At 38.4% G+C, this 72,089-nt stretch overlaps 2 protein-coding genes across 8 annotated transcripts; one reads left to right on the top strand and one right to left on the bottom strand.

Moving 5' to 3' along the window:
• Positions 1–34,709: 34,709 nt before the first annotated feature.
• On the bottom strand, positions 34,710–60,804 carry LOC120080577 (ABC transporter B family member 26, chloroplastic-like). Of its 5 annotated transcripts, none has more exons than XM_039035292.2 (19): positions 60,364–60,804; positions 59,566–59,693; positions 59,193–59,235; positions 51,792–51,836; positions 46,065–46,187; positions 45,874–45,977; positions 40,441–40,495; positions 40,267–40,337; positions 39,900–40,002; positions 38,672–38,882; positions 38,426–38,493; positions 38,086–38,142; positions 37,902–37,976; positions 37,268–37,342; positions 36,912–37,193; positions 36,731–36,795; positions 36,599–36,659; positions 35,944–36,054; positions 34,710–35,373 (listed from the first exon to the last, which is right to left on the bottom strand). In XM_039035292.2, exons 1-18 carry the CDS (start codon positions 60,802–60,804, stop codon positions 35,950–35,952), a joined length of 2,112 nt encoding a protein of 703 aa, XP_038891220.1. In that variant the 3' UTR covers positions 34,710–35,373; positions 35,944–35,949. The 5 variants fall into 5 exon arrangements, 4 of the variants coding, with proteins under 4 accessions (XP_038891220.1, XP_090170908.1, XP_038891221.1 ...); XM_090314782.1 differs by having other exon boundaries at positions 59,566–59,701; positions 60,364–60,505; XR_016530153.1 differs by lacking the exon at positions 36,731–36,795.
• A 147-nt stretch (positions 60,805–60,951) lies between these two features.
• LOC120080576 (GPI transamidase component family protein / Gaa1-like family protein) lies at positions 60,952–70,483 on the top strand. Of its 3 annotated transcripts, none has more exons than XM_039035286.2 (6): positions 60,952–62,179; positions 62,286–62,377; positions 62,644–62,743; positions 67,770–68,628; positions 68,767–68,900; positions 69,331–70,483. In XM_039035286.2, the coding sequence occupies exons 1-6, from the start codon at positions 62,094–62,096 to the stop codon at positions 70,202–70,204; spliced, it is 2,145 nt and encodes a 714-aa protein (XP_038891214.1). In that variant the 5' UTR covers positions 60,952–62,093; the 3' UTR covers positions 70,205–70,483. The 3 variants fall into 3 exon arrangements, with proteins under 3 accessions (XP_038891214.1, XP_038891215.1, XP_038891216.1); XM_039035287.2 differs by having other exon boundaries at positions 61,981–62,179; positions 62,306–62,377; XM_039035288.2 differs by lacking the exons at positions 60,952–62,179; positions 62,286–62,377; positions 62,644–62,743 and adding an exon at positions 66,639–67,359.
• Positions 70,484–72,089: the final 1,606 nt, after the last annotated feature.

Here is a 72,089-nt window from a genome sequence, read left to right as displayed (position 1 = left end):
TACATTTCACTAGGATGACCATAGGTGACATGACCTGAATCCTGAGTGAGTTGTGAACTCCTGCCTATAAAGGCAGTCATTTGATTTACATGGGTGTGAGTGGCCAAATCGCCGACTCAACAAGCCTACCATTTTGAGGATTCTTTTAATTGAGGAGTGGGAATACAGTTACTGTTACACCCTCTCCCAAATTACCATTTTAACCTTAAAAAGAGTGTGATGATAGCAATTACCATTTTTCCCAAAAATCGATGCCTTTCACACTTTTTAACCTTATAATCTAACTCACTCTTGTCAATTTGAACACTTCAAACTGACCCAAAAACCGATTCTCAACTTGAGTCCATTGAGCTACCAAGGAGACCTTATGGGACCTATAGCTTGAAGCTCCAACGTATGTGAATAGCTGAATAAACTCTTTAGCCACGAGATCCACTATCCGTTAACTATCGGGTACTCTACTAAAGATCGATAACTGCACTCTTCTCACTACAGGTATATTTCTGTATCCATCGGATATCACCAGTCAATAGTACAATAACCCTTCACAGATGCTCGTAAGTACAACTGGCCAATATACCATTTTGTCCCTATAGTTACATCTAACTCCTTAAGTACCATTGATCCCTCTAATGAACAATACATCATAGTCCTACTATGATTGGACACCTCTCGGGCCATGAGAAGGTGTGTGGCACCACATCGTTCAAGCCCTAGAATCAGTCCTTAAGGGAGCAATCTATCTACTTACCCCTGATTTGGGGAAGGAGTGAATTCCATCTTATGTAGTTGAGTTCCCAGCTCCCAATCAGATGAATCCCCAAAGTGGTAGGTTTGAATCGGCGATCTGGCCACTCTCACCCATGCAAACCAAAGACCCACCCTCAAAGTTAGGAGTTCCCAACTCACTTAGGATTGAGTTCATGTTACCTATGGTCATCCTAGTGAAGTGAAATCTCTGTCATGAACGACATTATATAATGAGGCTAAACACTTCGTGGTCCGATCTTATACAAATTCCTTTGTATAGGACACCTCCGCTCACATGACTCCACATGAATGATCAGGATCATACCATCTGTAGCACGTCACAACACTTGTAACTATCTACAAAGCGGGCCGCATTCATAGTGTTACCGGGATAAGGTTTCCCTCCTATATCCATATACTACAGACCATTTTGGTTATCACTTAAGGCATGATCCACTTGTATGTCTCCACACACATGCTTAAGTTACAACGATAACCAGGGATCTTAGTTTATTGGTTTGTGGTAAAGCAAATAAAACATCTCATGTTTCATATACAACAGTGAAGAAAATATCTCATATTATTACATCACAAGCATTTGTTCAATACATGTATTTACAAACTACAGGACCCAACGAAAGTTTAGGGCATCAACCCCAACAGATTGCTACTTGGAAAGGAAAATACTTTTAAAAAATGGGGTGAGCTACTAGCCTAGTGAGTGAATAAATTTAAAACATAAATCTCCTGTTTGAACTGGAAACTGGTAATTTGAAACTGAAACTAAAAACTGGCCAAGCAAACCTTCGTGCAGAACTTTAAAAGCATAATATTTCTGGAACATAGCTGGTCGAATCCTCAGTTGAGAAAGAACCATTTTGTTCGATTCCCAACCGTAAACTTGGTCTTTACATAAAACCTTTTAGAACATATCATACCTGAAAACATAACTGAACTGATACTAGGTTGAGAGAGGGAACCCTTTTGACCAACTCTCATTATAACCTAGGCTAAGTTATGGACCCTTTTTCCATCACCTTATCACTGATCTTCATGTGAGGGAGAGACCCTTTTACTCAGCCCTCCATGTTGATCTTCTTTTGAGAGAGAAACCCTTTTGCTCAGCCCTCTATCCTAAACCTTTATACTTGACATACGTGCACATATAGCTAACCTGGCTTCTGACATCAAGGATCATAACTAAAACTAAGCTCATATACCTTCTCCTAGTACTTCAGTATTGAGCTGCTCATACATTATAAGAAAATACTTTCATAGAAAGGCTTATTGAAGACATGGTGTCATAGATATAGAATTTATGAGAACTTTGTTTCTAACGCATGCTCATAAACATTAAAGCTCATTAACTAAATTCTTACTTTATATCTTTATAACCTAGCATGCATCAAGCTCTTCATAACTTTTAAGTAAATAATTCCATTAACAAGCTTACTGAAGTCATGTATCATGCACATAGCAACTAACGCATGCCTCATCTCACCTAGTATATCACTACTTTAAACATATGTTAGAAATTCTCTTTGTAAAACTAGCATGTGTTAACATTCTTTCTAAACTTGGTTTGCTTGGAAAACTTGCTTTAGAATAAGCTAGCATGAGAATAAACTTTAACTAAAACATTCAAAACAGTTATAAAACATTTATAGTCACTCAAAACCTTAATCAATCCTCCTAGGTTTGATAAGCTTCTTCTATTGATGTCAACCCTTCCAACGTCGACCCTCATAGGTGTTGAATACTTAGAATAATTTTAGAAGTCAGGCTTGGCTAGGCAACAATCTTCACATATCACTGATGCATTGTTTAATGCGATGAAATAATGGTGTAGAATGCGATGGTGGGGATATGCATTGTGCATGCAAGTTTTCTCAGCAAGATCCAAGTATAAATCCTATTGAGTTACCTGGTAAGCCCAGGGTCAAACACAGGGACTAAGGAAAACAATATGCGATGGTAATTTTCGATCACTTTGTGGTAACAAATAAATTAATGAGTTGGTTGATATGTTGTTTAAAGTATACGATTTATGCGGCGGATTCGAGAAAATAGCTAATAATGTGAAAGATATGATGAGTATGCGGAGGAACTCGTTAAAAAGGTCTTTAGCTAGCGTTTCCTGAGAATGCGTTCAAGCTATGCGATCATGCAACACACATGCGACAACAATTCATTTTCCAATGCAAATGTAATAGCTCCTAGTGTAAGGATGCATGCGATGTATGCGATGATGTTTATAGAGCTTATTTCTAAGTCTCTACTTCTTGCCTATGCGATGGTGAATGATGCACACAGGTACAAAGTGACCGCATACAATCATATCCTATCTCTAGGGTGAATGTGATGCATTAATAGCAAACAGAACTTATTCCTAAGTCTCTATCTCTTGATTATGCGGTTCTAATCTGACACTCCTGAGCCTAGATTCTAATCTGACATTTTCAAGCCTAGATTCTATCCTTAGATTACCCTCCCGAGTATCTCTAATGGATGAATGACGCATACATAATACAAGATGATCGCATAGAATGAAGATCTCAGGTTATGCTAGCTAAATGCTTCTCAACCCATTCGATAGATTTAGCTACTCATGCATAATGTAAAGAGAGTGGACAGATATAAAGATGCAATTTCCATTTTATAAATAGGTTCAGAGTACAAAATGACAATAGAAAATAAGGGTAGAGAGCCTGGTAGCAATATCTTGCTTCCCAAGGGTTTTACACTGCGTTATCTCTATTCTGCCCAAAAGATGTTCTTGCTTCCACAAGAGTTGGCCCTCTCTCTGGCTTCGACGCTTCCTGGCACTCTTTCGAGTTCACCGGGACGATCTCTCGGTGTAATCTCCCTTCACTTGCTTCTGTCTTCTAAGTAAAAGAAAACTATGAACAAGGCTAACTTCTATCTATATGGTGAGCTCTTTGGATTGAGCGAACTCCTTCAATGAAGGTGGCCTTCGGTATTTATAGAGATTCAAGGTGAAGAACTTTTTCTCTTGAATGATTGCACTGATGGGATGTCATTAATTCTCTGTTTGATGCGTCGAATATTTGTCACCGAAGAGTTGAGTGTACTTGCTACAGTATGTCGTTAACGACTTGTCAACTTAATTCGAAATCGACCGTTATTAGCTTTCTGTCCCATCGTGATTTATTACGTTTTCACCTTGATGCACCGGCTTTATGCGGCCACCTTCTCGAGCAGATTTTTGCGAGCGCATATGATCGCATAACCTTGCAGTCACAATCTCTTAATGTGCTCGGACGTTAATTTCTCGTATTTCCGCCTTGCGCCAACGTATTTTCTGCACAAAATACATAAGTTAGCTATTTTAATGTGATGGATGTATGCGATCGCAATGTTGTGACCTTAATGCTTTTAGACGCAATATTGTATATTTTTACCATCGCAATCCTGCATTGTTTTATATCTTTGCGTTGTAATAACGTGCATTTCTGCCCCTTATCACACCTCTAATTTTAAAACAATGTTTGTCCTCAAGCATAAACTAAAGATTTTCTTTAGAAAGTCGACCGCCTTCTTCTTTCCTAAATTTCTCAAGGTTGCCTTATTCAAATCCTATGCACCAAAATCACCTTAATTCTTATTCAGGTCTCTTCTTAAAATATTTCTAAAATTTAGGGACCGCAAGTTTACCTTAAAAAAGACTTTACTAGTTTGCAGGGCATCGCATGATTTATTTCATAAGAAAACTTTTTTAACTAGGATATTTTCAAATGATTTTTATCCTTGCGTATTTTAGACATATAACTTTTTCCAAGACCTTGCGTGATCCAAGTGCCTAGTCTTCATTTTGACTTACCTCCACGTGTGTTATGCGGACATCCAACTACAAGAAAGGCGCTCTTTCTCAGTCTAAACCCATGCCCATTTGGCAGTGGAGTTGCGATCATTTATTTATGCGTTGATCATGATTCCTATCTTCGTTTTGGCTTGCCCCTACGTGTGTCATGCGGACATCCAACTACGAGTAGGATCTGATCGCAACGTTATAATGATTTTTTTATAGAGCCTAAAAATAGCAAGGTCGAAAATGAATACCGCACCCCCAAATTTAAACGCAGCAATGTCCTCATTGCTAAAAGATTGAAAGAAATCATGCGATGCTCTTAGGAAGTTTCGTAAAAAGTCAGTTTGAAAGAAAGCTGGCAAACCACTAACTTCTAGAAATATTTCATGAGATGACTATCCTAAAATTAAGTTGACTCTAGTATATATGAAACAATAAAGGCATGTGTTTCATCATTGAAATCATAATCGACAAAGAGAAATAATGCGGTGACTTGCTAAATTAATCAATGTTATAATTGCGCTGACTAAAGAGGATGCGATGATAAAATTTTTAAAGTTAAAATGCGATGCGAGAGTGCAAAATTTGGAATAGACAAAGTCAAGGAAAGATACAACCCCCAAATTTACTCTGTCGCCCACATTATGTGTGATTGCATCCTTCTTTGCGGCGAACTGCTTTCTTCGATTGTGGTGGCAGAATAAGCTGGTTGCATCTTTCATGTAGTTCCTCCGCAATCGTTCACCACAATCGTTGCCAAAAAAACATCGCGAGGGTAAAAAAAAAATAGAGTTAGCAAAATCATTTACCACGATCATTCACCACGATCGCGGCGTCATTTTTTTTTTTATATAAAGAGACAAATACGCGATAACAGATAAAAGAAGGGTAACGAAAGTTCATGAATCATTGATAGGAAAAAAAGGATATTCCAAAAGAATTGCGTCCCTGATGAGTTTGAGTTGCATAGTAACGCATGGATTGCTTATTTCAATCTAGACTTTTTACGGCCAAGGCGACTTTCTCTTCTTTTCTCGGTCTTCTAGGATCTTGATTGCCTCAATCCGGAGCTTTTTTTCGTTAACGTTCATCAAGATCTCCCCCTTGTGCACATCAATTTGAGCGCGACCGGTCGAGAGGAATGGTCGTCTCAATATAATGGGTGCATCTTCGTCCGCTTTATAATCCCAAATGATGAAGTCTGCCGGTAAGATGAATTTGTCAATTGAGACTGCGACATCTTTCAACTCTCCCTCGAGATGTATTCGGGATCTGTCTGCAAGCAGAAGAGTCTCCGTCGTGGGCATGAGTTTGCCCATATTTAATCATTTTAAGATGGACAGCGACACTAAGTTTATATTCGCTCTGAGATCGCATAGTGCTTGACCACTGTAGACCTCTCCAATTGAACAAGGTATCGTGAAGCTTCCTGGGTCGCACATTTTTTGTGGGATCATAGTATTTTGCGTTACTGCCACTGTAGCGATCTTTCCTTCATCATTCTGTTTCTTTTTCAATCTTTGCAGGAATGGTGGTAGTTGTACTCCTTTTATCTCGTGTTCCAGAGGCTTGTAGTTAGGCGCAACTTCTGGGTTCATCTTCTCGGGCTCCTCTGCATCATATGTTAATGGGTTCTCAGTCTTCACCTCATTCGAGTTGTTCATGATGGGTTCTTCCCCTACATCCGCTGTCGTTTTGTCACTTAGCAAAGAGACTACTAGGCATTGTTCCTTTCCTATACCCTCAGAGTTGCGAGGGAGCTCAGTTGAGCTCGGCAACGCTCCTTGTGGTCTATTTTTTAGTTCGCTCGCAATCTGTCCTATCTGAATTTCAAGATTTCGGATGGACGTTGCTTGATTCTGAAGCACTGATTCATTCTTCTCAATATACTGCTACAGTAAGCTCTCTGAGAATGAAGATTCAGTGCCTGCGAACTACTGGCTTAGTTATGCGTCTGACCGTTTGTTCGCGGAAAAAATCCTGGTGGCTCTTCCTTTTGCGCCACTGGTTGAAAGTTGTGTTGTTGATTTTTCCACGCGAAGTTAAAGTGGTTTTTCCACCCGGGGTTGTACGTATCAGAGAAAGGGTTATTCTTTATGAAGCATACTGTCTGCGGATTCCTTGGGCATTCTTCCATCGAATGTGCTTCTCCACAGATGACACAACTCGTGGTCGTTTGAGCAATTACGTTGACCTGGTAGCAATAGGTTCAGATTACAAAATGACAATGGAAAAATAAGGGTAGAGAGCCTGGTAGCAATATCTTGCTTCCCAAGGGTTTTACACTACATTATCTCTATCCTGCCCAAAAGATGTTCTTGCTTCCGCAAGAGTTGGCCCTCTCTCTGGCCTCGACGCTTCTCGGCACTCTTTCGAATTCACTGGGACGATCTCCCAGTGTAATCTCCCTTCATTCGCTTCCGGCTTCTAAGTAAAAGAAAACTATAAATAAGGCTAACTTCTATCTATACAGTGAGCTCTCTGGACTGAGTGAACTTCTTCAATGAAGGTGGCCTTTGGTATTTATAGAGCTTCAAGGTGAAGAACTTTTTCTCTCGAATGATTGCACTAATGGGATGTCATTAATTCTCTATCTGATGCGCCGAATATTTGTCACCGAAAAATCAAGTGTACTTGCTATAGTATGTCGTTAATGGCTTGTCAACTTAATTCGAAATCGACCGTCATCATCTTTCTGTCCCATCGTGATTTATTACGCTTTCACCTTGATGCACCGGATTTATGCGGCCACCTTCTCGAGCAGATTTTCGCGAGCGTATATGATCGCATAGCCTTACGGTCGCAATCTCTTAATGCGCTCAAACGTTAATTTCTTCGGATCGCACTTCTACCTTGTGCCAATGCATTTTCTGCACAAAATACATAAGTTAGTTGTTTTAATGCGATGGACGCATGCGATCACAATGTTGTAAACTTAATGCTTTTGGACGCAATATTGTATATTTTTACCATCGCAATCTTTCATTGTTTTATATCTTTGCGCTGTAATAACGTGCATTTCTACCTATTATCACACCACCGCATACCATGCTTCAAACGTATAGCCTAGAAGTTCTTTTAACCACACCTCAGTGCACGGACTGCTCCTATGCGTCCAAGTCTTCAACAAATGCCCACACACCTTATTACATGGCCCAATGCATAGGCTAGCCCTTGCACCAATCGCCCAACCTATGTGCCCAAATTGATACACATCAACGCATACACTTTCCTTGATGTCTAAGTCACCTATGATCGACTACATAGCCCTAACAAACGTTGAGGATTGCTTCTGCCTAAACACACGCGTCCAACCTTGAGCTGCTAACTCGTTCAGCTCAAGCAACTGCCTTCTTGTTCAAATAATTCCATATTCAACTTATAATTCAAATAACTCCATTTCCAGATCTTTTCTCAAGAAATTTCTTTCTACAAACTTGTTCAAAATTGTCTTAACAAGCTCAGCTTAAAATTTGAGCTCATAACTCTTCGTGGTTTGGTCGAAAATCTTAAATCTTCATCACTGGCTCTGGATTACCCGAGAGCTCGACCTTCTTGAACTCTCTTCAAATTCTCACCTTATTCCCGTTGAATTCTTCTTTTGGAAGCCTCGCACCATCTATTAGACTCCTTCAGCTTTCAGATGGCCTTGGAATCACTTTAATTGCTCGAGTGGTTTGCTTAAAACAGGTTTTTGAGTTTAGCCTTCCCTTTTATATTTGAATCTGCCAGCCATGCATCCTTAATAAGCTACCACATCAAGCTCTAAGTGGTGTCATTAAACCTAACCACGATAGCTAGCCTATTAAATTCAGTGATTGAGCTGAAAGCTTCCCTTAAATCACCAATGTAAGCCTTGACTTCAGCTAGCTTCATCACACAACAGCCCCCACACGCGTGCCATCCTCACTAACGCATGCCCTAGGACCAACGCGTGTGTCATTTCATGCCTCACTCAACCTTTTGCTTAGGGCTGACACCTTGGCCTCTTGGCTTTAGCACCATCGCATCCTTTAGCTTTTAACCTCGCAAGGGCTGACCAACACAACCCCTCATTAATACATGTCAAGCCTTTGGTCATCGCCCAACACCTAGCTAGCACCTAAGCCAACACCTCATCATGCCAATGCTCAAGGCTTTGCCTTGCCGTACGCCCACCAAACATGCTAACATCCAAGGCTCCTTGTCAACACGCTGCCCTCAATGCACAAGCTCACAATCATCACTTATCCTTGAACGCATGCACTAGGATCATCGCCTAGCCTAACAGCCTTGGCATCGCATGGGTCACCAGTCTCGGCATCACATAACTCACAGTCACACGCCTCACGCACGTCCAGTGCCCCCGCGTCAGCACCTTGCACCCATCCTTGCATGAAACCGAGCGTTCATCCCCATGTATCACTTTGTGTCAACTTGCCTGCGTGCGCGCATCCACCAGCACCTTGTCTGGTCGCAAGCTATCGCACACACAACCTCAGAGCCTTTTGTGTCCTTGTCTATGTACGTGTCCATGTCCTATAAAGCATAGGCCATTGCTCACTGCATGCCATTTCTCTCGGCCCTTGCTAACTCGTGCATGCATAGCCTCCATCAGTGCATACCTATTACTAGCTCATCATCCATGCTAACACATGGTACCCTACTCGGCCAAACACTTAGCCTAAAAATGTCTCTTCTTCCATGCCTACCATGCGATCTACTAACCTCCATTGAGCATGGCTTCTGCCCACAAGGCCCTATGCACCAACACATCAAGATTTCAATGCATAGCCACTTTGGCTTCCACACTTAGCCAATTTTCCTCCACCAAGTGCTCCTAACATGCTACTCGAGAGCCCTATTTTAACACTTAGAACTTTCTTCTTCCCTTTTCTCAAAATTTTCCCTACAAACCTTAACTTAAACCCAAACTTACTTAAGTAGGGAAAATAGGGTTTAGATTTCACAGCTACACAAGACGGAATTCAATCATTCCCTAATATCGGGGTAAGTAAATAAATTACTCCCTTAAAAGCTGATTCTAGGGCTTGAACAATGTGGCGCCACACCCTCTCTTGACTCGAGAGGGGTTTGGTCATAGTTAGACTATGACTTATTGTTCATTAGAGGAATCAGTGGTACTTAAGGAGTTAGATGTAATTACAAGGGCAAAACAGTAATTTTGGCCCAATTATAATTACGATAGGGTTGGCAACGGGGTCGGGCTGGGGCGGGGGCGTCCCCCGTCCCTGGCCCCATAGGGGAAATTGTCCCCCATCCCCGCCCTCGTCCCCGCCAAGGCAGACTTCAATGGAGGGGAGGGATGAGCGAGAGCGAGAGGGGAGGGATGTTTTGTTGCAGATTTCAGAGAGCGAGAGAGGATTGGGGAGGGGATAAAAATATATATATATATAAATTCGGGGTCGGGGATTAATCGGGGTCGGGGCGGGGATATTGTCCCCATCCCGTCCCGTCCTCGGACGGGGCCTCAAATAAATTCTCCGATTTGACCCCATCCCCGGTAAAATCGGGGAATCCTCAGCCCGAATGGGGGACCCGCCCCGTCGGGTTTTTTGCCAACCCTAAATTACGAGCAATTTGTGAAAGATCATCGCGCTGTTGACTAGTTATATCCAATTGACATAGAAGTATATTTGTAGTGTGAAGAGTGCAGTTGTCGGTCTTTAGTGGAGTAGCCGGCAGTTAATGGATGTTGGGTAATTTAATTAAAGGAGTTCAATTAATTGTCCAAGTACCATTAAAGCTTCAATCTACATGTCCATAAGGTCCCCTCTATAGCTCAACAGGGATTATTAAGAATTAATTTTGGAATACATTGAATTCTTCAAATTAAATGAGGGAATTAGTTATATATGATATAATTAATTTAATATAATTATATGTGATATAATTAATTTTTAATTATATGTGATATGTTTAATATAATATATTCGATACATTATAATAGAGAGTTTATTTTGAGAGGAATTAAATATTTGAATATGATTCAAATACTAATTGAATGGATGAGATTCATATAATTGAATTTAATATGAATTGGATTTATATTAAATACCATGATTGATTGAGAAAATTCAAACTATAGATTATATTGTATTTTATACAATATAGAAACTATAGATTATCTATTATATTTGATATAACATAGAGTTTAACTTATAGTATATGATAAGTTGGTTATCATATATATATTAAATTTTATTTATTTATTAAATTATTTGAATTTAATAAATTCAAATAATTTAATAAACTCGCTTCCCCTAATTTTCTCTAATTCAAACATGTGGCCAAGAGAGGAAGGAGGAAGTTTTTTCACGATCGTCTTGTTCTCCTTCACGAGAAGGTTATAGAGGTTTTTTGGGGTTGTGCTTTTTTTTTTTTCCTTAAGAGAAAATTCCTCTCTTCTAAAATCCTCTCCTCCATCTTCCAAAAGAAGCAGAGCCCACACCTCCTAACAGTTCTCCACTAACAAGAGAATACAAAAGGTTTCGTTTGGTGGTGTCCTCATCGAAGTGTTCGTGATTGGATGAAGAAGGATTTACGTGAAGAAGTTGTTCTTCAAAAGTAAGCAAATTTTTTCCCTAATTCCTTCTGTGATAAGCATGCTGTAAAAGATTTTTGAAAATGCATAGTTTTTTTTTGTTCTGTAATTTAATCCTATGAAAAACGTAAATTTGGACCCATCCTGCTTCTGCTGGGGACCTCACGGTTCCTTTCAATTGGTATCAGAGCAGCGTTCTTAGTACCTAATTTTTCCTTTTTTTTTTAAGAATATAATTTCAGTTTAATGGTGGGTGTTGCATTCTATTTTTTCTTCATGTTTATGATGAATGGATGAATTTGGTTTGCGATTCATGGATGTTTTTAGGATTAGGCTTTAGATTTACAACTTTCTTTACAAATTTGATTTGTAAGGGTCCATTGCTTTGGGCATAATTATTGTTATTAAAGAAAATCGAACACGAGGATTTCCATGAGCAGCAGAAAGATTATTTCAAATTACAATTATATATGAACTTTACAATTACAATCATAAACAGAAGCATACAGTTATGCATTAATTACAGAAATTACAGCATGATATACAAAAGATCAAGGACAAACGCTATACACTTTTGCAGACTCATCACCAAGCTCCTTGATCACGAATGCTCGATCACAACAACACAGCAACCACGAACATTCGTCCAACATGACCGCTACACTGCACGAACATCGCACATTCAAACTCAGCGATCGCCTAGGTCACGAACATTCCGAACAACACAAACGGCCTCCACAGAACCTTGACAGTGTCGAATTGAGTATGACACCACCAAGAAGGCTACCTTGGTATTCTCGGTTTGAGAATCTAGAGGGTGGGCTCTGTGTGGACTTGGTTTGAAGTAGAAGACGGAGGAAACACAATCGTGCAAACGATTAAGCATGTGGGAGATGAAAGAACCTATCGTATAGGTTGATGCTCAATCATTTAGGAAAAGCTAAGCGCTCGTCTAGAAAAAGCTATGTGATCATTTAACTCATCGCTTAGCTAAGTGTCTATCACCTACAAACACTCCATGATCGTTTAGCTCATCCAAGTTGTCGCTTAGTAAATCCAATTTACTTGACAACTTCCCGTGAGATTTTTCCGAGATTGGAAATCTCAAATCATCAATTTTATAAATCTTACTAAAATTAGGAAAACATTTTTCCTTTTATCTCACGGTTACCATGAGACTACCAATAACCTCCCACTCAATTGGTTATCAGAGAAAAAGAGATAATTATCTAATAATTAATATTATTATAAATATCAATGATAACTAACTTACATACTATATTTATAACCTATAGTTTTAATATTTCATCTCATGAAACATATAAACCATAGCTCTTTTTCTATTCAATGGTACTTAACGTAAATCTCATTTAAATTAATTCTCCACTAGATGTATCTCATACATCATACCAATCATATCATATATAATCGAATTACCTCTTGTCAATTTGAACATTTCAAATCAACACGAAGAATTAATCCTCAACTGAGTCCATTGAGCTACAAAGGGGATCTTATGGACCTATAGCTCAAAACTCCAACAGTACGTGAATAACTGACTAAATTCTTTAGTCACGGGATTCACCATCCGTTAACTGTCAGGCACTCCACTAAAGACCGACAGTTGAACTCTCCCTAGCATAGATATATTATGTGTCCATCTTAACCAATCGGCAGTGCGACAACCCTCCACAGATCGCTTATAAGTACAGCTCGACCAATAACCGTTATGCTCCTGTAGTTACATATAACTCCTTAAGTACCATTGATCCCTCTAATGAACATAAGTCATAGTCCTACTATGACTGAGTCCTCTCTTTCAAAGAGAAGTTGTGGCCACTATGTTCAAGCCCCGGAATCAGCCCTTAAGGGAGCAATCTCTCTACTTACCCCTGCTTCGAGAAAGAAGTAAATTCCATCTAGTGTATTGAGTTCTCAACTCCTAAATCAAAAAATTCCTCAAAAGGTAGGCATGTTGAGTTGGCAATCTGACCACTCTCACCCATACTAATCAAAGGACCGCTCTCAAGGGCAGAAGTTCCCAAAACACTCAGGATTGAGGTCATTGATGCATCGTAAATGTGATGCAATAATGGTATGAAATTGTGGTGATTTGTTATGCATTGCACATGCAAGTTTTCCTAATAAGATCTAAGTATAAATCTCACTAGGTTTTTTGGTAAGTCCAGGGTCGAACACAGGGACTACTGAGTTACTATGCGACAGTAAATTTGATTCCCTTGCGGTGGCAAAAACAAATAAGTTAGATGGTGTTTTGAGTATATTTCCTATGCGATGGATTCAAGTAAAGAGTTGATGAAATCGAGAATTACAATGAGTATGCGATGAATAGGTTGAGAAGGGATTTAGCTAAGACTTCCTAAGATTGCGTTCAAGTTATGCGATCATGCTATACACAAACAACAACATGTCATCTTCCAATGCAAATGTCGTAATTCCTATTTCTAGGACACATGCGATGTATACGAAAAAGTCGATAGGACTTATGTCTAAGCCTCTATTCTTGTCTATGCGATGATGAATGATGCACACATAAACAAGGTGACCGCATACTATCATATCTTATCTCTAGGGTGCATGTGATGTGTTAATAGCAATAGAACTTATTCCTAAGTTTTTATCTTTTGCTTATGCGGTTCTAATTTGACTCTTCCAAGCCTAGATTCTATCTTTAGACCACTCTCCCGAGCATCTCTAAAGGGTGAATAATGCATACATAAGACAAAATGATCACATAAAATGAAGATTTTAGGTCATACTAGCTAAGTACTTCTCAACCCATTCAGAAATTTAGCTACTCATGCGAAGTATGGAGAGATTGAACATAAGTTGAAATGTGATTTCCATTGTCTATAGATTAAATGCAGAATATAGAATAACAATAGAATGTAGAGATAAGAAGCACGATAGCAATGACTTGCTTCCCGTGGCCTTTTACATTGTCTTTTCACTCCAACTCTGCCTAGAAGAATATCCTTACTCTAGCAAGTGTAGGCCCTCTCTCCTTTTGGAGCGCTTCCCGTCAGTCTTTCGAGCTGTCCGGAAATGATCTCTTGGCGTCTTCTTCTCTTGGCTCAACTCCGTCTTCTAAGTATAAGAGTGACTATGAACAGACTAACGGCTATCTATCTTGTATCTGATCTAACTTGTTAACCCTTTTACAATGGTGGCCTTCGGTATTTATAGAGCTCAAGGTGAAGCAGCCTTTCTCTCCAATGATTGCAATGATGGGCAGTCATTAAATCTCCTGCTCTGATGCGTCGATTAAAGATCATCGAAAGTTGAGTGTACTAGTGTGGCGTTAACGAATTGTCAACTAAATTCGAATTCGACCATCATCAACTTTCCGTCCCATCATGATTTATTATGCTATCACCTTGATGCGCAATCTTTATGCGGGCACCTTCTTGAGCAATTTCTCACGATCGCATGACTTGGCGATCGCAATCTTTCAATGTGCGCGGACGCCTAATTTCTTGAATCGCAATTTCCTTTGCGCCAACGCATTTTTCCTGCATAAAATAAGTAAATTAGCTACTTTTATGCGATGGGCGCATGCGATCGCGATATTCTCAGTTTAACGCTTTTGGATATGATTTTGTATATTTTTACCGTCGCATTCCCTCATTGTTTTATTTATTTGTGTTGTAATAACGTGCATTTCTACCTGTTATCAGTCGTATCACCTATGGCCGTTTAGGTGAGATGTAAGTCTCTAATATCAACGGCGTTATATACAGAGTCTAGTCATCTCATGGTCTGATCTTATACAAACTCTTTGTATAGGACACCCCCACTCGCATGTCTCCACATGAATGGTTAGGATCTACCATCTATAGTAGTTTATAACACTTGCAAACCTCTACAAAACGGATCGTATCCGTAGTGTCACCAGGATCAGGTATCCCACCTTAATCCTTATACTATAGACCTATTTAGGTTATCACTTAATTCATGATCCACTTTTATATCACATATACATGTTTAAGTTTACATAAGATAACCATGGAGCTTTGTTTATTGGATATGGGTAAAAACCATAATGAAATAACAGTTATTTTATTCATAAAACAATGTGTATCATTACAAACAACGAGACTCCGGGAGAATTAGGACACAAATTCCAACAATCTCCCACTTGTTCTAATGCTTCAGAAGACTAATGTACAATACAATATAAAACATGTACAATATACAATAAACTAGGACATACCCCAGTATCATCTCCCACTTGCCCTAGACAAGGTGTCACATGTCCCGCAGACCTAGACTCTCTAGGTGACCCTCAAACACTTTAGCCGTGAGAGCCTTTCTAAAGGGATTAGCAACGTTGTGCTCCGATGCGATCTTCGTGACTATCACATAATCGCGATGCACAATCTCCCTGATCAAGTGGTATTTCCACTCTATGTGCTTACCCCGACGATGACTCCGAGACTCCTTTAAATCTGTCACAGCCCCACTATTATCACAATACAGAGTGATAGGCAAATCCATATTTGGAACAACTTCCAAATCTGAAAGGAATTTCCTTAGCCAAACAGCTTCCTTAGCTGCTTCACAAGCGGCTACATATTCGGCTTCCATAATGGAGTCCGTGATGCATCCTTGCTTGATGCTTCGCCAGACTACAGCCCCTCCATTCAGAGTGAAAACTGACCCCAATGTCGATTTGCGAGAATCTCTATTGATCTAAAAGTCAGAGTCTGTGTATCCTTTAAGGATCAGATCCTTATCTTCATACACGAGTATGTAGTTCTTCGTTCTCTGAAGATACTTGAGGATATTCTTGACCGCCGTTCAGTGATCAAATCCTGGATTGGACTGATACTGATTGACAATCCCTACTGCATAGCAAATGTCGGGTCTAGTACACAACATTGCATACATCAAGCTTTCTACAGCAGAAGCATAGGGAATCTGTCTCACTTCCTCAACCTCTTGAGGTGTCATAGGACATTGATCCTTAGACAAAACGATTCCATGCCTGAAGGATAATAAACCCCTCTTAGAATCCTACATCCTGTACCTGATCAACATTTGATCGATGTACGATGCTGAGACAGGGCTAACTGTTTGTTCTTATGATCCCGAATGATCTAGATCTCGAGAACATACTGTGCCTCACCTAAAACTTTCATTTGGAACTGGGTAGTTAGCCATTTCTTAATGTCAGTCAGATACTCTACATCATTCCCAATGAGTAGGATATCATCAACATTCTGATCAAAGCCAAATGATTTGACAGTAGTGTCAAATTTGATGTTCCATGATCTAGATGCTTGTTTCAGCCTATAAATGAATCTATTAAGCTTGCAAACTTTTTGCTCTTGATCTAGAACTATAAACCCCTCTGGTTGAGTCATATAAATGGTCTCTTCAAGATTACCATTAAGAAAGGAATTCTTGACGTCCATTTGCTATATTTCATAATCATAAAATGTGGCTGTGGACAGGAGAATCTGGATAGACTTGAGCATGACAACAGGTGAGAAAGTTTCCTCATAGTCAACTCCCTCGATCTGGGTATAACCCTTTGCCACGAATTTAGCCTTAAAGGTTTGCACCGTTCCATCTACACCTCTCTTTCGCTTATAGATCCACTTACACCTAATAGGTCTTACCCATCAAGTGGATCAACAAGCTCTCAGACGTTATTGAAGTACATAGACTCCATTTCCTAGTTCATGGCTTTAACCCATTCATCTTTGTCAACATCCTTCATTGTTTTCTTAAAAGACAATGGATCCTCGTCCAAATCATTCGTAATGACGTTTTGGGCTTCAGTAAAACCCATGTAGCGATCTGGTTTGTTAATAACCCTCCCACTATATCGAGGCAATCTCAACTCTTGAGTTGGTTAACTAGACGTTCTAACCTCAACAACTATTGTTGATCTGTCAGCCTGTTTAACAACTCTTGTTGAATCCTCAGCAGTCCCAGTCTCACTAGAAATCTCTCGCAAAACGAGCTTGCTTCGTGGCTTATGATTTCTCATGTGGCCTTCTTCCAAGAAGATAGCATTTTTTGCAACAAATACTTTGTTCTCACTTGGAACATAGAAGTATCCACCTCCTGTTTCCTTGGGGTAGCCTACAAAAAGGCAAACCTTCGAATGCAGTTCCAACTTCTTTGGGTTAGTCACTAGCACATGTGCCGGACAACCCTAAATCCTGATGGCGTAAACTACCTTTACGACCTCTCTATAACTCAAAAGGTGTTTTAGAAACACTTTTTGAGGGAACATTGTTCAGGATATAGCATGCAGTCTCCACTGCAAAATCCTAAAACGAGTTTAGAAGATGAGTATAATTCATCATAGACCGAACCATGTCCAACAAGGTTCTGTTTCTCCTTTCTGATACACCATTCTGTTGAGGTGTACCAGGGGCCGAAAGTTAGGACGTAATTCCATGTTCTATCATATAGTTCTGGAATTGGAGGTCCATATACTCTCCACCACGATCAGATCGTAGTTTTTTTATCTTCTTACCTAACAAGTTTTCAACTTCAACCTTATATTCCTTGAAGTTGTCAAGGGCTTCAAACTTACGTTGGATTAGGTACAGATACCCTAACCTTGAATAATCATCTATGAAAGAGATGAAATATTCATACCCACCTCAAACTCTAACATTCATCGAACAATAGAGGCCTAAATGTATAAGCTCCAAGGCTTCCTTGGCTCTGTAACATTTTCCAGTAAAAGGTTAATTGGTTATCTTACCTTCAAGACACGATTCACATACTGGCAAGAAGTTTTCTTCTAAACTCTTTCGAAGTCCACTGTTCACCAACTTCTCAATCCTATTGAGGTTGATTTGACCTAATCTTAGATGCCAAAGATGGGCGTTTTCCTTAGGAGAAACCTTTGGTCTTTTAGCTGTTGTTGCCGTACTGAACATTTCAGTGTTAAACAAGGCTTTTATGACTAACGGCCTTAGTACATATAAGTTACTTTCCATTGAAACATAACCAATATCCACTCCATTCTTGAAATAAACACTTTACTCTCAGAAAAAGAGACGGTATACCCTTGTTCAATGAGGGTGGGCTCTGTGTGGACATGGTTTGAAGCAGAAGATGGAGAAAACAAAATCGTGCAAACGATTGAGCAAGTGGGAGATGGAAGAATCTATCGTATAGGTCGATGTTCAATCATTTAGGAAAAGCTAAGCAATTGTCTAGCAAAAGCTATGCGATCATTTAGCTCATCGCTTAACTGAGTGTCTATCACCTACAAACACTTCACGATCGTTTAGCTCATCCAAACTGTAGCTTAGTAAATCCAATTTACTTGACAACTTCTCGTGAGATTTTTGCGAGATTGGAAATCTCAAATCATCAATTTTGAAAATCTTACTAAAATTAGGAAAACATTTTTCCTTTTATCTCACGGTTACCATGAAACTACTAATAACCTCCCACTCAATTGGTTATTAGAGAAAAAGAGATAATTATCTAATAATTAATATTATTATAAATATAAATGATAACTACTTATCATACTATATTTATAACCTATAGTTTTAATATTTCATCTCATGAAACACATAAACCATAGCTTTTTTTCTATTTCATTGTACTTAACGTAAATCTCATTTAAATTAATCCTCCACTAGATGTATCTCATACCTCATACTGATCATATCATATATAATCGAATTACCTCTTCTCGATTTGAACATTTCAAATCAACACCAAGAACTGATCCTTAACTGAATCCATTGAGCTACCAAGGGGACCTTATGGATCTGTAGCTCGAAGCTCCAATGGTACGTGAATAATTGATAAAACTCTTTAGTCACAGGATCCACCATCTGTTAACTACCAGACACTCCACTAAAGATCGACAATTGAGCTCTCCTTATCATAGATATATTATGTGTCAATCTTAACCAATCAGCAGTGCAATAACCTTTCACAGATCGCTTGTAAGTACAGTTCGGCCAATAACCGTTATGCCCCTATAGTTACATTTAACTCCTTAATTACCTCCGATCCCTCTAATGAACATAAGTCATAGTCCTACTATGACTGAGTCTTCTCTTCCAAAGAGAAGTTGTGGCCACCATGCTTAAGCCCCGGAATCAGTCTTTAAGGGAGCAATCTCTCTACTTACCCCTGCTTCAGGGAAAGAGTGAATTCCATCTTGTGTATTGAGTTCCCAGCTCTCAAATCAGACAAGTCCCCAAAAAGGTAGGCATATTGAGTTGGCAATCTGGCCACTCTCACCTATACTAATCAAAGGATCGCCTTCAAAGGCAAGAGTTCCCAAAACATTCAGGATTGAGGTCGTGTCACCAATGGTCGTTTAGGTGAGATGTAAATCTCTAGTATCAACGATGTTATATACAGAGTCTAGTCATCTCGTGCTCCGATCTTATACAAACTCTTTATATATGATACCCCCGCTCGCATGCCTCTACATGAATGGTCAAGATCTCCCATCTGTAGTAGTTTACAACATTTGCAAACCTCTAAAAACTGGGTCATATCTGTAGTGTCACCAGGATCAGGTATCCCATCTTAATCCTTATACTACAGACCTATTTAGGTTATCATTTAAGTCATGATCCACTTATATATCACATATGCATGATTAAGTTTACATAAGATAACCATGGAACTTTGTTTATTGGATATTGGTAAAAACCAGAATGAAATAACAATTATTTTATTCATTAAACAATGTGTATCATTACAAACAACGAGACTCCGGGAGAATTAGGACACCAATCCAACAGTTATAGAGTCTATAAATTCTTAGTCTCGAGTCATCGTGTTGTTCCTGACATTTTTCTGGTGAAAACGAGGCCCATATTGGAGAAGAATCAAAGCATTTCACGTCTATACAGTGGCTACTATACAGTAGCACTGCAACATTGTGCCCAAGTGATGCGTTATTTTATTAAGTGGAAATATGGATGATATGCATTGATGGATTGCGTTGTGCACTCAAGTTTCCCCAGCGAAATTCAAGTGTAAATTTCTCTGAATTTTCTGGTAAGTCCAGGGTCGAACACAGGGACTTGTGAAAATAGCTACGTTGTTAATGTTATAAAAACTTTGTGGTAACCGAGTAAATAAATAAAGTGTGGGTGTGTTGTTGCGTTGATGAAAAAGAAGTAAATAAAGGCGGTGGATTTGAGAAAGATAGTTGCGTTGATAGATGCAATGAGTATGCGATGAACGGTTTGAGAAGGTCTTTTAGCTATCGTTACTCGAGAATGCGTCAAACCTTGCGATCATGTTACAACCATGCACAGCAAGTCATTTCCCAATGTAAATGCGATGCTTCTAAGTTTAGGGCACATGTGTTGAATGCAAAATGTCCATAGAGCTTATCCCTAAGTCTCTACTCTTGTCCTATGCGTTGATGCAAAATGCATGAAAGCAAGGTGACCGCATACAATCATACCTTATTGCTAAGATGCATGCGATGTATTACTAACAAATAGTGCTCATTCCTAAGCGCCTATCTCCCATTTATGCGTTCTAATCTGGTTCTTCCAAACCTAGATTCTGACCTGACCTTCCCAAGTCTAGATCCTGTCTTTAGACTACCCTTCCGAGTATCTCTAATAGACAAATGAAGCATACATAAACAAGATAATCACCAAGATGAAGATTCCCTCGTTATGCTAGGTAACTACTTCTCAACCCATTCAGCTAATTTAGCTACTCATGCTTAAATAACAGAAAGTGAACAAATATAGAGAAAGACATTCCATTCTTATAACTGAGTTGAGTACAAAATGATAATAGAAAATAAGGGTAGAGAGCCTGTTAGCAATTCCTTGCTGACCGAGGCTTTTTACACTGAATCTCTATTCTGATCTACAAATGTTCCCGCTTCCGTAGGCGTTGGCCCACTCTCTGTCTTGGAGCTCCTGGTACTTTCTCAAGCTTGCCGGAACAATCTATCGGCACACCTTCTTCCTCGCATCCGCCTTAAAATGGAAGAAAACTAAGGACAGAGGTGTGAACTTGTAAAGTGATGAATTAATCGACTGCTTAACCCCTTCTCTGAAGAATGCACTTGATATTTATAGAGTTTCCATGGTGAAAGGCGGCTTCTCTCTCTCGGTTGTACAGATGGGACAGCTTTAATTCCTGACTGATGCGCCAGATAATTGTCACCGATAAAGCTTAATTTACTTTGTGACCGTTATCGACTGTCAACTTAATTTGGATTAGATTGCCATCAGCTTTCTATCCCATCGATCTTAATTATCCTTTCACCCTGATGCGCCCACCATGTTGCGCCGACCAAGTTGCGGTGATTCTTCTTGGGCGAATGTTTGTGAGCACGATCAATGCAAAGTCTTGCGGTGAAGTTGCGCTCGACCAATGTATTCCTATGGTCGCAATCTCTGCATTGCGTTAACACATATTCTGCACAAAAATATAAAGATCAACTGCTCTAATGCATTGGACGCGTGCGACCGCAATATTATAGAATTTATGCTTAATGGACGCAATTTAACATATTTCATCAACGCAATCAACATTGTTTAAGAACTTAGTACTATGATAACGTGCATTTCTGCTCGTTATCACCAAGGCGGACGAAGAATTTTTCCGTAGCATTGCAACGCTCCGAGACAGAAAAATTTTCCCGGTTCGCGTGCAGTTCAGTTCATAGTTCAGCTGGTTCGCATCTGGTTCGCGTGCGGTTTGGGTTTTAGGCGAACCGGTTCGTGTGGTTCAAGGTTCGGTTCACCTATTTTGAATCGATTAAGCTATTATTTATGTAATAGTTAGTTTTTTTATTAATTTAAAATTAATTTAAATGTTATATTAATTTTATTAATGCTTTAGGAGTCCAATCATGGTTTATAAATTGTTGTTTAAATTATATATTTAATTTATTGTTTAATTTTAATTATATATGTCATAATGTATGTCATATAGTAAAATCCCACCATAGGTTATGCATTATTCAAGTATCATTTATATTATAAATGTTATAATATATAGTTGCATGATTTTATTTTATACCATGCTCATGTATCATAGAATATAAGTGTTATACTATATGTTTGCATGCACAATAACATTGTCATGCATCATTTATATTATAAGAGTTATAATATATAGTTGGATGAATGTATGAATGTTATTTTATTTCATTACTTTAGTATATATAAATGTTATGTATGTTAAGTTATGAAATGGAGATTGCATGAAACATGTCATTACTTTAGACAATTTTATAAATGTTATAAATTTACAAAGTATGATATCAAATGCAATGAATTATTTTAATTTGTTTCATTTATTTTATAATCGTTATAAATAAATAAAATTAGAAATTAAAAACAATAATTTATAATTGCATGCAAACTTTGGTTCAAATCATTTGTTAAAATAGTTTAAAAATATGATTCACATAGACCTAAGATCACAAAATTTCTAATGAGATTAGGAATTAGTTTAATCTTTTTAATCAGTTTAATAAGATTAAATTGGTTTTAATAAAAAAAAAAATTAAAATTATAGCAAAGTATCTATAAAGGACCTTTGTCTAAGGCTAGTTCTGTCTAGGCTGGAGTATTTAAGCTGACGGAAACAGAACACCCCTAACTAGGAACTGACCTGGAAGGTGAATTAGATAGATTTGTTACAAGTATGCAATTGTTGATTAAAGTTTGTTAAAATGTTTAATGAACATTAATCAAAATTGTTTAACTATCCAAAGTATGTGCTACTGTTGGGCAAACTTAAACAATCACTTAGTAAAAATAATTAGTTGTATTTTTCCTAAGTTAAATAAGGTTTTTAAAATACTCAGTGGGAGGAAAAAAGATGCATACGATACGTCAATCTTCCACTCGTTTTTCTCCCTTAATCTTGATACCGTAAGACTCATGCTTGGCCTCGAGGTGCCCTTGGAGCGTTCCCCTTCAAATGGTGTTTGCATGAGTCGATATCAAGGTGAATGGAAAGAGTATTTATAGTAAGTGGGAGAGGGACATGTGTCAACATGTCCTCCAGTCTCCTTCATTAGTTTGCAATATGAGATCTTCTTGCATGGCCTCGAGGCACCCTGAGAGCATCCCCCTTCGGATGGTTCGTGCATTAGGTCAATATCAAGGTGAACTCTAGAAATGGATAGGATCGCTTTAGTTTTTGCCTCAATCGATTTTTCTCTTCGGTTGGCTCATTAGGGTGGAACTCTAGAGTCTAAAATGAAGGGTCACACTTACGAGAAATTGTTAAGCTAGTTAATGATTTCTTGACCAAATAAATGATGACTAATTATTATAGGAATAAGAGTTATTCTGGTGTAATAATTGATTGAGAGTGTCTCAGTTCGGTGAAGGGACAATTGACTACCCTTCGGTGGCTTTTGTCCTAAATCACTGAAGCATCATTGCAAAAATTAGATGTTAAATGGGGTTCATTTAATTTGTCCTAAAATTGATTGGATGTTTTAGAGTTATGTTAAGATCTAAAGTAGATCAATTTGTTTCTTTTTAGCAAAAATGTCAAAATGTATTTTTCTGTTATTTGCCTCTACTTGTTTGACCGATTTTAATTATACAACTTGGAAAGATTCTATTAAAACTTTTTTTCGTGGTTCACGACCTTAACATCGTCTTGACTAAGGATTGTCCTTAAGTTCCAACTCCTGATGCAATACTAAATATTCGTGATGCATACGAAATGTGAACGAAGGCTAATAATAAGGCCTAAGTTTACATTTTGGCAAACATACTTGATGCCTTAGCCAAAATATTTGAGAGTATGGTCATTGCATATCAGATCATGCAATCAATGCAAGAATTGTTTGAGCAAAATTTCTCACAATTCAAGCAAAGTAGGGTTGATAATGACAAAACTAGTAATACCAGCTCCCTCGATAAACTCCAGTCTGTATTGAATGTCAAGGGACAAATAGAGAAAGCAAATGTTTTCGTATCTAGTGAAGTTAATCAACGAGGATTGTCTTCTGAGATGAAGCTTGAAGTTCATGATATGGGTTTTGAAGCTAATCCCACTACTCTCCTGAAAAGGAAGAACTTTGAAGAAAATAAATATAATTTATTTGTCTTGGAGACGTGCTTAGTAGAGAATAATGATTTTGCCTGGATAGTTGATTCAGAAGCTACTAATCACATATGTTCTTCCTATCAGGGATTTAATTCCTGGAGACAATTGGTAGTTGGAGAAATGACTCTTAGAGTCGATATTGGTGAGGTTGTTTCAGTTGTTGCCGTAGGCAGACTTAAGTTATTTTTGGACAAGAAATTATATATATTATTGGATGACGTATATGTAGTTCCTAATATCAAGAGGAACTTAATTTCTATTTTTTGTCTAATTGAACAAAAGTATTCCTTATCTTTATCCGAAAATAAAGTGTTTATTTTTTAGAATGGAATGGAAATATCTTTGATTCAATGGAAAGTAACTTGTATGTACTAAGGTCGTTCGTTACAAAAGCCGTGCTAAATATTGAAATATTCAAAATGACAACAACTGTTAAAAGACCGATAATTTCTCCTAAAGAAAATACCCACCTTTGGCATCTAAGGTTAGGTCACATTAATCTCAATAGGATTGAGAGATTGGTGAAAAGTAGACTTCTAAATGGTTTAAAAGAAAACTCTTTACATGTATGTGAGTCATGCCTTGAAGACAAAATGACAAAACGACCTTTTATTAGAAAAGGTTATAGAGCCAAAGAGACCTTAGAGCTTATACATTTAGATCTCTGCGGTCCGATGAATGTAAGAGCACGGGGAGGGTATGAATATTTCATCTCTTTCATATATGATTATTCTAGATATGGGTATTTATACCTAATGCAACACAAGTCTGAAGCACTTGAAAAGTTCAAGGATTACAAGACTAAGGTTGAAAACTTGTTAGGTAAAAAGATAAAAACACTATAATCTAATCGTGATGGAGAGTATATGGACTTAAGATTCTAGAACTATATGATAGAGCATGGAATTACGTTCCAACTCTCATCCCCAGATACACCTCAACATAATGATGTATCGAAAAGGAGAAATAGAACCCTATTGAACATGGTTAGGTCTATGATGAGTTATGCCCATCTTCCTGATTCGTTCTGGGGATATGTAGTAAAGACTGTCGTTTACATTTAGAACAATGTTCTCTCAAAGAGTTTCTGAAACACCTTTTGAGTTATGGAGAGGTCGTATAGGTAGTTTATGCCACTCCAAAATTTGGGGATGTCCAGCCTATGTATTAATGACAAATCCCAAAAGGTTGGAACCTCATTCAAAAGTATGCCTATTTGTAGGCTACCCTAAGGAAATGAGAGGATGATACTTCTTTGAACCAATTGAGAATAAAGTGTTTGTATCAACAAACGCTACCTTCTTGGAAGAAGACCACATAAGAGACCATACACCACGAAGTAAAATAGTTCTTAAGTGAAATTTCTAATGAATCTACTGAGACTTTAACAAGGGTTGTTGAAGGGGCTAATACATCAACAAGAGTTGTTATGTTAGTTCATCTAGTCATATACATCCATCTCAAGAGTTGAGATTATCTCAACGTAGTGGGAAGGTTATGAACCCACTTGTATGCTACATAGGTTTAATACAAGCCCAAGACATTATAGCTGATGATGGTGTTGAGGATCCATTATCTTATAAACAAGCAATGGGAGATGTTGGCAAGAATGAATAGATTAAAGCCATGAATCAAGAAATGGAGTCTATATACTTCAATTTTGTCTAAGAGCTTGTAGATCAACTTGATGGGGTAAAACCTATAGGTTGTAAGTGAAAGAACTCTAAAACTAGAGGACCGGTGAGCGGAAGTGGATCGTTCCAAACTCCATTGTGAAAGAACATAAACATTTACAATCAAACAGAATAGTTTATGCATTAAAGATAAATTACAACATGCTTCTTAAATTAAATACAAAGGATTGAGTGACAATACCTTTGAAGAATTCTCACTTCACGTATTTCCCTCGATCAGTCACGAACGAAACAATCAACTCGAACGCAATGAGCAACTGGAAAATCCTCGATCACCAGCGAGTTAAACTCGATCCTCGAACAGAACTCGACATCACCACAAGATTACCTTGGTACTCTCGATGTGAGATTCCAGGAGCTGTAGGCTATATACGATTTTGGACAGAGGGATGGAGAAAGTAAACGATCGAATAGACGATCGAGTATGCGATGAACAATCGTATAAAGGAAGAAGTTTATCGTATAGACTTGATACTAGATCGCATAGAGGAATAAGTCTATCGTATAGACTTGATACTCGATCGTATAGCCTTTGTTAAGCTATTGTGTAGTAAAACTCCTTTTACTCGATAGTGAATTCTATGAGATGATTCGACTTAATGATTTGAAAAACTATTTTTCTTTTTATCTCACAATTAACATAAAACCGTGTATAACCACCCACCAAGGTCGGTTATTTAGAAAAAGAAATATTAATTATCATATAATCAATAAATTATAAATAAATACAATAACCAACTTATCATATAATATTTATAACCTATAATTTTAATATTGAATCATATGCAACATAAAAACCATAGTTCTTTTCCTATATTATGGCATTTAATATAAATCATATTTATATTAATTCCTCCAATCAAATAATAATGTATCAAATACATCATATCAATTATAACATATATAATTTAATTAATTTAATTATATCATATATAATCAAATTCCCTTTGTTAATTTGAACATTTCAAACTAACCCAAAAACTTATTCTCAACTTAAATCCATTGAGCTACCAAGGGGACCTTATGGACCTGTAGCTTGAAGCTCCAACGGTACGTAAATAACTGACTAAACTCTTTAATCATGATATCCACCATTCGTTAACTGTCGGGCACTCCACTAAAGACCGACAGTTGCACTCTTCACACTACAGATATATTTCTGTGTCCATTGGATATAACCAACCAACAGTGCGATGACCCTTCACAAATCGCTCGTAAATACAACTAGGCCAAATTACCGTTTTTCCCATGTAGTTACATCTAACTCCTTAAGTGCCACTTATTTCTCTAATGAACAATAAGTCATAGTCTCATTATGACTGAGTCCTCTCTTCCCAAGAGAGGGAATGGCCACTATGTTCAAGACTCGGAATCAGCCCTTAAGGGAGCAATTTATCTACTTACTCCTGCATCGGGGAAGGAGTGAATTCTCTCTTGTGAAGCTGAGTTCCCAGCTCCCCAATCAGACGAATCCCCAAAATGGTAGGCTTGTTAAGTTGACAATTTGGCCACTCTAACCCATACAAATTAAAGGACCACCTTCATGAGTAAGAATTCACAACTCATTCAGGATTCAGGTCATGTCACCTATGGTCATCCTAGTGAAATGTAAGTCTCTATTATCAACGGCGTTATATAAAGAGACTAATCATTTCGTGGTCCGGTCTTATACAAACTCTTTGTATAAGATACCTTTGCTCGCATGTCTCCACATGAATGATTAGGATCAAATCATTTGTAGCACTTTACAACACTTGTAACACCTACACAGCGAGTCATATCCGTAGTGTCGCCAGGATAAGGTACCCAACCTTATCCATCTACTACAGACCATTTAGGTTATTATTTAAACAATATCCACCTGTATGTCTCTACATACTTGTTTAAATTTACATAAAATAACCTCGGATCTTAATTTATTGGATTGAGTAAATGCTTATAAAATAATGCTTATTTTATTAATAACAATATGTTTATACAGAGTTTACAAACTATGAGATTACAAGGAGGTTTAGGACACCATTCCCAACAGTAAGTGGATCTACAAGAGAAAAAGAGGTATAGATGGAAATGTACAGACCTTTAAAGCTAGACTTGTGGCAAAGGGTTATACCCAAGTTGAGGGAATGAACTATGAAGAAACTTTCTCATCTGTTGTCATGTTAAAGTCTATAGAACTCTCCTGTCCATAACCACATATTATGACTATGAAATATGACAAATGGACGTCAAACTGCCTTTTCAAATGACAATTTTGAAGAGACCATCTATATGAATCAACTAGAAGGATTCGTTGAACAAGATCAAGTGCAAAGGGTTTTCAAGATTAATCGGTCCATTTATGGACTGAAACAAGTATCTTGATCTTGGAATATAAGATTTGATATTGCGATCAAATCTTATGGCTTTGGTCAGAATGTTGATGAACCTTGTGTTTATAAGAAAATCATCAACAGCTCAGTAGCTTTCCTTGTGTTGTATGTGGATGATATCCTACTTAGTGAGAATGATGTAGGTTTTCTGACTGATGTAAAGAAATGGTTGGCCTCCTAATTCCAAATGAAAGATTTGAGGGAGGCACGATTTGTTCTAGGATTCTAGATCATCAGGGAACAAAAGAACAAAAAATTAGCCTTGTCTCAGGCATCATATATTGACAAGATGTTTTTCAGATATTCGATGCACAATTCCAAGATAGGTTTATTACCTTCCAGGCATGGGATTATATTGTCTAAGGAACAATGTCCTAAGACTCCTCAAGAGGTTGAGGCAATGAGACGAACTCCCTATGTGTCGACTGTTGTTAGCCTTATGTATGCAATGTTATATACCAAACCTGACATTTGCTATGCAATAGAGATTGTCAGTAGATATCAATCTAATCTAGGATTAGATTATTGGACAGTGGTCAAAACAATCCTCAGGTACCTTCGGAGAACGAGGGACTATATGCATGTGTATGGAGATAAGGATTTGATTCTTACATGATACACAGGCTCTAACTTTCAGACTGATCGGGATTCTCAAAAATCCACATCAGGGTCAGTGTTTACTCTAAATGGAGGAGCTATAGTTTGACATAGCATCAAGTAAGGATGCATCGCAGACTCCACTATGAAAGTCGAATACGTAACTATTTGTGAAGCTATTAAAAAGGCTATTTGGCTTAAGAATTTTTTTATTGATTTGGAAGTTGTTCCAAATATGTCTTTACCCATCACACTTTATTGTGATAACAATGGTGCTGTGGTAAATTCTATGGAACCTAGGAGTCATCGAAGAGGCAAACACATTGAGCGAAAATATCACTTGATTTGGAAGATTGTGCATAGAGGTGATGTGATTGTCATGAAGATTGTTTCAAAGCACAACATTGTTGATCCATTTACAAAGGCTCTCATAGCTAAAGTGTTTGAGGGTCATCTAGAAAGTCTAGGTTTATAGGGTATGCGACATATTATTTAGGGCAAGTGGAAGATGTTACTGGGGTATAGTGTATACCCTAGTTTATTGTATTTTGTACTTTATTTGTACTATACATTTGGCTTCCTAAGCTTTAGGACAAGTAGGTGATTGTCGGGATTGGTGTCCTAAATCTCTCTTGTATTCTTGTAGTTTGTAAATTTTGTATAAACAAATTGTTATTATTGAAATAATTGTTGTTTTATGACTTTACTCACTCAATGCAATAAACAGAGGTCCTAGTTATTTTCTGTAATTTAAACATGTATGTAGAGATATGTAGGTGGATCATGTTTAAATGATAACATAAATGGTCTGTAGTAGATGGATAAGGTTGGGTATCTTATCCTGGTGACACTACGGTTACAACCCACTTTGTAGATATTACAAGTGTTGTAAAGTGCTACAAATGACCTGATCCTGATCATTTATGTGGAGACATGTAAGCGGGGGTATCCTATACAAGAAGTTTATATAAGATCAAACCACAAAATGAATAGTTTCATTATATAATGCCGTTGATAGTATAGACTTACATTTCACTAGGATGACCATAGGTGACATGACCTAAATCCTTGGTGAGTTGTGAACTCTTGCCTATGAAGGCAGTTCTTTGATTTGCATGAGTGAGTGTGTCCAGATCGTCGACTCAATATGCCTACCATTTTGGGATTCGTCTGATTGGAGAGTTGGGAACACAGCTACACAAGACAGAGTTCACCCACTCCCTAATGTCGAGGTAAGTAGATAAATTGCTCCCTTAAGGATTGATTTTGGGGCTTGAACAATGTGGCTACACCCTTTCTTTGAAAGATCCAATAAAAGGTCCTTGAGCGGAAAGCAGGATCGAACCCAAAATTCAAATTTTACAGAAAGATGATTTTACAATAAACATACAGTACCACTCCTGCACATTGTAGAGAGAAAAAATGGGGAGTTGTCAATTCCCTCCCTAAAGCTGTTTTTGAAAAATTAAAATTAATTTTAATAAAAAAAAAAAATATATATATATATATATATATATATATATATATATAATACATATGATAACTACTTTATCATATAATATATATTAAACTATAAGTTATATCAAATATAACATATAACCCATAGTTTAATATTGTATCAAATACAATATAACCTATAGTTTAGTTCTCTCAACAACGATATTTAATATAAATCTCATTTATATTAAATTCAATTATATGAATCCAATTTACATAATTAATATTTGAATCATATTCAAATATTTAATTTCTCTCAAATAAACTTAATGTTATAATGTATCAAATACATCATAAATAATTAGATTAAATTAATTATATCACATATAATTAATTCCCTCAATCAAATTGAACAATTCAAATTCATCCAAAAGTTGATTCTCATTAATTCTCGTTGAGCTACAAAGGAGACCTCTTGGACTTGTAGCTTGAAGCTCCAACAGTACATGAATAATTAATTAAACTCTTTAATTAAATTCTTCACCATCCATTAACTGTCAGGCACTCCACTAAAAACCAACAGCTACAGCCTTCGCACTACAGATATATTTTTGTGTCCATTGGATATAACCAATCAACAGTACAATGACCTTTCACAAACTGCTTATAAGTACAATTGGGCCAAAATTACCGTTTTGCCCCTATAGTTATATCTAACTCCTTAAGTACCACTAATTCCTCTAATGAACAATAAATCATAGTTTATGACCAAACCTCTCTCGGGCTAGGAGAGGGTGTGGCGCCACATTGTTCAAGCCCCAGAATCAGCCTTTAAAGGAGTAATTTATCTACTTACCCCGACATTGGGGAAAGAGTGAATTTCTTCTTGTATAGCCGTGTTCCCAACTCCCCAATCAGACGAATCCCCAAAATGGTAGGCTTATTGAGTCGACGATATGGTCATTCTCACCCATACGAATCAAAGAACCGCCTTCATAGGTAGGTGTTCACAACTCACTTGGGATTCAAGTCATGTTACCTATGGTCATCCAGGTGAAATGTAAGTCTCTATTATGAACGATGTTATATAATGAGACTAAACATTTCGTGGTCCGGTCTTATACAAAATCCTTTGTATAGCATATCTCCACTCACATGTCTCCACATGAATGATTATGATCAGATCATTTGTAGCATTTTACAACAATTGTAGCATCTACAAAGCGGGTCATGCTCGAAGTGTCACCAGGATAAGGTATCTGGCCTTATCCATCTACTACACACCATTTAGGTTATCACTTAAACATGTCCACCCGCATGTCTCTATATACATGTTTAAGTTACAAGATAACCTTGGATATTAGTTTATTGGTTTGTGGTTAATGCAACTAAATAAATGAAATAAAACATCACACATTTTATTACATCAATAAAATATTTGTACATTACAATTACAAACTATAGAACCCTACAAGATTTAGGGCATCAATCCCAACACTCTTGGCTTGATAGGGATTTGGTCATAGTTGAACTATGACTTATTGTTCATTAAAGGGATCAATGATATTTAAGGATTTAGATGTAACTACAAGGGTAAAACGGTAATTTTGGCCTAGTTATACTTACGAGCAATTTGTGAAGGGTCATCACACTATTGATAGTTATATCCAATGGATACAGAAATATATTTGTAGTGCGAAGAGTACAGCTGTCGGTCTTTAGTGAAATGACCGACAATTAATGGATATTGGGTAATTTAATTAAATGAGTTTAATTAATTATCCAAGTACCATTGGAGCTTCAATCTACAGGTCCATAAGGTCCTCTCTATAGCTCAATAGGATTATTGAGAATTAATTTTGGATTAATTTGAATTGTTCAAATTAATTGAGGAAATTAATTATATGTGATATAATTAATATAATGTATTCAATACATTATAATAGAAAGTTTATTTTGAGAGAAATTAAATATTTCAATATGATTCAAATACTAATTGCATGGATGAGATTCATATAATTGAATTTAATATGAATTGGATTTATATTAAATATCATGATTGATTGAGAAAATTCAAACTAATGATTATATTATGTTTGATACAATATAAAAGTTATAAGTTATGTGTTATATTGGATATAACATATAGTTTAATATATACTATATGATAAGTTGGTTATCATATATATATTAAATTTTATTTATTTATTAAATTATTTGAATTTAATAAATAATTCATTTAAAGAGAGAGTTATAACTTCCTCCCCTAATTTTCTCTAATTCAATCGTGTGGCCAAGAGAGGAAGGAGGAAGTTTTTTCTCGGTCATCTTCTTCTCCTTAACGAGAAGGTTACAAAGGTTTTTTGAGGTTGTGCGTTTTTTTTTCCTTTAGAGAAAAATCCTCTCTTCTAAAATCCTTTCCCCCCTCTTCCAAAAAAAGAGTCCACACTTCCTGTCAATTCTCTACCCGCTGCGGACCTCACGGTTCCCTTCAGTCTCCACATATATGTTTAATTCTCTACCCTAATTTTCTCTAATTCAATCGTGAGGCCAAGATGGGAAGGAGGAAGTTTTTTCACGATTGTCTTCTTCTCCTTCACAAGAAGGTTACAGAGGTTTTCTGAGCTGTGCGTTTTTTTTCCCCTGTAAGAGAAGATTCCTCTCTTTTAAAATCCTCTCCTCCCTCTTCCAAAAGAAGCAGAGCCCACACCTCCGGCCAATTCTCTATCCAAAAGAGAATACAGACGGCTCTACTTAGTGGTGTCCTCATCGAAGTATTCGTGATCCGATCGAGGAGGATTTACGCGAAGAAGTTGTTCTTCAAAGGTAAGAAAATTTCTTCCCTAATTCCTTCTGTGATAAGCATGTTGTAACAAAATTCTGATAATGCATAATTTTTCTGTTCTGTAATTTAATTATGTGAAAAAAATAATTGATATCAATCCTGCTTCCACTGCGGACCTCACGATTCCCTTCAGCCTCCACATACATGTTTAAGCTACAAAAGATAACCTTGGGTTTTAATTTACTGGTTTTATGGGTTAATACAACTAAATGTTAAATAAAATACCTCTTATTATATTAGACAAGTAAATTGTTTGTATAGTACAAATACAAACTACAAGACCACGAGATTTTGGGGCATCGACCCAACAAAATCGTCCTTCGAAAACGTGACAACCTTACCTCTAAGGAGAAGCTGATTGAGTTGGCTCTTTTCCTCTTCGCTTTCCTCAACAACATATGATGGACAAGTGGACTGTTGAATACGATATCAATGTCTATGAATTGCCCAAAAATTGTTCTCTTGAATGTCTTTAACTGTCGTCGGGTAAGCTTCTCCTTCACAATCTTGTTGACATTTGCAATGTGAGTCAAGCTCATTACTTACCTGAGAAACCGATTGACTTCACGTATTTTGAAACCTTTTGACATCTTAATTACTCTTGCATGAAACATTCAATCTATCCTTTAATAGATTTTTCAAACAAAAAAAAAATAGTAAACATAATATTTTGTTTAAGTTTCATTAGTCTCGCTCTCACTAGTAATGCTCTTGCTGGACACACACTGGCTTGTCTCGCTCTCGCCTATTATGCTCTCTCCGATCTCACTCACCTTCACTAAACCATGTTCCTTAACATCCCTGACCTTATCTGGGTCTAACTATAACTTGTCTTCATCCTCAATGCCACATAACACATCGAAATGCAAGAAACAACATAAACCATAAAGATACGACTGATTACTACACCTCGAGACAACCGACCGATTCCAATCCAAAACCTAAACAGACACAACATGCAACAAAAATATTAAATTCACATATCGAAGAAATTTGATTTGCCATCAACAGATGGTTGGTTTTGTAAGGAATGTTTGATGAATTTTAAATTGTTCAGATTATCGAAGATGGAATAAGTGACACAAGAAAACCGTTACATTTGAAAAAATTTCAATATAAGTATATAGAAGCAAGGAGATGGTAATTTCGTTATCTGATATGGTGATTATGTTAGCACAGGATCATTTGACATTATTTTTTAGAAAAGAGTTCATTTGGAATTTTGGGCCTAAATATTGGAGATCATCCATACAATTTTACCATAATTTTTGTACTTCTACAAAATGACTATTTTGGGCTTTTTGTGCAAAAGTTTTGTACACAATAAAATCCTTTTAATACAAATTTGTGGCTATAGTTAATAAATTTAGTAAACAAGTGTCGCGCTAAAATTTTAGTCGAAAAATTAGATAAAAGTGTCAATTAAAGAATCAAAATGGTCATTATATGATTGAAAGTATAAAGAATAGTAGTATTCAAACCAAATCCAAACTATTATGTATCAAAATAGAATCTTTCGGCCGTTTGTTTAATTCATATAAAGATTGAAACAATGCAGATATAAACATCGAAACCAACCGATTTGATTTTCACTTGAAAATGGGAGTAGTCATGGCCAAGTGGGAAATCATGACCAACATTTTCAATGAGTTTAGAGATTTTACAAAATTCAGTGTGCTAGAAGCCACTTTACAGAGATAACTTCATATCGAAGAAGATGAAGTTTCAAAAGAAAAGTTTCAAGATTATCACAAGTCTGTCTTCAGGGAAGAGAAAACTGCCTATTGGCAATTCTTGAGTAACTCTACTTGAGACATTGTGCTGCATTCGCATTGAATATCTCCAAAATCCAACATTCCATGGAGATAGACAAGATTGTTTTGCAATTTGGAACAACAAATTACACCTCAACTCGTTTTCATGCTCATACTTGGATGTTTCACCGGTTGATCATCTCGACCAATCTACAATGGCTGAGGGGACCATAGCGTTTGTCTGAGAAACCGAGCCATATGAGCAGGTATCGACTGACATCGGGATCACAGTGAGACATTGAGCAAGCAACTATCATCTCTTTTAAGGTAATGTAAAGTTGCCAAGGAGGACAAAGATGGACTCGTTTGAAGTTACACCACATAAGCTGTCAGTCAGCTTTCAGTACAAACCTTTGAGAGGATTTATGGGTCATATTCTCCTTTTTAAATGGAAAACAATGCCAATTTATGCTGCACATACCACAAAGTGATCAAGAATTTCAGTAAAGATGTTAGATCACCAATTGACCCAAAAGCTTAAGTTAATGGTAAAGGTAAATTTAATATCATATCATTTAACAATCTTCCTCACTTGTAAGCTTGAACTATTCAGAAAACCCAACAAGTGTGATAGGAAATGGTACTAGAGGAATATTAGGGGTATATTAGTAATTAGCTAAGAGTTTGTTAGGGAAGTTGACTATAAATATAGTGAGTGGGGAATGGAGAAGATAAGCAGCGAGTAAATCAGGGCTTGAGAGTTATTTCAAGATTGGGAGGGTCCAAGTACCTCGAACACTTGGTTATCTTGTATTATTTCAATATTTTCGGATTCTATCAAAGTGGTAAATTAATATTAATTGGGGAGGAAAGAAATAACATTGCAAGGATTTGAATACAGTACCTTCTTGCTCTGATATCATGTTAAATCACTGGTTGACTAGAAAACTTAAGTTGATGGGTGAAGGTAAATTACATATCATATCATTTAACACAAAGCAATTTAGTAGACAGCTGAATGGAAAAAGCATCAAACGTAACCTGGTATCAATCCAGATGTTCATCAGAGACTGAAGTAAACGCATTGTTATGTACTTTGACCAATCGAGCATAGTACCCATCTTTGCAGAGGAGTTCCTCGTGGTTACCAGTCTACCCATGGAAAAAAGAACTAGTCATGGTTCTCAAAGACTACGCAATATAAATAGCCACGATTGTGTAATCATCTCCTCACTTTGCCAACTTCAAAACTCAAATTTTAAGCAAATAAATTGGAGTTTTTATTATTGTGACCGTCCGTGTTAGGGGCTTTTTGGTAAACTTAAGATGTAATTCTTTTAATTTTACCTAATGAAAGGTCTCTGCTAGTGTTACCAAAAACAAAAGGGTCACTGGCTAACATAGATCACATCAATAGCATCCTCAGACTTATTTCTCTCTCATACTAAAGTTTAGAAAGTCAAAATAGCTGATGGTAGCTTATCTATCAATATTACAAAAGGGTACATTTCGTGTTAGAAATATGATTTCAAATTCATTTTCACATATTTCTTAAAATAAGATATCCATTTTAATATTTCTATAATGTACTTTAAAATATGGAAAACTGACCTCAACAAACCAACCTCTGTCCAATTATTTTTATATCCATTTTATTGACATAGCTTTAAGGTAGTTTCAAATATGGAAAACTGACCTCAATGACCTGACCTCTATCCATTACAAATATCTTGTCGGCAGCAACTACGGTAGAAAGCCTACAAAAGATTGGCCATATCACAAAAGACATCTTAAAGATGCAGCAGAAACCAAAATTGAAAATGTTTACCTATGAGCTATCACAATGACAGTTTTTTGTCCACCTTGATTATCTTTTAATGCAGAAATAGCCCCCTAAAATTAATGTACAAGGATGTATCAGAAAAGGCGACACACAATTAGCACACACCTCGATTTATTTATTTCATGTTAAGAGATGAAAGTTACTTAAGAGGTATGCTGATACCGACCTTAACATAATGTTCACTTTCAGAATCCAGAGCACTCGTGGCTTCATCCAGAATTAAAATAGCAGGGTTTCTAAGAATGGCCCTAGCTATAGCAATCCGTTGCTTTTGACCCCCACTAAGTAGATTATCATCAACAATGGTATCATAGCCATTGGGGAAAGATGAGATAAATTCATGAGCACATGCTTGCTTTGCAGCCAATTCTATATCCTCTTGTGTAGTATCCACAGGACAGCCATATCTTATATTTGACTTGATGTCCATGTGGAAGAGATTGGGTTCCTGTAAAAAAAGTTGAAGTTAAGGCATAGTATTTCAATCAAATTCCAATGCTTGAGCAGTTTATAAATTCTAACCTGTCCAACATATCCAACATTCTCTCTTAGCCACCTAATATCCAATTCCCTCAGAGGAGTACCATCAATAAAAATCTGCACTGTCGAGAAACTGAGTGAGTTGCCTAGGTGGTTTCTTCTTTATGCTATTTACTTTTCTTGTATGCATATAGTATGTAAATCTTGTAGTAATTTCTCTATTTTCCTTTCTATAAATATTGTATACGTTCCACAAAGTGAAAAATAAATGGATTGCTGAAAACAGGGTGCCAACGGTCCATAACCTTACCGAAAACATACAAATAGCAAATTAATAGCTTGAATCTTGTGACCATTTTAGTGTCTACAATAACAATAGTAAAAGATACACCTCCAAAGCCTAATCATCAAGCTTTCTGCTTATTGCTTATAACGTATAAGACCGAGTTTTTTTGTCTATTGAGTGAGAGAACTGAACACTTGTTCTTCTTACACAACTATGTTGTGTTGGACTCGTGCAGAGTAAACACATGACAAAAATTAAGTTCAATGCCTTGCCCAAAGAAATGTTAATCATTGTTCGCTTGGAGAAAAACATTCCAGAGATAAATGATGAGAACTTTCCTTAAAATAATTCATTAAATGAAAATTTCTAGGTACAGTTGTTGCAGCTCACCTGACCATTGGTTGGTTCATAAAGACGGAGCAAAAGATTGACTAGAGTGCTTTTTCCACAGCCACTAGGCCCAACCTTGGAGAACATAGGTGTGCAAAAACTTCTCATATAGTTTGCATTGATGAAGGGAAGTAGAGAGAGAGAGAGAGAGAGAGAGAGGTACCTAAGCACATAAATTTCTTACCAGTGCTACTACTTCATTAGCCCGTATGGTAATATTTATGTGTTCCAGAAGCATGTCCTGTCACATTTCACAAACAATGAAGTCATCTAAGAGTAATAATCAGGGACAGAAACCAAGGTTATATAGCTGTAGGGAAAAGAATTGAACAAATGAAACTATCATATAGGTATTTTAGATGTAAGATAGATGCACCATTCTGACCAGAACTATGAACCATTGCATCTTGAAACGTGACATTAACTGGGAAAAAGAGATGGACCATTGAAGGACCATAATGACGTACAGTTCACACCAGAACAGAAAATTACAACACTTCAACCTGAAATAAAAAGGTATTTACCCTTGGCTGATAATGAAAAGATACGTTCACAAACTGAATACATCCCGTTAACTCCTGCAACTTCACTCCTGTATAGATAATCATCTTAGCATAAAAAACCAAATTCTGTGCTACTTTGAGAACTGCAAAGTGCAATCAGTCCATACCATGACGTATGAAACAAACAGAACTGACGTACAAGGTACAACTGCTCATTATGAGAGGACAGTTCTGAAATGCCCTTCAAAAAGGAAGCAGAGTACTTGCCTTTGGATAAAAATTGCTCACTAGGCAGGAGATCCATTAATTGGAAGACTGTTTCACTTGCTGCAATTGAATATAGCAAAGATGATAGATTGTCTGTGATCCTCCATGTTGCATAAACCAACCACTCACAGTACAAGACATACTTTGTAAGCTGCTCCGCTGATGTCTGACCACTCAGAATGGATATTCCTCCTAGAAGTACAGCAAAAACCTGAACGCAGCATCTCAGAAACTGATTTCACTCATGGAAAATAGCACTTCAAGAACCTAAACTAACTACTCATAGAGATCAGTTAAAAAAAATAACTAAATCAAATGATGCATAGACTCGAGAGATTTTACTTAGGTAAAACTACAGATAACTTAATTACTAAGCTCGAGTGAGTTTGATTAAACTAAGAGTAATTTTGGAAAGGGAAATGCCCAACTAATCTGAATAGTTTCCACATACTTGAGCCCCAGTTACGTTAAACCAGAAAAAATTAAAACCCAATGCAAACATTATTTATAAATTATACGCATGCATTTACGTTACGTTAGAAAAATATTAAGTATTGGAATAAATATTTACCTCAAAAAAACTAATCATAATGGTATATTTAAATAGTTTGTAAACATAAATTAAAAACTCCATAGAATTTTTCTGAATAAAAATGAAAATTTTGCACAAATATTATTTGTTTTATATAATTCATGAAGTATAGTGATTTTTTGAAAAGAGAATTTAAGGGAAAGTGAAAGGGAGCCAGGGAGGGGTTTTTTTTTTTTTTTTTTTTAAATTTATAAATTAGTGGGTTCCATGAATTGCAATAGTTTTATAAGCTGTGATGATGACCTCTCTTGAAAAAATTGTCCAAAATAAGATGGAAAATTTTAAGTCATTCATAGATCTGCAGTCCATTTTGTTCTAAACATAAAATTGGAGTTTTCAAAGTGCGCTAATAAAGTGTTGATGTTGGTGAAGTAACCAAATTTTAGCAGCTGATCAAGTATTGTTATTAGACATCCTTCACAAACAATATCCAGAATCAACAACCTTCTGCTGACAGAAAAATTCTTCCCTAGATTCACAATCGCCTTTGTGGATATTCAATATGTCGGAGGCATTGCCAGACTTATCTTTGCATTTTATTAAAGAAAATGAATTGCTCGGCAAAGTATATTGAAGGGAAACTAAATTTCCTTGAAGACACAAGTAACTAATTTTCATAAACTAAACTATCCAGACCTGAGTTGACCTATACAGGGTACTGAAACTCATATTCCACAATCCACATGCTGCACTTTCTCGAGTATCTAAAAGAGCTAACTTGTCCAGCCATTGCTTGTATCTAACACCACAAAGATGAAGCAATAATCTTATCATGGCATATGGAGATAAATATAAGGATGCTCTGATGCATATGTGATGTTAATCTATCAGAGTTCAGCCTTTTCCAAGTTATCAGCAAAGAAAATCTGAGATTAAAGTTATAAAAGTACTTGTTTTTATCATGATATGGAATTGAGATACATATTTGAGCAGTCTCTGTGTTTAGCGGCACAGTAAAGCTGTGATGAGATCATGGCACTTAGAAAGAATTTAGAGATCGTACCTTCCAACTTCTTTTCTTTCAGTACTACAGATCCTGACGGTTTTCACCAGAGTGAGTGATTCACGTGCAACCTGCAGTCAATCTGGAAAATGAAGAATAATATGTGCAACGTAGAACTTCAACAAAGCAAAAGTGTCTTTCGAATCAACTTAAAAATCAGTCTTCAGCACATACTTCATGAGCACAAGCAGTGAATTCCTGGGTCAGCTTGGCTGTTCTCATTACATACCTACAGAACATGCTATCTTCAATAATCCATTGAAACAATAAAAGTATTGCATGCACACACAGGAAGAAAATGAAACTCATCGAAAAGACTGGAAATGCCATACTTTTTTCATTGTGGTTACAGTAACAAAGTACCATTCTTCTCCCAAAAAGATAATACAATGGGAAACAATTTAGCATTGTAAAACTCTTAGGTTTGAGAAAGAATCTGAATACTTTATTCATTCACCAAAGATATGAATATATACAAGTGTACAAGGCATAGAAAAAGAAAATATCACAAAAGGAAAATATCACAAAATATTTAAAAGAATGGAAAATCCTAATTATAGAATTATAACACTCCCCCTCAAGTTGGAGCATATATATTAATCATGTCCAACTTGTTACATAGATAATCTATACATCTTCCATCCAATGCTTTCGTGAAGATATCTCCTAATTGTTCTCCAGTCTTTACATATCCTGTAGATACCAACTCTTTTTGAATTTTCTCACGTACAAAATGGCAATCAACTTCAATATGTTTAGTCCTTTCATGAAATACTGGATTAGATGCAATATGAAGTGTTGCTTGATTATCACACCACAACTTTGTCGATGTGGTGATTTCAAATCCCAACTCAACAAGAAGTTCATATATCTAAATCAATTTACACACAGATTGTGCCATTGCTCTATATTCTGATTCTGCACTTGAACGTGACACCACATTTTGCTTCTTACTCTTCCAAAAAATCAAATTACCACCAACAAAAACACAATACCCTGAGGTTGATCTTCTGTCTTCTTTAGATCCTGCCCAATCAACGTCTGAGAAACATTCAATATTAGTATGACCATAATCCTTATATAATAAACCACTCTCGGGAGCAGCCTTCAAATAACAAAGAATCTGTTCCAATGCAGCCCAATGATCAACTGTAGGGCATGACATGTACTGACTCACAATACTTACTGAATAGGCTATGTCGGGTCAAGTCACTGTAAGGTGATTAAGTTTTCCCACTAACCTCCTATATCTTTCAGGATCTTTTAACAATTCTCCATCTTTTATGAGCTGTAAGTTGGACATCATTGGGGTACTACATGGCTTAGCCCCTAGCTTTCCTGTTTCAGTCAACAAGTCAAGTACATATTTTCTCTGTGATAATAGAATTCCTTTCTTGCTTCTTATTACCTCAATTCCTAAGGAGTATTTCAACCTGCTCAAATCTTTTGTATGGAATTGACTATGAAGAAAGGTCTTTAGAGACTGGATACCTGAAGCATCATCACCAGTAATCACAATACCATCCACATATACAACTAACAAGATGACACCACCCTCAGATCTCTTAAAAAAGACTGAATGATCTGACCTACTCTTCCGCATTCCAAAGCTTTCAATCACCTGACTAAATTTACCAAACCAAGCTCGTGGGCTCTGCTTTAATCCATACAAGGATTTACGAAGGCGACACACCATTCCATTCTCCCCCTGAGCAACAAACCCTGGTGGTTGCTCCATATACACCTCTTCTTGAAGATCACCATGAAGAAATGCATTTTTAATATCAAGCTGATGTAAAGGCCAATGATGGATTGAAGCTAATGAAATAAACAACCTCACAGATGCCATTTTTGCTATAGGAGAAAAAGTATCAGCATAGTCAACGCCATAAGTTTGTGTGTAGCCTTTCGCTACGAGGCGGGCTTTTAACCGAGCAACAGAACCATCAGGATTGACTTTAACTACAAACACTCATTTGCAACCGATAGCCTTCTTTCCTGCAGGGAGAGAAACTAAATCCCAAATACAATTATCATCTAACGCAATCATCTCCTCCACCATTGCGGCACACCAACCAGGATGAGACAAAGCCTCATGAACAATTTTAAGGATGGATACAAACTCCAAGGATGCAATGAATGAACATGTGGAAGGCGACAAATGGTTATATGAAACAAAAGAGGAAATAGGATGAGCACATGTACGTTTACCTTTACGAAGAGCAATCGGGAGATCATCACTCGTTTCTGGATCCACTGACGAAGAAGACTCTGGTACAGGGCATGGAACTGAAGGAGGTTGTCGTCGAGTATAGACCTTAACGATGGGTGGAACAGTAGAGGTAACCACAGGTAGAGATGAATCAGGAAGAGGATCGGAGGGAGAAGTAACTGTGTAGACAAGGAAATCATCCTCTACTTCCGTATGCTCCTCCTAACTCTTATTCGGAGAGAATGATGGTGATGAAAAAAATGGGGTATGTTCAAAAAACGTGATATCAGGAGAGACAAAATATTTATTTAGATTAGGACAATAACACCGATACCCCTTTTGGACACGGGAATAACCAAGGAAAACACATTTTAAGGACTTTGGATCCAGCTTGGTATACTGAGGCCGAACATCCCGAACAAAGCAGGTACAACCAAATATTTTAGGTGGAATGGGAAACAAATTTTGCTTGGGGCATAAAGTACGAAAAGGTATCTCACCCTTAAGAATGGAAGAAGGCATGCAATTTATTAAGAAACAAGCTGTGGAAACAGCATCAGCCCAAAAGGATTTTGGAACATGCATCTGAAACATCAAAGCACTGGCTGTCTCAAGGAGATGACGATTCTTTCGTTCTGCAACTCCATTTTGGGATGGAGTATCGACACAAGAAGATTGATGAAGAATGCCATGGACATCTAAATAAGACTTGAGTGTATGAGAGAAATATTCCTTAGCATTATCACTCCATAGGATTTTAAGAGCACCACTAAACTGAGTTTGGATTTCAGCATGGAAGTTACGAAAATAAGAAAGTAACTCAGAATGAATTTTCATTAAATATAACCACGTAACACGAGAATAGTCATCAACAAATGTAACAAAATACCGAAACCCTCCTTTGGACTCAACAGGACAAGGACCCCAAACATCAAAATGGACTAATTCAATAGGAGCACTAGCTCGTTTATTGACTCGAGGATACAAACTCAAACGATGAAATTTAGCAAATTGATATGACTCACAATCTAAAGAAGACAGATGTTGAAGTTGTGGACGAAGACTCTTCAACACAGAGATAGACGGATGACCCAAATGACAATGCTTTTAAAGAGAGACGACACACTCGAGCATGTGATGCCCATAGGTGTTTGTGATTCAAAGATGTAAAGACCTCCAACTTCACGCCCTTTACCAATAGTCTGTTTCGTCATAAGATCTTGAAATAAGCAATAACAGGGAAAAAATGCGACACAACAATGAAGATCACGAGTGAGTTTACTGACCGAAATCAAATTAAACGAGAAATGTGGTAAATTTAAAACTGATGACAAAGAAATTGATTCAGTAAGATGGACGGTTCCTGATCCTAAAACAGGAGTGGAGGTTCCATCAGCTATAGTGACATTAGGTAAAGAGGTAGATGTACAAAAGTTAGAGAATAAACTGGGGTTGCCTGTCATATGGTCTGTAGCGCCAGAGTCAATGACCCATTTTGACGTGGAGGAAAGAAGGCATTTAGAAATGTTACCTGTCTCTACGATGGCCGTAATGGGAGTAGAAGATGATGCCCTCAATGACTCTTGATACTGTTGAAATTTAGCAAACTCCTCTGCAGAAATCGTAATTGACTTGTCAAGATTATCAGGAGTAGAGGCGACATGTGCAGAGGGTGATGGCATCCTCTGACCCTTATTCAGTAATTTTTTGCATTCACGCTTCGTATGGCTAGGTTTATGACAATAATAGCAAACAATACCTCCTGGATTTGATCTTTGGTTATTTGGATGACCTTTGAAGCTATTTGATTCAACCCCCTTATTACCTCTATAATCATTTGTGCGCCCAATCAAAACACTGCTAGAATCAGATGATGTAACTGCCTGTGTCTTTTCAGTACGAAGTATTCGAGTGTAAGCTTCTTCCAACGAGGAGATATTTGAGCTTGACAACACATGATCTTTGGCCATCTCATATTTAGGTGCAAGGCCTACTAAAAAGCTCATGATAAACAACTTTTCACGTTAAGCCATTAGAACTTTTGGATCCGTGCTAATTGGCATCAAGGCATTGAATTCCGCACATGTATTTTTAACCTCCATAAAGTAGCTTGTAAGAGATTTTTCTCTTTGATCAGGTTGATATAGAGTCTTACAAACATCAAACACTCTATTAATATTCTCTTTTCTTGAATAAAGGAAATCCAGATATTCCAATAGTTCCTTGACTGATTCGCAGTGATTTACTAATTCAACAATTTCACGATCAATAGAATTCTTGATTTGTAGAAGTATCCTTGAATCGTCCGTCACCAAATCTTCTTATTAGCATCAATCGGTGGCTCTTCTGTGATGTGATCATCCATCTCCATGCTCCTAATAAAGTGACGGACATTTGATCTGCATGAAAAGTAGTTGGATCCATTCAACTTGTGTTCAGTTACTTTTGACACCATAGGAACAACCTCAGACATGACTACTGGTTTCGGATCAGCCATTACCTCAAAAACAATAGACACCAGACAGCAGATAATCAAACCCTAATTTACCGAAGAGAGGTCTTTACAAGCAGTGAGAATATCTATATATCCCAAACAAACACACCACCAAAAAGAGTCAACCACACTGAAGAAGCCCACAGAAAACGAACAAAAAAAGGACGGCGCACGCGCCTAACGCGCCGGCGCATGGACGGACGGCAGATAAGAACGATCGGCGCGTGAGCCTCACGCACTGGTCAGATGGTAACCGAACTTTGAGGTTTTGTAGATCGGCGGCTGGGCTTCTCTTTGGACTGGGCGGTGTCGAAAAAAACAGCCTTTTTTTTTCCCGCAGCAGCGGCTAACGACGATGAACGAACCGAAGACCGCGATTGTGAGCCAAAAGTGTGAACTCACCTCTCCATAAAACCCTAAACGTACCACAAATGGGTTCTAAATTCTCAAACCCTAAGGTTCACAAAAACCCTAAGTTTATTTAGAGAGCTCTGATACCATGTAAAACTCTTAGGTTTGAGAAAAAATCTGAATACTTTATTCATTCACCAAAATTATGAATATATACAAGTGTACAAGGCATAGAAAAGAAAAATATCACAAAATATTTACAAGAATGAAAAATCCTAATTATAGAATTATAACAAGCATAAAACGGACACTAAATCAGAAGAAACAATTTTGAATCAAATAAATATAACATGTTCTAACATTTTTCAACTTAGTGTGTGCCCAAGGCTAAAGAAAGTACAATTTCAGACAAATATTTTCAAGCACTTCAGTCCTTAAAATTCCCCTACTCCAGGACGATGAATGCGGAGGAAAAGAATAAAACAAGCAAAAAACGTAACCGGCTTGTCCTATCTCTTACCATTTCCCAACAATAGGTCCAAGTGCTTACCGGCTATAAAGTAGAAAGATTGCTGATAGAACAGAACATATGACCAGCGTAGATATTGCAAGAGGCCAAGATAATGTCAGCAAATTGGCCAATGCACCAGTAGCCTGAAAGTAAACAAAAGAAATTTAAGTCAAGAACAAGAAGAACCTTACCAACTAAAACATTATTCAATAGTCAACAAGACCAACAACCTGAAGAGCATTTCGTGTAATCAAATTGATATTATTTCCAATAACATGAGCCAATTGTTGACAATCTGCTCCAAGTCTGCTTGTCAAATTACCAACCGTCTCTTTGTCAAAGAAGGATATATCCTACATGAAGGCAGCCTTCAATAAATTGGTCTAATTCCATGAAAAATTAAATCACCAAAACGATCTACCCAAGATGCGGCCATGCATGCTCAACAAGATATTGCTATTTGTCGAAAAAGGGTTGGTTGGCCCTAGGGGTTTATTTGTAATTCTCTTATGGGCCTAGGGCTTCCTGTCTATCTATTTATTTGAGGAGTCTTTCTGTATTTCAGTGTAACAAAATAATAAGATTTGATCGTGGTTTTTTCTCCCTGACCTAGGGCTTTTCACGTAAATTAGTGTGTTTTCTCTCTTCTTCTTCTTTTATTTTTATCATGGTATCAGAGCAAGGGGACGAAACTCTAGGCCACGAAACCCTAGCCACCATTGATGATCTCCTTCGACGACCAATTTTGAGATAGCTGACACGATTAAGGAAGCTGTCCAACAATACCTAGAGACCGCCTTACCTTGCCTTCTTCAACAAATGAGTGCCGCCGGAACGACAACCCAATCCGTCGACGGACAGATCGAATTGCGCCCAATCAAAGAGAATCAGCGTCCAGATCTGAGTGATGCCCAGCCACCCTTCAGCCGCAGACTCATCAATCTCCTAGCAGTCGATCGCGCACAACCTTCCTCGAATCCAGAACAGACGACGGCGACTAGATCTGTCAATCTTCCAGCAGCTTTCGCGCACAACCCAGTCGATCTCCCAACAGGCTTCGATCGACAGCCATAGGGTTCGAAGCCGCGGCGACCTTTCTGCTTCAACTAGTCGCGGCTTCGCCGGTGGGTTTTCTGACTAGCAACCTCCGGTGGTGGATCGGCCGGTCCTCTCTGACTGCAGTGACGCCGGTCCGGTCGCTTTTCTGGCGAACTCTCCGGCAGGTCTGACCGGGGCGTGTTCTAATGAGATTAAAAGCAGATTTCTTTTCCTCCAACACAGCTCGCGGATTTTGGGTCGGTGCTTGGTACAAACTCAAAAAATGTTCAACCGGAATCGTCCAATTTACAGCTAGGCTCCGAGAACCCGGTAAACTCTTTCCATTCTTTACCTGCTACAAATTTATTATCTTGATCAATAGGACACTCTACAGGTATTATTATTGGAGTAAAGTTGAATGGCGAAAATTATTTCTCCTGGTCTCAATCTATCCGAATGGCTCTGGAAGGAAGACAGAAATTTGGCTATCTAACTAGGAGATAGCCAAACCTGAACTCGACAGTCCCCACGAACGTATCTGGATAGCAGAAGATTCATTGCTACGATCAGTTCTGGTGAGTAGCATGGAACCCCAAATTGGCAGACTGTTACTTTACACAGCGACTGCCAAAGAGATCTGGGATGCAATACAGCAGTTGTATTCGCAGAAGCAGAATGCATCCCGCCTTTATACCTTACGCAAACAAGTCCATGAATGCATGCAAGGAGCTATGGACGTCACGTCATACTTCAACAAATTGTCCTTGTTATGGCAAGAAATGGACTTATGCCGTGAGATTATCTGGAGATGTACACATGATGGGACGCAGAATTCCAAACTTGAGGAAGTTGATCGAGTGTATGATTTTCTGGCTGGGTTAAATCCGAAATTTGATGGTGTTAGCAGCAGGATCCTGGGCCAACGTCCCACACCGTCACTGAGGCTGCTGCTTTTGCCACCAAGTCATCTGGGTCAGACAGTGACAAGAAACCTCCACCTGTCTGTGAGCATTGCAAAAAACCATGGCACACGAAAGACCAGTGTTGAAAGCTTCATGGCAAACCTCCAAATTACAAAGGACGTCAGTCACAGGACAAGGCTGGGCCTGGACGGGCTCTGGTTAGCGATTTGGCTAATGACAAGACCTCGACTCTGCCTCAAGCTGACAGTCAGAGTAACTTAAGTGTTGTTGGGGTCAATGCAATTGCACACTCAGGTACGATTCAGTCTTTTGGTTTTATTAACATTAATGGTAAACAGCCCTTGATTGTGAACTCTGGAGCAACAGATCATCTGACCGCGTCTTCTGATCATTTTATATCATATCACCCGAGTGCCGGCAATGAAAAGATTAGAATCGCAGATGGGTCTTTTGCCCCTGTCATAGGGAAAGGACATCTTTCTCCGTTTGATGGTTTGATATTGCATGATGTGCTGCATGTTCCTAAAATTTCGTATAACTTACTTTCTGTTAGTAAAATTACAAGGGACTTGAACTGTCAGACTGTTTTCTCACCGGACATTGTTTTGTTTCAGGATCTGAGCTTGGGGACGACGATTGGCACTGCCCGACACGATAGGGGGCTCTATTTCCTGACTGATGAAACTTCCTTTAACGATAGTTATAGGACTAGTTTTGTTTCTTTGAATCTCTAATGTTGAGATTGATTTTATGTTATGGCATTATCGTCTGGGACATCCCAATTTTCAATATATGAAGTATCTTTTTCCGCATTTATTTCATAATATTAATATATCATCCTTACAGTGCGATGTGTGTATTCGGGCTAAACAAAGTCGTGTTTCATTTCACTCTCAACCCTACAAGCCGTCCAAACCGTTCAGTCTTATCCATAGTGATGTCTGGGGTCCCTCATCAATCACTACCTCTACAGGCAAACGGTGGTTTGTCACCTTTATTGACGATCACACCAGATTGACCTGGGTCTTCCTTTTGACCGATAAGTCTGAGGTGTCCTCTGTTTTCCAACAATTTTATGCGACCGTAGAAACCCAGTTCAATACAAAAATTGTCATTTTACGAAGTGACAACGGGCGTGAATTCATTAATCACTCATTTCGGGACTTTCTGGTATCTAAAGGAATTATCCATCGAAACTCGCGTGCCTATACTCCCCAGCAAAACGGAGTAGCCGAGAGGAAAAATAGGCATCTAGTTGAGGTCGCTCGTTCCCTTATGATATCTACCTCTCTTCCTTCCTATCTATGGGACGATGCTATCCTCGCTGCAGCCCACCTTATCAACCGCATGCCTTCCCATGTCTTATCCTTCCATACTCCTCTTGACTGTTTCAAAGAATTGTATCCCAACACCCGGTTAATTCCTAATGTACCTCTGCGGGTGTTTTGATGTGTTGTCTTTGTCCATACCCACGGTCCCAATCATACGAAATTCACTCCTCATGCCCAGAAATGTGTCTTTGTTGGGTATCCTCTCCATCAACGTGGGTACAAGTGTTATCATCCCTCGTCTCAAAAGTACTTTGTGTCTATGGATGTCACCTTTCTCGAGGATCAACCGTTTTTTCCCATTAGTCCTCTTCAGGGGGAGTGTCCTAGTGAAGAGGCTAACTGGTCCACGTACTCCATTCCCCTAGAGGTGTCGCTTCCCACTAATCAAGTCCCTTGGATAACTTACTATAGGAAAAATCTTAGGAAGGAAACAGTGCCGCCCGTCGCTTCTCCGGCTTCAGTTCATGAGTCTGACTCGGTCTCAGTTCCAAGTATGAATATTCCTGTTTGTGATACTGATGATTGTGTTGAGACTAATAATTGTAGAGTGGACAGAGATATAGAAATTGATGCAAATGATGAGAAAATAGAGGAAATTGAGGAGGATGGAGAAATTGATGGAGAAGACAACACTGAAGAAATAACTCTAGCAAACGAGAATAGTGGAAGGGAAGGTGATTGTGTGGGAAGTCCTTCTAACGAAAGATCCATAGATTAGATGGCTAGCTGCAGTAAGGAACGTGAAGAAGAGGAAAACCGTGATGCGTCTCTTGATCTTCCAATTGCCTTGAGAAAAGAGACTAGGTCATGTACAAAGTTCCCTATGCATAGTTACATGATATATAGTAACCTATCTCCTGAGTTCAAGGCTCTTACTACCAGTCTAGATACGGTAATGGTTCCAAGTAATATATGAGTGCCAATGGAAACTCCTGAGTAGAAGGCTGCAGTTATGGAAGAAATGAGAGCTCTAGAGAAAAATGGAACATGGGAACAGATTGCTCTTCCTGAGGGGCACAAGACGGTTGGAGGTAAATGGGTGTTTACTGTCAAGTACAAATCCGATGGCTCAATTGACAAATACAAGGCGAGACTGGTAGCCAAAGGCTTTACCCAGACCTTTGGTATTGATTACTCTGAGACATTCTCTCTTGTGGCCAAGCTCAATACGATCCGGGTACTATTATCTGTTGTTGTTAATAAAGATTGGCCTTTGCACCAATTGGATGTGAAGAATGCGTTTCTTAATGGAGAACTCGAAGAAGAAGTCTATATGAGCCCTCCACCCGGCTTCGAATACCAATTTAACCATCAGATTTGTAATTTGAAGAAATCACTTTATGGGTTGAAACAGTCGCCAAGAGCCTGATTTGACAGATTCACCACGTTTGTTAAAGCTCAAGGGTATGATCAGAGACACTCAGACCACACGTTGTTTACAAAAAGGTCGAGTTTAGGAAAGACCTCAGTACTTATTGTGTATGTAGATGACATTATTTTGACCCGTGACAATACTGATGAAATCATGAGACTTAAAACAAAGATGGTTGAAGAATTTGAAATTAAAGATTTAGGAAAATTGCGATACTTGGGATGGAGGTGGCTCGATCGAAAGAGGGTATCTCTGTCTCACAACGAAAGTATACTCTAGATCCTCAAAGAAACAGAGATGACTGGGTGTAAACCTATAGACACCCCTACAAAGTATAATGCCAAACTGAGTAATGTTAGTAATGGAGCTCCTATTAGCAAAGAGAGATATCAGCAATTAGTCAGAAAGTTGATATATTTATCTCACACAAGACCTGATATATCATATGCTATGAGTGTTGTTAGTCAGTTCATGCAAGCTCCCTATAAGAAACATATGATAGCCGTTGAACGCATCCTACGGTATTTAAAGGGCACTCCTGGTAAAGGTCTTCTGTTCAGCAAGTCTAGTAAACGTGGTATAAAAGCATATACAGATTCGGACTGGGCTGGATCTGCTGTTGATAGAAAGTCTATGTCTGGATATTGCATGTTTGTCTGGGGCAATCTAGTTACTTGGAGAAGTAAGAAACAGGGAGTGGTCGCCAGGAGTAGTGCAAAGCCGAGTACAGGGCCATGAGTTTGGGGATATGTGAAGAGATCTGGTTTAAGAAAGTATTAACAAATCTTCGACAAGACAGTGAGCTTCCAATGAAATTGTTCTGCGACAATAAAGCAGCAATGAGTATTGCCAACAATCCGGTCCAGCACGATAGAACCAAACACGTCGAGATTGACAGACATTTCGTTAAAGAAAGACTGGACAATGGGAGCATATGTATTCCCTACATCCCTTCAAATCAGCAGATTACAGATGTCCTAACAAAAGGGTTGTTAAGACGGAGTTTTGATTACTGTGTCAGCAAGTTGGGTCTGATCGATAGTTACGCCCCAACTTGAGGGGGAGTGTCGAAAAAGGGTTGGTTTGCCCTAGAGGTTTTATTTGTAATTCTCTTATGAGCCTATGGTTTCCTGTCTATCTATTTATTTTAGGAGTCTTTCTGTATTTCAGTATAACAAAATAATAAGATTTGATCGTAGTTTTTTCTCCCTGGCCTACGGTTTTCCACGTAAATTAGTGTGTTTTCTCTCTTCTTCTTTTATTTTTATCACTATTTCTAAACTAAAAAGAAACCTGAAAGAGAATAGCTGAGTGCAGAAGCTCCCTCAGACGTTTAACCTACAAATTAGTAGAAGAATTATTAAATAAAGTCGACTGTATATTGCTGCAAGAAGTATGTAAATAAAAATATGTAAATGTATAAGTCAAAAGAGTAAGACTTCGAAGAGAGACACATATATGAATAAACAACCTGTTACTACATCAGAAGCAATAATGGCCTACAGGCTACAGTTAGACCAAAATCTTTTAACTCATCCTAATCAAAGCTACATTATTAGGAAAGAAGCCAAATAGAAAAAGGAGAACGACAGTAAGAAAATTTTCAAATAATGTAATATGTAACAGTTGTATTAAAGAGAAATGGGAATGATCTACCTCCTTATAAAGGAAACGGGACGGAATTCATCTATAAGTTAACAAAGAGAAGACATTATGGTTTGTTGAAAGTAGGGTTTAACCCTAGGGGCATTCGTGTCTTTTTACTATACTCTAGGGTTTCCTACTTTTCCATTTATATGTGTAGCCTCTGTGTATCCAGTGTATCAGTTCTAATAATAAAATTCTATATCGTGGTTTTTTCTCCCTGTTCTAGGGTTTTCCACGTAAATCTGTGTGTGCGCTTTTTTTTTCTCTTTTCTCTTCTATTTTTCATCATGGTATCGGAGCATGGAGACAAAACTCGAGCCACTATTGAGGAAAACCTAACAGGAGAATCACAAGTGCCAACTGGCACCACAACCACTGACATAGCCATTGTTGTACAGAACGCTATAGATCGGTATTTCCAGATGGTCCTACCCCATCTTCATCAGCCAATTGGAGCAGTCCAACCCGGAGACCAGTCAACTGATTGGGACAGCCGCCAGACAGACCCACGTGGCAACCAACCTACCAGACGAACCCTACCAGACCCGCACAGCAACCCTCAACGATCGGACGACTGGGACGGCTACCGGACGAACCCTAGCAACACAGCTCAGACGAAAGGGAGCCAGGCAGTTAGCAGCTTCTAGTGTCGCGTCGAGCTGTCCACAAGCATTACTCAGCCAGTCGACAACTCCCAGCCAACCCGCCCGGTGTTCAACCTGTCAGAACCCTCTAGATCGGTCACAGCCGCACGCCGGTCGAAGAATTCTAGCTCGATCCATCCGGCACTCAACCTGTCGGAGCCCCCTGGACCAATTTTAACCGCGCGCACGTGGATCACCCCGGCCATAATCTAGTCGATTCCAGCCGCAGCACTTCGATCCCAACTGCCCAATCCCGACCAATTTCCACTGATCCCAACTGTACCATGCCCCCATTCCAGCCGAGCTCAGGTGGCAGACTCAGTCAAAAAGCTCCTGTGGGTAGCAGATTTGAGGTTGGGGAGTCGTCTCACACTACCTTCGAGGTCAAGGCAGTACAATCCAAGACCAATTTACTCAACTCCAACTTCAGATTAAACAGCAGAACAAGTATGTTCAGCAACATAGCTATTCTCGAAGAAGCGCTTGGAACGACCTCAAATGTCCAGTCAGACCTCCCTTAAAATCTACTTGTTTACTCTGGAAATTCGGTAACCTCTTTCCCTGCTTTACTTGCAGCAAATTTATTTTCTGGGGCAATGGGAAATTCTGTAGGCTTTATTGTAGTGGAGAAATTAAATGGTCATAATTACTTTTCATGGTCTCAATCCATTAAAATGGCCCTTGAGGGTCGTCATAAATTTGGATACCTAATGGGTGAAATACCGAAACCGAGACCAGGTGACCCTCAAGAACATATATGGAAGGGAGAGGATTCTTTATTTCGGTCTATTTTAGTAGGTAGTATGAAACCTCATATCGGAAAACGCCTATTGTATGCTACCACTGCGCGAGACATTTGGGAGGTTGTTCAGAAGCTGTACTCCAAATGACAGAATGCTTCCCGACTCTATACTTAACGTAAACAAGTTCACAATTGCAGGCAAGGAACGATGGATGTTACAACTTACTTCAACAAGTTATCTCTTCTTTGGCAAAAGATGGACTTATATCGCGAGATGGTCTGGAACTGTTCTTGTGGGGGAATCTTACATTATGAGTCTGAGAAAACCGACCGAGTCTATGATTTCCTTGCAGGGCTGAATTCTAAGTTTGACGTTGTACGGAATTGGATACTGGGACATCTTCCAACACCATCCCTTATGGAAGTTTGCTTCGAAATCCGCCTCAAGGAAGATAGGTCCAGTGCTATAAATAATACGTTGATTTCGCCAACTGATTCTGCTGCTTTTTAGACGTCAGGTTTTGTCAACGAAAAACAGAACAGCAAGCCCCCCCCCCCCCCCCCCCCCCCCGATGTGTGAATGCTGCAAGAAGCCCTCGCACACTAAAGACCAGTGTTGGAAGCTGCATGGTCATCCACCTAATGGTAAATGACGCCAATCAGATTCTGGATGAGCACTAGCAAGTGAATCATCAAATAGAGGTCCTCAACCTTAAAATTAGGAGACTAGCCAAAATAGCTCTAGTACAGTGGGTGTGAGCGCGATTGCCCAGTCAAGTACAATTCAATCCTTGGCCTTGTTAGTATAATTGGTAGTAAGCCATGGATTCTAGATTCAGGGGCTACAGATCACTTAACTGGCTCCTCCGACCAGTTTATTTCTTACTATCCAAGTGCTGGAAATTAGAGAATCAGAATTACTGATGGATCTTTTGCTCCTATGGCTAGGAAAGGCCGTCTTTCCCCCTTTGAGTGTTTAACTCTACAAGATGTGCTGCATGTTCCTAAAATTTCTTATAATCTATTATCTGTTAGGAAGATTACAAGAGATTTGAAATGTCGAGTTACTTTCTCACCTGATGCTGTTGTTTTTCAGGATCTGAACTCGGGGATGACGATTGGCACTGCCCGGCATGATAGAAGGCTCCATTTCCTTATTACTAAAGATGCTTCTTCTAGGATATGTGATAGGACTAGTTTACTTTCATCATGTTTTTCTACTTCTGAAACTGATTACATGTTATGGCATTATCGTCTCGGACATCCTAGTTTTCATTATATGAAATATTTATTTCCCCATCCATTTCACAATGTTAATCTCTCTAACTTGACTTGTGATATGTGTATTCGGGCTAAACAACCTCATGTCTCGCTAAGCTCTCAGCCTTATAAGCCTTCCAAGCCATTCATCCTCTTCCATAGCGATGTTTAAGGTCCATCACCTGTTACTACTGCCACTGGCAAACGCTGGTTTGTAACCTTCATTGATGACCACACTAGACTAACTTGGGTTTTCCTTCTCACGGATAAGTCTAAAGTATCGTCGGTTTTCCAACAGTTTTATACTACTGTAGAAACCCAGTTTAACACAAAAATAGCTATCCTTCAAAGTGATAATGGTCGCGAGCTTTTTAATAATTCTTTCCGGGAATTTTTAGTCTCTAAGAGGATTGTCCATCAGAGTTCGTGTGCATATGAGTCCCCGACAAAATGGGGTAGCTGAACAGAAAAACCGTCACCTTATCGAGGTTGCTCGCTCCCTTATGTTGTCAACCTCACTTCCGTCCTTTTATAGGGAGATCCTGCTTTGACAACAACTCATTTGATAAACCGGATGCCTTCCCAGGTCTTAAAATTTCAAACCTCCCTAGAATGTTTCAAGGAGTCCTATCCCGATAATCGCCTTATCCCTGATATTCCACTTCGGGTGTTTGGGTGTGTTGTGTTTGTCCATACCCATGGTCCCAATCGTACCAAGTTTACCCCCATGCTCAGAAATGTGTCTTTGTGGGGTATCCTCTTCATCAGCGTGGTACATATGTTACCATCCTTCCTCATGAAAATATTTTGTCTCAATGGATGTGACCTTCTTAGAAGGTCAATCCTTCTTTCCCATTAGTCATCTTCAGGGGGAGAGTACTAATGGAGAGACTAATTGGGGTTCAAGTTCGTCAATATTACCTAAACTTGGGAGTGGAAGCATCCTTCCTGAACCTGTCATAAGTGTCAACAAACCCATTCTACCTACTGAATAAGTCCCATGGATCACGTACTATAGAAAGAATCTTAGAAAGGAAATAGTGTCGCCTCTCACTTCTCCGGCTCCAGTCCATGAGTTAGAACCGGCATCAATTCCAAGTACTAATATTCCTACCCCTGATGATAGTAACATTTGTGTTGAAAATGATGCTTGTATTGAAGATGATGTAAGTAAAGACAAAGAAAATGGTGACAATATCGACAGTTGTACCAAGGACGCTATATACGATGAGGACGTTGATGCAAGTGATGATAGTTGTGAAAAACCCACTCCAGCAGATAACATTGTTGAAGGTGAAAGAGATCCCTTAGAAGATAAGACTCATGAGCAGAAGGCTGAATGCAATGGAGAATCAGAGGAGAAGAAAAGCTATGATGCCTCTCTTGATCTTCCCATTGCCTTGAGAAAGGTACGAGATCGTGCACGAAGTATCCACTACAGAGTTACTTATCTTACAGTAACCTATCTTCCGGGTTCAAGGCCCTTACTACAAGCATGGAGACAGTTACGATACCAAGCAGTATACATGCAGCAATGGAGATTTCTGAATGGAGAACTGCAGTTATGGAGGAAATGGGGGCGCTTGAGAAAAATAACACTTGGGACCGGGTTACTCTTCCAAGGGGACATAAGGCGGTCGGGTGCAAATGGGTGTTCACCGTTAAATACAAGCCTGATGGAACAATTGACAAGGCAAGATTGGTTGTCAGAGGTTTTACTCAGACCTTCGGAATAGATTACTCTGAGACTTTCTCCCCGGTAGCGAAGTTAAATATTGTTCGTGTTCTTCTCTCAGTTGTAGTTAACAAAGACTAGTCTCTCCACCAGTTTGATGTGAAGAATGCTTTTCTCAATGGAGAATTAAAAGAAGAAGTCTACATGAGTCCTCCCCCAGGGTTCGAGAAACAGTTTAATCACTGAGTATGTAAGGAAGTCCTTGTATGGGTTGAAACAGTCTCCAAGAGCCTGGATTGGTAGATTCACTACCTTTGTAAAATCACAAAGGTACAGTCAGAGACATCCAGATCACACCCTCTTTACAAAGAAATCAGTATCAAGGAAAATTACAGTTCTAATTGTGTATGTGGATGATATTGTCATATCAGGTGATGATGCTTCAGAAATTGCCAGGCTGAAGAGGAAGATGGCTGAGGAATTTGAAATTAAGGACCTCGGAAAGTTGAGGTACTTTCTCGGAATGGAAGTGGCTCGGTCGAAAGAAGAAATATCAGTTTCTCAACGAAAATATACTCTGGACTTACTTAAGGAGACAGGTATGACAGACTGTAAACCAGTTGATACCCCTGTGGAAGCTAATGCTAAACTCATTAACTTGAATAACAGTGTTCCGGTCAACAAGGAGAGATATCAGCGGCTTGTTGGGAAATTGATCTATCTTTCTCATACCAGACCAGACATATCTTATGCTGTCAGTATAGTCAGTCAGTTTATGCAAGCTCCTTACGAAGAACATATGAGAGCAGTGGAGCGCATCCTGAGATATTTGAAAACTTCTCCTAGTAAAGGGTTGATGTTCAGGAAGTCTGATAAATGGTGCATCAAGGCGTACACGGACGTTGATTGGGCAGGTTCTATGGTAGACAGAAAGTCGAAATCTAAGTATTGTACCTTCATGTGGGGTAACCTTATTACTTGGAGGAATAAGAAATAAGGTGTTGTTGCCAGAAGCAATGCTGAGGCAGAATACAGGACCATGAATCTAGGGATATGCGAAAAAATTTGGCTAAAAAAGGTCTTAACTGATATCGATCAAGATAATAATCGTCCGATGAAACTCTATTGTAATAATAAAGCAGCGATAAGTATCGCAAACAACCCGATGCAGCATGACAGAACAAAACATGTGGAAATTGATAGACATTTCATCAAGGAGAGACTTGACAGTGGCAACATTTGTATTCCCTATATTCCTTCCAGTCAACAGATAGCAGATGTTCTTACAAAAGGGCTTCCCAGACAGACCTTTGACTCCTGTATTAGCAAGTTGGGCCTCACTGATATCTACGCCCCAACTTGAAGGGGAGTGTTGAAAGTAGGGTTTAACCCTAGGGGCATTTGTGTCTTTTTACTGTATTCTAGTGTTTCCTACTTTCCTATTTATATGTGTAGCCTCTGTGTATCTAATGTATCAGTTTTAATAATAAAATTCTATATCGCGGTTTTTTCTCTCTGTTCTAGAGTTTTTCACGTAAATCTATGTGTGCCCCTTTTTTTCTCTTTTCTCTTCTATTTTTCATCATGGTTCATTGTTCACCGATGCTTAAATGAAAAATATCAAGACATGTAGCAATTAATCTAATTAAGCCATAATACTTTGATGGCTTTAATAAGGTGCTCCCATCTAGTGTTCACCTGTATTACCTTAGTTAAGAGGGGCAAAAGTCATGAAAAAAGAACGAGACATTTCCTCTGGCATGAAGTAAACAATGAGGGAGTAGCAACTTAATTGTTTCTTTTCCCATGAATGGAAACATTGGCAATCTTGGATAAACAACTAGGCTTTTTCCTACAAAATTCTTTTGTAATTCTAGTTTTTCCATGATTTTGAACAACTGGAAGACTCGTCTCAACCCCCTGCCCTTTGGTTGTACTCTCTTGTTTTTTTGGTGGAATATACACATCTGTTTCCTATTAAAATTATATTTTAAAAAAAAGGCTTTTTTTCTCACTACACGAAGACGGATATTTTTAAATGAACCAGAAGCTTTGCATAGAAGTATCACAAGCAAGTATGTCACCCAGGGGTTGTAAGCCAAAATCTATCTGCACAAAAAGCCCTTAGAATTGCATATTCCTTTTATGACATTTTAAGTTTTACGAAGGACATCAAGTTATTTTCCTGAGAAGATGACTGGGGTAGGCTCTACCAATGACTAACTTGAGGACCTCTCCCATTTACTATAGTTGATCAAATTAGCTAGAAGGGTGGAATTAAAGAGTGTGTTAGTGTTACTTTGTCCTGGAACACTAACAAAAGATTTTCATTTAAAACAGGAGCCTGACTCCAGAATCAGGTAGAACAAAAAAGGAGCAAATCCAAAATTTTCTTCATTGTACTTTCACCCAGTCAATTTGGTATAAACTCCTTTGAGTTTTTTGATCTCTTGGGTGCCCTAGAGAAGCATACTGGAGCTCCTTTCCAGCTCTTGTATGCTATCATTTTCAAAGAAAGATTAAAGTTCTTGGTGGCCGATGTGGTGGACACTACCAATGTTGTTCATGAACTATTAAACTATAAGCCAAAGGGGGGAAGAAAACCATAAGAGATCTACAGATCTGAAGCAGAAGTGTCACAAGTGTACCTACTTAAAACACATAGTTACATCTGAGTTGAATAAAACTTATTTCTATGCATCAATGATGTAGAGAAGCCACCTCACCAAGATTATATTTGCAACTCCAAAGCAGCCACTTCGCAGTCCACTAACATTCATGTGAAGAATACAAATAAGCAGGCATATTAATTCCAGTCCTTGCATGAGGAACAAGAATACAAAATAAAACAAGAACCTCATCTAACGATATATTTGTTGAATCAGCCATGTCAATCAGTTAAAAAATACATGAAACAGTTTGAATTAAAACCTTAACGGTCAATATCAAAAACAATTGCATCCACAAATCGAGTAACAAACTAACTACCACAATTTGTGGAACTAGTTTATCAAATCACTCTCCCTTTTTCTATTCCCGTCATGCAGAAAACAGTTATGAGTACTGAGGTTCAACAATAGAAGAAGAAGAAGAACTAACCTGCATATCCCCGATGTAAAAGAAAGAATGACTAAGAGCCGGAATTTTATAGTGAACACAGCAGTCTTGCCATGGCTAGCAGAAAAAATAGATTCTGCCAATATGTTCGGCATGGAAATTTCAGAAATCTGCAAGACTTTGATCATATTATAAAAATTACAGAGATTGAATTAGGAAATCAAAGACCAAAAGGTCAAGCACTGAGAATAATTTGCATTAAGTCTATGAGCTTTCCAATTTGAACTTTCTACATCAATATGAAGGGGCAATATATTTTCTCCAATACAAACTCAAAATTTTCCGGAAATTATATAACTATCACTATCAGACAACATAAATATAGATACTAGTGATGGTGATCTAGAAGACTTCAAATTTATTAGTTCGAATTTTATGAGTTCCTATGATCTTTGGAATTGACATAGAGATTTCATCCGAATATTCGTAATTTTACCAGCTCACATTTTCACCTACTTCGACATTTAACATCTGGATTATAGAGTTAAGAATCCTCGAGAACCAATTCTATACACTGAGCTACTGTAAATAATAACAATGATCATATACTATATACAGTGCCTTGGGACGAGCGTGGACCTTTTAAAGAAAGAATATCATGCTCTGTAAGATACCATGAGTGCTAAAACGCGGGAATAAAATCTTCCTTGGTAGATTTTCTAATTATTGCGGTGTTCAACAGGTAAAAACATTCAATCTCAGATGCTCAAAGAAGCCTGGAAAAAGCATATTTAGATAAGCAGAAAAGGGAGTAATACAGAACTTAGTAATCGCACGTACCGCAGCCATTGTTAAAGCTCCAAAAGCAACAAGGAGAACCCATCGATTACTATCCCAAACCAATTTCCAAATCCGACGAAGAGTTAAATAAACAGTAACCGGCTTCGCAGCTCCAATTTCTACTTGCTTATGCTCATCTAAGTTCCACCAACTAGAACTACCACCAGAAAACAACGAACGTGAAATACGAATCAAATGTCCAAAAGACTTGAATTTCTCATCTCCATTTCCATCATTTTCGGGCACCATATATTGGAGCATCAAAGAAGAATTCCGCACTCGATAGCGAAAGCTTTTAAACTCTTTACTTCTAAGATTGCTAGAAATGATAATCGGGAACTGAAGCTTCGTCGTGAGCTTAAAACCAGACATCGGAGCAAACTCCGCCGGTGGAAAGTAGGGAGAGAAGGAGCTGCGAAGATTCTGGTAGGCGATGTCCATGAGAGTACGCCGGAAGTGTGCATTAGAAATTCCGATGGACTAAACCAACGTCCGTGGTGTACAATCAGCGGTTCTTTTACGGATCACCCAGTTTTTGGGCGAAATTAAATTTGCCACCATTTTCAAATGAGGGTTTTTAATGTTTGCGGATGGGTGAAATTATCCAAATGAATTCACTTAGAAAAGTTTGTCTCGATCTTTAGTTTTCTTGTCTTTTCTGACATTGTTTTCTTTTCTCGCTCATATATTACTCTCATTTGTTGTCTTGCTTTCGCTCTCGCATGTTCGATTTTGTCAAAATTAGTCGAAACTGCTCTCCTCTCTCACAGTCGAAATGACTATTGTAGACTTGTCAGAACCTTCTCTCACTCTCGCACTCTCTTTATTTTCCATTGTCTTGTTTCTCTCACACTAAGGTTTTGTGAAATTATCAAAATGAACCTGAGTACACAAAGAAGTCCATCTCGCTCTCTCTCGTTCTCTCGCTCCCTTTCCTCGCTTCCTTTCCTCACTCGCAAATTGATCCTCTCTTATTGTCTCACTCACTTGTTATCACACGCTCATTCTTTCTTCCTCTCTCAACCTCTCAAACTCTAGTTTTATCGAAGTTAGTTGGAGCTACTCTCCCCTCTCACGGGCGGAGCTGCTCCTATGGATTTGCTGGAGCATTCTCTCGCTCTAACACTATCGTTTTTTATGGCTCTCTTGTGTCTATCGCACTATAGTTTAGCTAAAGTTGGTTGAAACTATTCCTGTGTACTCAGTAGTGGGTAGTTTCGCCAAAGTTGATTGTGCTAGTAAAGTTGTGGTCGCATCGACGAAAAAAAAGGAAAGAGAAGAAAGAAAGAAATTTGAAAGAGAGAAAATCTGTAATTTTACTCGTCCAAAATATGGACATAATATCAATTAATGAAGAAAGAAAAAAATTTGAAAGAGAGGAAATCTGTAATTTTACTCGTTCAGAATATGGACATAATATCAATTAATGTCGTTTTTTAATAAGTGGAAAATTTTTTATTTTGGGCCGCAATTATCTCCATAATCAATTGAGAATCGAATCAAGAATCCAGCTGGTCCGAATAAACCGGTCGTCTTGCTTTTATACTCAACCGACCGTTTAGACCGGATACCGAATACTGCCCGGTTCATATGGTGGGTTGTCCGTCTTGGTTAACTGAGCTCACCTGACATTCTTCTCCTTCTCCTTCTCCTTCTCCTTCTTCTTCGTGGTTTCTCATTTTTGCAACAGATTCAGAGCAATTGGGCGACTGTGAAGATCGCCTCGTCCGATGGCTGAGACCGAGAAACCAAAAACGAAGGCGCGGCCGATTGTGCGTTTGGGGATTTTCCTAATTTCACACAGTATTTTCTTCAGGTACGCTGTTGTTGATTTTACATGGATTTGATTCTCAGTTTGTATCAGAATTTAGTGATTAATTAATGTCCTTGATCTTTTCTTTCCCTTTCTGGGTGTTTTCTAGCGTGATTTGCTTCTCTGCAGGGGTTTTAGCTCTTCTACTACTACCAATGTTCTCTATGAACACCTACATTTCCGAGAACGCTCTCATGCCAGGTCCGTTTGGTTTCTTTCTTAGCTTATCATTATCCATTTTTTTCAAGCATTTATTATTCTTCATTTTTATGCTTTCGCGATTTATCTCCTGGTGGGTTGAATGATTTAAGATAAATTACAAATTAAGATTCATTTGATGTTGCGATGTATCTGAAATTATAGGATCATAAAATTTATGCCTTCTTGTTTTCTTTGCGCTGATCTGTTCATTTTACCTTTATTTGGATAGATAGGACTCTTAACTGTGGTATTGTATTTTCCCACAGGTTCTGCAAATACCATGCTTTCGGGTTGGGAAGTCTCAGAGGCGAACAACTTAGTAAAGGATCTGAAGGGTTTGAATTCAAAGCCTGGCTCAGCGATCTTGTAAGTACTTACTACACTGGTTTTATCCTTTTTATGTCTCCTTTAAAACTATAATGGAAAACTTTTAATGCTTAACTTGTAGTGCTTATGATTTTGAGTATTACCACTTCACAGTGTAATTTTTTCGTGATTTATGTCTTGTATGCCCTGACATGAAAATGGTTTTGTGCATATGCATGCTTTAAATGAGTCTAAGCTTTTTGAATCGGTGAACTATTTGTATAATTGCAAGAATTTAAGTCAATGAAGGGTAGGCTAACCTTCAAGTTCACTTGTATGCTATAGTTCACATATCAATTCACTAAATATTTAAATATGTTTTTTTTTTCTTATAGGAAAATCAACTTTCATTGAGAGAAAAATGAAAGAATACAAGGGTGTACAAAAAAACCAACTCCCGAAAGCAACCCCCTAAAGAAGGGGTTTCCAACTAAGCATGATGTTGGCTATAGAGTAATTACAAGAAAACTTCGAAACCGAAGCCAAGAGCGACACGTGAAACCTCACTAAAGACCAAATCTCACTAGGGTCCTTTTCCTGACCTAATATCCCACAACATTGCACACACCCCCGCAAATCACAACAAACGGCCCTTCTTTCTGAAAGGCGTATGGAGGAGAAACTCCTCGATTGTCGTGTCAATATTTCTTTGGCCAAATATCTGGACATCAAACTCCTACAGAAAGCAAATCCACACAAACCTCGTAAATTGACAATCCCAGAGAAGGTGATCTAGGTTCTTCTCCACCTTCCGACAGAGAATACAATAGAAAGGACCCATAAGCGAGGACCCCTTCTCAGCGATCCTATCCAAAGTGTTCATACGACCAAGCAAAACTTGCTAGGTAAAAAATTTAATTTTCTTTGGTATCTTAATCCTCCAGACCATACCATAAACCGAATCACTAACAGGAGAAGGATCCAACAACGACCTAAAGAAAGATTTACAGGAGAAGTCCTTGAGAGGATTAGGCTTCCAGACACGAATATCCTTTCTTCCCTCCCCAAAAGTTGCACTCATCCAACAACGAAAGAATAGAGGCAATCTCCGTCATCTTCCTATCGGATAAATGATGGCGAAAACCAAAAGAAAATGACACCGTGCTCCCCGACCAACACCAGAAAGTCCAGACGATTTTTGAAAGAAGACAAGTGATAAAGATGAGGGAATGCAAAACAAAGAGGACTATCCCCGACTCATTGATCTTCCCAAAAGTAAGTATCATGACCGTCCCCACAATTCAGCGAACGAAAATGGAGAACAAGGCAAGCTCTAACACGATATCTTTCCAAGGGTTCCGGTGTGTGCCTTTCTCCCTCTTTACCATCCAGACAAAGGGATGAGTTTTTTATTTGCAATCAATGACTTTATGCCACTAGGATTCGGGTTCAAGGGCAAAACACCACAACCACTTAGCCAACAGAGCTTTGTTTCGAAGTCGTAAATTCCTAATCTCTAACCCCTTTGGTGCACAGGGCGCCCCACAACCTCCCAGCAAACCAAATGAGATCCTTTACCTTCATCCACACCTTCCCACAGGAAGTCTCTCATGTATTTCTCTATACTTTTGTAGACCGAGCTTGGAGTCCTAAACAGGGAAAGATAATAAACAGGGATGCCACTCAGGATAGAACTGATCAGTATAAATCTCCTCGCCTTGGAGAAGTAGCCTTTCTAACAAAGAACTCAACCTTGTCCGGATCTTCTCAGTAATGGGATCCCAAAACAACAAAGTTCTCGGGTTACCTCCCAGAGGGAGACCAAGATAACGAGAAGGAAAAATCCCAACCTTGCAACCAACCTTTCTAGCCCACCTATCAAGCTCGTCCTGTTCACAGTTAATATCCAGGATTTGACATTTGCTCGTGTTAATTTTAAGCCCTTACATAGCTTCAAAAAATAAGGATTGAAAAGGAGTTCTCATTACCCGAATAGAACAAGATTGTATCATCAGCGAATTGAAGATGGGACAAAGCGACCTCCTTATACCTGATCTTGAAAGGCTCAACCATGTTTCTTTCCACCCCCCTAGAGATAAGACGACTTATAACATCCACCACAATAACAAACAAGAAGGGGGATAAGGGGTCCCCTTGTCTCAACCTCTAGAAGTCTGAATCGATCCCTTAAGTTCCATTTAATAAGGATAGAGTAGTGTACATTCCTAACACAGTCCCACATCCACATTCTCCATCTGAACCCAAAATCTTTCTTCTCCAACACTTTATCCAAAAAGTCCCAATCGATGTGATCATAAACCTTTTCAAAGTCGAGTTTGAAAATGACACCCTTTCTCTTATTAGCCCTGTGGGAAAAGACAATACCACAAAGGTTTCCACCATAGACTGCAAAATGCTCCAAACCAACTCTGCCTTGAGCAAATCCCAATTATCTTGGAAAAAAGCCATAGAAAACTCAGTTGGACCCAGGGATTTTCTTCTATCACTTCTGAAGACCGCCCTCCTAATCTCTTCCAAGGTAAAAGGGGTCACCAACTCCTCATCCTCGGCAGTCGAAATGGGACTTCAATCAATACCTCTAACAAATGGTTTGGCCCCACCCTCAGGACAATACAGCTTAGAGAAAGCCAATAAGATCTTATCCTCAATCTCTTTGTCGTTTCTAGTGCACTCCCCATTCTCCAAAATCAACTGACCTATATAATTCTTATCCCTTCTACCACTACCACTCTATGGAAAAAGGTAGTATTGCTATCCCCTTCCTTTACCCACTTGATCTTAGCCTTTTGGCCCTAACTGACTCTTTCCTAATCACTTTAGCAAGCTCCCTTTTTAAGAAAAACCTCTCCTCCCTCAAAATACTATCCAAATGGCCGTCCACTTCAATCTCCTCAATCCTTCCTAGGATCTCTTTCTTTCTTATCGAATTATCCCCAAACACTTCTTTGTTCCAAGTCTTAAGCTTCCCTCTTAGAGCTTTTAGCTTCCCATAAGACGGTACCCTTCCCACTTCCTATGGCTCGGCGTGTTCCACCAAGCAGACATATTAGTCTTAAAACAGGGGTGTTCCAACCACATATTTTCAAAGCGAAAAGGACTCGGTCCCCATCTCTAATCTCTTGTAGCCATAACGATAGGTCAGTGGTTTGAGGTTATCCTAGGTCCCTTTAATTGCCTCGGACTAATAAATTTATCAAAAACCTACCAATTCTCATCACTTGCCTACAGTTAGCCCACGTAAAATTACCATTAATCGGCAGGGGGGGTCGTCACACAATCTGCTATCCGCAATGAAGGTATTAAAGGCTCTCATGGAACTGGTAATTTTGCCTCCAGACGCTTTTTCCTCAAGGGAGCGAGTGACATTAAAGTCCCATGCAACACACCATCTAGGACCACAATACCCATAGAGATTCCCTAATTTTTCCCAAAAATCACCCACCCACCCACCCCCCCCCCCCAGGCCTCGGGCCCTAAAAACTCAGAAATCTTCACCTTCTCTATCAAGGAACGAGATAGATAAGAAGTTTCCCCTGACCACCTTCCCGACCAAGTAAGAACTAGTGCTCTACATCACCAGAATACCACTTGAAGAACCAATCGACTCAAGAAACTCCCTCTCAACCCTCCTTCTCTTCCAAATACTTGCAATCCTCTCAAAACAAAACGAATCTCTTTTAGTTTCCATTAAAATCACAATATTCGGATTTTCTTGCCTAAGCATCTCCTTCACTAACCTCCTTTTAACTTTTCCTTCCAACCCCCTCACATCCAGGAGAATTTTCAACATTGGACCGAAATGTGGCCGTGCCTCCTTAAGCGCTTTCTTGCTCCCATAATTGACAGAAATGTCTAACTTTTTCAGCTCCCTAGCCAATTTGTTGCTGCTTTCCTTCCTTCTCCCTTTACCCGCACCCACAACCTTTGAACCTTTCAAAACTCCTTCTCCGCCCTTCGCCTCAACCAGGTGAATATCCGCCGAAGCTAGAGCGGCCCAACTCTTACTCGTCTCACCTCCAAAAGCTGAGCCTACTTGACTGCCAAAGGGGACCATCCCTGGAATTAGAATCCCCAACAACTCCTCTGTTGGGTAAGAGCATACCTTCTCGCCCTGCCCCATCACCCGTGGCTTGGACCATCTGGTTAAATAATGGCCACTTTCCCATTGAACTTAGTGGCGAAGAGGGTATAACACACCCTGGATATGAAGGAGGATGTATAAAAATGGGATGGGAAAGAACACTCTCATGGCCCGTTGGGCTCCCCCTTCCCCTCCCGGAAAGTACGGAAACGAAGGAAGTTATAGTGAGAAACAACCTTTCCCCCTCCCTTAGCAAACCCCAACCTGGAATGAGGAAGAGATACCAAAGAAAGAGGACTCATCTGGCTTGAAGAGCTGGCCACGCTTACCACCGGATAAGAAAGAGAAGTGGCCCCACAATAATGTGATAACGGCAGACCCTATCGTCCGTCAAGTTCACCCTTCCTCCTTCCCAAGACAAAAACAGCGGGCCAGAAGCTAAATATTTAAATATGTTGTCTAACTTTGGCTTTCAATATGAAGTTCTGAATGACTTCAATATTAGCGTCCTACATTTACAAGCTTAAGAGGTTAGGAGAAACAGGCAAGCTGGGAACAGTCCTTGCCTGGAAAGGTATTAAAAAAATAGTTTTAAAATTCTCATACGCTCTAAATATATCAAATGAATGATTTCGCCAGAAAAGTGGTATATGGTATTGTTCTCTGATATGTGTGATGTCTGCGCTAGTTTCATTTTATTTGACCATGTTGTCTGTGCATGTGGATTGGCATGTTATTACGTTTGTCAAGAGAGGTATGGGTGCATAGAGGTGATAAACTAAACTGCATGTAATTTTTTTCACTACTTATATTCCAGTGTCCTTCATAGTTATTTAGTTATCTTCCCGTAGAACTTATCAACAGCGTCTTTTTCACATTTGCATAAGCATTATCTTCTTCTTTCCCTTCCCTCTGTTACCACTCCAAGTCTATTTTTCTACTCACCTAATGATAAACTAATTTGATTTTCTGTTCATTTTTCAGTGGAAGCCAGCAGATTTTAGCACAATATATATCAAAATTGGGAGCAGATGTTAATTACCACAGGTTCCACCCGCAATCTAGCCAGTTCCATCCACTGCACTTTTTCTCTAGCCCTGATTCAGGGATCGTTCGGGGCAATGTTAGCTGCATGACACAGGGTATTAACACTGTTGGCATAATAAGAGCACCACAAGCAGATGGAAAGGAAGCCATTGTTTTGGTGACACCTTACAATCCTGTTAAGACCAGTCTTCATGATACTTTGTCCCTTGGCATTGCTTATTCAATATTTTCTTTGCTTACACAAGTAACTTGGTTGGCCAAAGACATTGTATGGCTCGTCGCGGATTCACGATATGGGGAATATGATGCAGTTTCAGCTTGGCTTAGAGACTATCACGCTCCTGTATTTGGTCGATCCAGCGTGATTGACACAGATGCTTGTACTGAAACAAATGTCCTTTATGAAGTTGAAGCAAACCATGCGACAGAAAAAATAAATCTAGATGATTTTAAACGTGCTGGAACGATGGCTGCAGCCCTTGTTATTAAGGTTTCAAATAGAAGCGAACACTTTGAGGATAGTCTCAGTGTCTATGCTGAAGCGTCTAACGGTCAGATGCCGAACCTGGACCTCATCAATATTGTGAATTATCTAGCAGTACATAGGCAAGGTTTTCGGATTAAGATTGAGAAATTTTGGCCTCTACTAGATTGCAAATGGCTCAAGGTTTTGGGCGAAGTTTTTGAGTCAATAGGAAAGATTATCAGAAGCTTGAACTCTGAGTGGAAATTTGGCATGCCAGCTTCTGACTATGTTGATGGCACGGCCACACTTGCAAGTTCGTTGTACTACCAGGTGGTTTACACTTCCGGTTCATTTTCTAGGAGACTGTTGTTTATGATTTCATTTAATGAAATGAGGAAGGTTGTTTTCATTTATGTTAATAATTGAGATTATTTTCCCTTAAATTATCCATGTTCTTCTTGCCATTAGGCTGTGGGTATTCCTACTGGTTCCCATGGGGCTTTTCGAGATTACCAAATTGATGCAATTACTGTGGAGATGTCCCCCAAATTTTCTTCTGCTGTCAAGGTCAGGCGTGATGAATTCATACTGCGAGGTGGCCGGTCAGTGCTCATTTTTGCCTCAAGGATTTTATAACGTGTCCTCTCACCTCTAAACTTTTAATGGCTCACTACATGAATAAATGTTTAAAACCAATGGTTTCTTGAATGGGGTTAGGTCAACATCAAATATTACTTTTCTACCCTTTTCTTATCATACATTATTTTTTTCCATTTTTATCTTCGTGTTGCTTTGTCAATCTTCCATGTTTAAATTCTAATTTGTAAATAATTTTACTGGGGATAAGAGAATACTTTTTCTTTGCGAAAACGAATTTTGATTGACTGATAGTTTTTTTTTTAATGAATAGAATATACGTGTTAAATTCATTCAAGTGAATTATCGCCCAGCTTATTGGTAATTCTGCATGCTGGAAACGAAATTTTCCTGTTCCTTTTGATTTGGCTAAGGACTTTGTAGTTGGTTGTGCAGGTTAATTGAAGGAGTTGTACGGTCAGTAAACAACCTCCTGGAGAAGTTCCATCAGTCATTCTTTCTATACCTTATGGTATCCACCAGCAAATTTGTATCAGTTGGTGTATATATGATTGCATTTGCACTCCTTGTTGCTCCACTACCAGCAGTTGCGGCCGCTCTCTATTCCTATGCCAATAACATGAATCTAACCTTGGAAAAGGTCGAACCTCCAGCTCCAGCAAATCCTGACAATGAGCTTATTGTCTCTTTAAGATCATGGAAATGGCTTAATGCCGCAAAAAGAGTTTTTGTTGTTCATCTATGGGGTGCTGTTGTTTCCTTACTTCCGTACTTCATCTGCCAAATACCTGGTTACAGTCCTACGGCAAACTCTATTATCTGGGCGTTGCTTTCGCTGCTCGCGCTTCTAATTTTGTCTGTGATATTAGGCTCTCCTCTTGGTTCCACTAAATCTTATGAACAGCGGATTCAAGAGTGGGCTTTCCTGAAAGCAATGACCACCTCAACGGCCTTTATTAGTTTGTGCCTAATGTCAGTAATTAACTTTGCTACTGCAGAACTTGGAGCCTTTTTGGTGGTGTCCATGTGCTTGTTGGCACATCCCCTGAAGCTTGATTTAATGGCTGGAAGCTTTAAAGCTCTTTCAAGGGCAGCCTGTAACATTGTTCTGGGATTCATAGCTTTTCCACCTGTTACTTTCTTCTTGTTTAAAGCTGCTTTGCAAGGTTTTGACAATCTACATATTGGCGACTTCTGGAACTGGATGGAGACCCTCTGGGCATGGAACAGTGCTACTTTTCTCTACTTAGGTATGGTTCATCTTCCATGCTGGGTATTATGTACACAAATTTTACTTCATCCATGTTGAGTACCTTATTTAGTTTTTTCCGTGACATTTGATTAGACCAGCCAATTAATAGATTCTTAGAGTACCTAAATTTTGTATTTGATCTGTAGGCTGAACAGTTAATTCATTGAACTTTTACTTAGTCCCTGAGAAATAGGTTTCAACTGTATTGGAACAAGTTACACGTTCATCTCTGTATGGTAGCTTCTGTAAGCAGGCCTTAAAGCCTACTTTGTGTTACTGTTGTTTAAACTTTATACTTGTAGGATTAATACAGTAAACTTTTACCTTCTTGGAAAATGCTTTTGGCTGTCCCCCCCAGTTTGTTGGTATCTTATACCACACATAGACATAGAGAATGAGAGAATTTGACAAAAATTAGCAGCTGAGGTTTATTTTAATCTTCGAGCCATAGTGTTTCATCATGTCTGAAATGAAGATGAATATTACGGACGAGGTGGGGTTTTGTTTCAAGCTTTGGGATTTTGTTCCTCTCCTGATTCTTCAAGGGATTAGGTCCTTGGTAAATGTTCTCTTTTCTTGTTTCGTATTTATGTTCCCCCCCCACGCGAATGAATTTTATGGCATAATTTCTGTTTGTAGGTGGACTTGAATGTTTTTTTTTTTTAGAACTCAACAATTTTGGAGGTGGACGATTAAACCATTAACTTTAGAATGGTAATTGATGTCAGTTCATGGAGCTATGCTCAGATTGACATTGGAGTTGAACGTTTGATACCGTATATGTAGCTAAAAATTTATAAGTTCTCATTATCATCTCCTCTTCTTTCATGAATTTGTTTAAGATTTCTCATTAGCTAACATGTTTGCCCCCATGATATTTGGCCCCAAGTTTTTTTAAAAAATAATATACTTAGTTAATTTTTAAAAAATACAGTAAATGAAGGAAAATAATGAATAAACATTGATTTAAGAGTTAATTTTAATATATATATTGCTAACATCTTAGGTCCAAAATCCATGAAAATAATTTGATGTTCTTGTAGAGAAAAATCATTGATCGACCGATTGTGTATGAATGATAAAAATGAGAATAAATATGGTTTAAGTGTAAGTATACATTGTCAATGAAATATAAATCTTGGAGTATTCCAAGAGTTGAATCCCACAAAACTAGTTCGATTTTAATTCTTCTAAGGCAATGCAACCAATATAATCAAAAGTAGTCAAGTGTGTGAATAGATGGTGAATAGATTGAATGTTTGATTAAAAACAATAAACAAGAATAGATGAACAGGGGTACAACAATGTTTCAACCAACGGGGTAATGTGCCTTGAGCAATGTGGTTGCATTATACCTAGATAGTGACTTAGTCATGGACAAAAAACACCTATTTAGTTTTGTGTCAAGTTTCTTTAGGAGCTCTAAGCAACTAAATGTCTCTATTTCTATGATTAGTTGGATCTTAGATTAATTTCATACAATTTTTTTATCCTATGGTGTACCCTATTTTTAAGGCTACGTGACAGTCCCATTTATAGGTTCTTAGTTCTATTGTGACATCTGTTGATATCCTAATCTTCTTAGTATTAAGACTTTACTAGATCGTTAAATTAAGTAGCCAATTTAACTTAATAATTCTTTATCTATAAACTCAATAAAGGAAATGTATAGTAAGGATGAATGGATTTTATTAGATCAAGCCATTGATTACAATTTTTTATCTATTGTGACATCAGGTATGAAACATAAGTTTCAAGGCATAAAATCTGAGTGTATATATCCACATAATTGAACCCTTTAGAGAATTTAGCTCATGATTAAGTATAAATGAATGGATTTTATTAGATCAATTACCATGATTACAAGATAAATATTCAACGAATCAAAAGAAAGGAAAATAGAAAAATGCAAAGATAAACTAAAAGAATGGCTGGAAAATAC

Source organism: Benincasa hispida, chromosome 6 (genome assembly GCF_027475165.1).
Source record: "Benincasa hispida cultivar pf3 chromosome 6, pf3_genome.v1.1, whole genome shotgun sequence".
In the NCBI taxonomy this organism is placed as follows: domain Eukaryota; kingdom Viridiplantae; phylum Streptophyta; class Magnoliopsida; order Cucurbitales; family Cucurbitaceae; genus Benincasa; species Benincasa hispida.
The sequence above is the reverse complement of the archived record's forward strand: the minus strand, read 5'-3'. Positions and strand labels throughout refer to the sequence as shown.

Excerpts from the sequence above, each read along its gene's own strand:
- LOC120080577 (XM_039035292.2), bottom strand. The coding sequence starts at position 60,804 with ATGGACATCGCCTACCAGAATCTTCGCAGCTCCTTCTCTCCCTACTTT. Across the intron at positions 46,188-51,791 it reads ACTCAGCTATTCTCTTTCAG|GATATATCCTTCTTTGACAA; the intron begins GTTTCTTTTTAG and ends GCCTTCATGTAG. Across the intron at positions 40,338-40,440 it reads TCACTGCTTGTGCTCATGAA|GTTGCACGTGAATCACTCAC; the intron begins GTATGTGCTGAA and ends GATTGACTGCAG.
- LOC120080576 (XM_039035286.2), top strand. The coding sequence starts at position 62,094 with ATGGCTGAGACCGAGAAACCAAAAACGAAGGCGCGGCCGATTGTGCGT. Across the intron at positions 62,744-67,769 it reads AAGCCTGGCTCAGCGATCTT|TGGAAGCCAGCAGATTTTAG; the intron begins GTAAGTACTTAC and ends TTCATTTTTCAG. Across the intron at positions 68,629-68,766 it reads CAAGTTCGTTGTACTACCAG|GCTGTGGGTATTCCTACTGG; the intron begins GTGGTTTACACT and ends TCTTGCCATTAG.